This window comes from Centroberyx affinis, unplaced genomic scaffold, assembly GCF_046629955.1.
Source record: "Centroberyx affinis isolate AG114_WGS23_722 - 3 ecotype Tasmania unplaced genomic scaffold, CSIRO-AGI_Caff_v1 ptg005840l_1, whole genome shotgun sequence".
Taxonomy (NCBI): domain Eukaryota; kingdom Metazoa; phylum Chordata; class Actinopteri; order Beryciformes; family Berycidae; genus Centroberyx; species Centroberyx affinis.
In genome coordinates, this window is record NW_027282963.1 from 43,450 (window position 1) to 99,722 (window position 56,273).

At 43.5% G+C, this 56,273-nt stretch overlaps 5 protein-coding genes across 7 annotated transcripts in view; 3 read left to right on the forward strand and 2 right to left on the reverse strand.

Moving 5' to 3' along the window:
- Positions 1–76, forward strand: part of ces3 (carboxylesterase 3) — an 8,568-nt gene extending 8,492 nt beyond the window's left edge. The window contains exon 13 of the mRNA XM_071547352.1: positions 1–76. This exon is cut by the window's left edge and continues 99 nt beyond it. Coding sequence (XP_071403453.1) covers positions 1–76 — 76 coding nt within the window.
- A 6,776-nt stretch (positions 77–6,852) lies between these two features.
- kiaa0513 (KIAA0513 ortholog) lies at positions 6,853–23,311 on the forward strand. 3 transcript variants are annotated; one of them, XM_071547349.1, is made up of 13 exons: positions 6,853–7,120; positions 7,172–7,373; positions 8,451–8,550; positions 9,440–9,513; positions 10,273–10,343; positions 10,983–11,190; positions 11,285–11,325; positions 11,423–11,495; positions 12,219–12,296; positions 12,890–12,919; positions 18,723–18,803; positions 19,007–19,101; positions 19,719–23,311. In XM_071547349.1, exons 1-13 carry the CDS (start codon positions 6,949–6,951, stop codon positions 19,766–19,768), a joined length of 1,275 nt encoding a protein of 424 aa, XP_071403450.1. In that variant the 5' UTR covers positions 6,853–6,948; the 3' UTR covers positions 19,769–23,311. The 3 variants fall into 3 exon arrangements, with proteins under 3 accessions (XP_071403450.1, XP_071403449.1, XP_071403448.1); XM_071547348.1 differs by having other exon boundaries at positions 6,853–7,373; XM_071547347.1 differs by lacking the exon at positions 12,890–12,919 and having other exon boundaries at positions 6,853–7,373.
- A 7,460-nt stretch (positions 23,312–30,771) lies between these two features.
- Positions 30,772–32,661, reverse strand: foxl1 (forkhead box L1). Its single transcript, XM_071547353.1, has one exon. The coding sequence runs from the start codon at positions 32,574–32,576 to the stop codon at positions 31,386–31,388; it is 1,191 nt and encodes a 396-aa protein (XP_071403454.1). The 5' UTR covers positions 32,577–32,661; the 3' UTR covers positions 30,772–31,385.
- Positions 32,662–35,874: 3,213 nt separating this feature from the next.
- On the reverse strand, positions 35,875–40,909 carry acd (ACD shelterin complex subunit and telomerase recruitment factor). The gene is made up of 2 exons (XM_071547360.1): positions 40,850–40,909; positions 35,875–38,542 (listed from the first exon to the last, which is right to left on the reverse strand). Exon 2 carries the CDS (start codon positions 38,421–38,423, stop codon positions 36,681–36,683), a length of 1,743 nt encoding a protein of 580 aa, XP_071403461.1. The 5' UTR covers positions 38,424–38,542; positions 40,850–40,909; the 3' UTR covers positions 35,875–36,680.
- gan (gigaxonin) lies at positions 39,918–52,974 on the forward strand. Its single transcript, XM_071547359.1, has 13 exons — positions 39,918–39,989; positions 40,765–40,951; positions 41,184–41,298; positions 41,417–41,767; positions 43,488–43,556; positions 43,703–43,854; positions 45,054–45,175; positions 45,341–45,453; positions 46,792–46,941; positions 47,987–48,123; positions 49,490–49,624; positions 50,035–50,144; positions 52,611–52,974. The coding sequence occupies exons 2-13, from the start codon at positions 40,767–40,769 to the stop codon at positions 52,784–52,786; spliced, it is 1,815 nt and encodes a 604-aa protein (XP_071403460.1). The 5' UTR covers positions 39,918–39,989; positions 40,765–40,766; the 3' UTR covers positions 52,787–52,974.
- Positions 52,975–56,273: the final 3,299 nt, after the last annotated feature.

The window sequence follows — 56,273 nt, forward strand, 5'->3', positions numbered from 1 at the left end:
GAAGAGAGACAGGGTCCACTTCTCTACCGTCACCCTCCCTCAGAGGCTGCAAAGCTTAGCTGGAGCTGGGAACTGATCACTGCTGGTTCTGATATTACACCCCAAATGCACCCCCCCCCCCCCCCCCCCCCCCCCCATATAACAACCATCATAGGCTCAGATGTCTGCCTTGACCCCCTTTATCTCTGACCACTAACTGTGTATTTTGTAACATAGCTGTATTAAAAGTAAATTCTTTCATTGCAAACAAAGGAACATGTAGCTTATTGTCTCTGTGCCGTTCTTTGAAAAACACCCTGGTTTGAGAATAAACACAAATCATGTAGGGGATATTTTTGTTGATCGTGTGATGGACATCATAAGTGTGTGTGTGTGTGTGTGTGTGTGTGTTTGATTGCTTTAAACTGCTGATTCTCTGCATTGTGCTGTGATCTGACACAGAAGGTGAAAGATTGGTATTGCCAGTGTTGAGGATAAAGCATGTTGTTTGTTTGTTTGTGTTTGTGTGCGTGCGTGAACGTTAGATGATGTATTCTCATATTTCATGCGGGCCACAGTAAGAAATAGGCTACCGTTATTCTGAACATGGTCGGGCTTGCCCCACTGGCAGTCAATAACATTTAGTTTTGTTGCTGTTAGACCAATGTCAAGATAGCCAGATTAATGAACGACAACTTCCGGTAAGAACTATAAAAAATAAAAGCCTTATTAAGCAAACAACTTAAAAAAAAAATAATACCCTTATTAAGCAAAAGTCGCTGCAACATTTTTGAGTACAAAATACCAAAGTGAAATTGAGAACATAAATGTGTTGGAAAAATGTGTTTAATTTTTATTCCAAAATGTTTTTTCTAAAATGTCCAACATGTTTATCCATCTATTTATTTACCACTACATTACTGCATAAAGGCCTGTGCAAGAGGCCATATAGATTTTAAACTTTTATTTTGAAGGCAAATTTCGCTTAGGCTCGGTCCATAGAAGCTGTGTCGCTTGTCGACGTCATTGGGTTCCCCCCTTCATCACGTTCTTTGCTGACTGCGCATGTGCACTGTTGCCTCAGTCCAGACTTCAGTCCCGAGCAAAACCTACGACGCACATACAGTAGAGCGAAGACCAGCCCCCTCTCTGCTGCTAACCTGGGACAATTCATGTACGTACAGCTGTTGTTATTATCTATCAAAAATATTCCCGACAGCTTCCATAATTGTTCTTTTACAACTTCAACACGCCGTCATTACATTGCATGTGTGTTTATTTTAAAGATATCAAGGCTACGGCAGAGGGTTAATTATCCTCTTCTCTCCTGTTCTGGTGATGCTTTTGCTTTTGGAAACCGTACGAACCGAGTTGTTTTATGTTAATTTGGCTTCACTTGCAGAGGGTAAACCCACGACTGACGTGGGATATCCCTGCTTGTCTGAAAATGGCTGCATTGTCACGTCTTAATAATACCCGTGCCAGTGTTTAACGTTACAGGAAACGTCAGCCTTATGCTATGTTTATTCAGTGTCGCTTCCTTGCTCAGCTGTCAAGTGCGCCGAGTGCAGCAATTTACAGCAATTTCTGAAACATTTGTACTATATTACAGGCTACTGTCTACACCGTGCAAACCATAACACCTGTCTCTTTCACACGTTTTTAACTTTTCATGTCTGTATCCAGCCCTGATACGTTCCGTTCTCCCTTTTATGGAGAGACAATGTTCGCAAAACCCCATTGAATAATCTGGCAATTTGAGGTGACCTTGCTTGTCCACGAAGGTACTTACCCAGTAAAATATGACTCAATAGTTTTTCTGAGTCGTGAAGACCCACTTTTCATTTCGGCATCCATATAATTCAATAAGCAATACTTATTTCAATGAAATTTCAACTTTTTGCATTGGTCCGCCTGTTATTTTCACATTCTTGCTCCACCAAAACATATACCGTGGTAGGCGGTAGCGAGCAATGAACCAATTCTAAAAGTTACATTTTCTTAGATGTACGTGGTGCTTGGTGGATTATATGCATGCCGAATTGAAGAGTGGTTCCTGACGAGTTGTAAAAGGTGTTAAGTCATGTATTACCAGGTACGTGCGTTTGCCGCTAAGCAATGAAACATTAAATTGTCAGAGTTTTGTATGGAGTTTGGTGTCACGCGCTCTCAATGCCAGATAGAAGGGCAAGTATAGCGGCTAGCCTCTGGTCTACACTTATAAAGGAGAACTGAATCCGCTGTATTTGAATCATGTTAAAATATCTAGCCTGAAGCCATTTCACACAGCAATTAGTATTACCAGATTAGTCACCATACTTAACATTTGAAACTGCATTTACACTAATAATCTCTGTCCAATAAAAAAAAATTTTTTGGTAGGTATTTCCCATTCATTGCCAGTGAAGGAAAGGCCAAGCTTAAAAAAAAAAACATTGTTAGGGCTCCAGGGCTTTGGCTTGGCACTCAGAGGAGAGACTATGTTTGGTGTTATCTGGTGCTGCACATGGAGGACAACTTCCTCCAAGGTTTTATAACGTCCATAACTCACTTCACCCTGTCTGTCTTCCTCTTGTTTGGTCTGGTAGCTTTGTTGTTATCTGTGGCCATCCATGCCAGTAAGCTTATCTTTTGTCATTGTCCCCATCCCGGGCCGCCATCTTTGACCCGGGTCGTGGAAGAGGGAGAAAAAGCTTGAAATGCTTGTGAGCTTTTGTATGAGCTCGGTGGAGTGTTTGGTACTGCCTTAAAGGCTGAGACTCATTTATTTAAGTGTTATTACATGTGATGAAGATGGCTCTGATGGGGGGAAAAACAAATGGAATGGCTTTGCTGAGGAACAAAAAATGAAACTCAATAGATTTGGCTGCTTAGATCAAGGCATGGTAATGAGATTTTTATTGCACAAATTGCCCTGATGTCCTCTTTGGCCTCTCTGTGACCTCTCTGTGCTGTCAACATACATCATTTGGTTGACACTTTTATCCAAAACACCCCACAGTACCATGTATGTTTTTTAGTATGGGTGGCTGCAGTGGGAACTGAATGAAAACCAAACCTTGGCATGTGCATTTCACTCCTTCTCATCTTATCTTACACAATGGTGAGGTCAAGTGTTAACTGGTCTGTTTCTCTCCCTCTACTCTACTCTAAGAAGTACACCTAGTCCTCCAGCTTCAGTCCAGTAGTGTCGGTCATGTCGTCTGAGGTGAGCGCAGCAGATTTCTAAGCGAGGCTCTCTCAGCCGTAGCGCTGGCCAGGGCTTAACTGAGATTCCACACCTACCTTATCTGCCATCGGCCTCTTCTGCCTGTCACACCGCTATCGCAGCATGTAATGTGAAGTTATGCTCTTTGGCACCGTGGCGCTGATCAGGATCCAAAGCTGAGCTGGCCTAGATACTTCTCCCAAGACCGTTCTGTGATGCAGTATGGTTTAAAAACGGTTGGTCGTAATATATCTTTGGGGGTTGATAGGGTTGTTAATCAGTACCAATGAGTCATTGATCACAGGTGCTGAGATTTCTGGCTTTAAACTCTATTGTGAAAATGTGACTTTATTATTTATATCCATTACAAAGCTGTGCCAGAGACCTAATGATGTTGTAGCAACAGAGGTGGATAAAAGTCATAGATTACTTAATGCCACTTTAATGGTTGTAATCAGCCGACACAGAACAGTTCATTCTAATACAGCTCAGTCCTGTTTGGCCCCACAGGGCAGCAGCTCATATGATTGCCTATGGGAGAGGCTGGGGGCTGGCAAGGCAACAGGTAGGGAGGGCAGGTCATCCAAGAGCCCACATGCCTGCACCTCGACTACTTCACTCACTCCCCCAGCTTGGAGATTGCAAAGTCTGACCCACTTCAGCTTGGACACTGCTTATCACTGCCTGACCCTACTCCCAGCTAGGAGGACGATTGCATGACGACCCACTATCAGTTCGGAGGCCGAGAGGACTCACTCCTGGTTTTGGGGAGGCGAGGAGGAATGGAAAACCCGCCTCGTTGCCAGGTTTCGGGAACATATTCCTCTCTACGGTATCGGCATCGGCGGTACAAGGTACCTGCTGTCGGGGAGGGGAGGAGGAGCGGGGGGGGGGGGTCGGCTCTTGTTCTGGTGGCCCCAAAGGACTCGGCGGACTGAACGGCCCGCCCGCTTCAAATTACACAGCGAGCATACAGATTTGTGGGTCAGGGAAGTCCCAAAGTTAGGTATTGGTATCCTCCAATCCTTCAGGCTCAAGCGTTCGTCTGGGAACGCTGGAGAAAAGCGCTTTAGGGGAATGGAGGAGCGGGCCGGGAAGGGGACTTTCACCTCGCCCGCATGCCGAATTGATATCCTATAATATAATGTATCGGATCCGTTTTTTGACACAGGGGAAGGAAAGGCTGATTTATCGCGTCGCATTTGCCGCATTATTGCTCATAGCCTGCCCGGGCGACAGAGACAGATTAACGCTGGAGTATAGCATGTGTGTGTGTGTGTGTGTGTGTGTGTCGGAAGCGGAGTTTCTCCCATCGTGCTCGGCTGATGTTTGTGCTGAATAAGGTTTCCTGAGGGTGGGGAGGGGGGTAGGATGGGGGCATGTTGCGTAACGGCTTGCCATGTGTGACTCATGCCAAGCGCCTCCGTGGGCTTCAGACGAGAGAAGAGGACAAGAATCGGCCTCATGATGCTGCAGAACGCGTTCTCTCTCTCCTGGAAATCCAGCGGTAGATGATGAAGCAGGGCCAGGTCCGTTTTTGAAGGGATCAATGTCAGGCAGTGTCCTTGTAACTCTCTCTCTTTCTCTCTCTCTCTCTCATATCAACTCAGTGTCTCTCGTCCCCAGCCCCTGCTCCAACCACCAGAGATCCTCTCTAGGCTCCACTCACTCAAGCTTTTCACTATCTTATCATCGTGATCGAAGCGCCTCCCCCCTGTGAGAGAGAGAGTGTGTGTGTGTGTGTGTGAGGGGGCGGGTTGTAACAGTGTGTGTATGTGTGGGGAGGTGGGGTGGGGGCTGGGGGGGGGTGCTTCCCCCCTTTTTGCTCATGGAAGCAGAAATACTGCAGCCCCGTGCAGTACAGAAGCGAAGGGGACGGCTGAGATTTACCGAGTCCCTGGTGTGTGTGTGTGTGTGTGTGTGTTTGGTGGGACACGACACATTAACCGAGGTGGGGGGGGGGGCCCAAATGGCGTCACGGGTCGGCAGGTGATTGTACCGCGGCCATCCATCCGCAGCGGGGGTGGGGGGGGAAGCACCGCTGACTGAGGGCCTCGGCTGCTCTTCTCCGCTCAGCTCACGCCTCCAGATAAAAGCTGTGAGAGAGAGAGAGAGAGAGAGAGAGAGAAAAAAAGACCCGACATGTGACATTTCACAACCCGGTCACATCCCAGTATGGCCAGTAAGACTGTTTGAACTGCGTGCCATATGCTCCGCTTTCCCCGGGCCAAGGTCTCGCTTTTGCTTCTCCCACATGGAAATCTTGAGCCTCAAACCTTCTGCTTGCATCAAATGTCGCCCTATATATTTTTGCTCTTTTTCTCTTGTTTTGGAGATGTGTTGCTGTTTGTGTGCATATGTGTGTGTTCATCTCTAACTCTCATGCTGGTCCTGTGTGTGTGTGTGTGTGTGTGCGTCCGCATATGTCACCCTGGGTCTCTCAATGCTGCGTTATATAACAGCCCCATCTTCAGAACTGCAGCCCAAACATAGGCCCAAGGGGTGCTAGCCTGGCCTGTTTGTGTATGTGTGTGTGTGTGTGTGTGGCTATAACTGTGTGTAGTCAGTCAGAAGACCAAAACGGGGCCCTGCGATAGTGGAGCTAAAGCAGATTAGCTCAAGGACAGATAGGCATTAAACCTGAATGCGTTGCAAGTGTTTTTTTTCCCTTAGAGAGTAGCAGGCTGGGGGGGAAGTGTCTTGGGAAGCCCTATGTGAAAGTAAGCAGTGTAATACTGTGTGTTGTGGCTGGGTCACTGAATTACAATCAGCCCAGTGTTGAGTACAATGCCGTTTGAAGTACAATAGACTTGTCAGAAGTCTATTGTCGACTTCAGAGCCGATGATGAGATGCAGAGGGTGTCTTAGCTTTGGTGATTGGAGTTTCCTGTCTTTTGTGGTTTTCAATCAATGATTTCAACATCCTGTTAGTTGCAGGGCGTCTTGCAAGTCGATGCAAACTTCTCGCTTCAAGCAATTTTTAGTCGTCACGAATAAGAAGGTCCTAGTGTTGAGTGCTGTTAGAGTGTCCATCATTCACTTCAGCAGTCGAAAGACATTTGCATCCACGCAAGCATCAGCATCCTACGGCTGTAAAGCTGCACTCGGAAAGATCTTTATGGAAAAATATACATCCGTTTTTATCGGGCTAAATCACAAAGCGGCATTGCAACAGAGGAGAGCGTCCCATCCGCACTAATTGAGACATCGCAGATTCACCCGGTTTGACCAAATGCAATGCTGGTGTCAGTATGGTCACTTCTCCACCCACAGGAAATTTATTGTGAAATTCAAACTGTCTCCCAAACAGCAGTCTGTCCAGAAAAAGCTGGACTCAACCAACATTAGATCTTTTCCTCTTTTGTCTCTTTGGTATCTTTGGTATCTTTGGTCTCTTTGGTCTCTTTGGTCTCTTTGGTATCTTTGGTATCTTTGGTATCTTTGGTATCATTGGTATAAAGCGTCACAGGCCGACCGGGTTGGTGAACATGAGCGTGCTGTGTGCAGTTTAATTACATGTAAAAGATGATTGCTAATGTTTCTCCTCTATCCTTCTTTCCACAGATGCTTTGGGTTTGTGAGTCCACTTGATATCAGCACCCCCAGAGGATGGGAGGGTCTACATAGATCCAGTCTACCACCTATCCCTAATTAAGTCACCTTGATTGCCACCTACAACCACCCATACCGGTTGCCACCTTCATGTTCCTACACTAGCTCACTCTGAGAAACTGTCAAAGAGCTAGAGGAAGTCTTCCAACATGGAGGGCGTCGCAGTGGACAACCTCATAGACTTCGACATGCCCTCGGAGGCCACAGCCCCCCCCCCCGGCGGCGGCGACGGGAGCCAACACCAGGGCCACGCCGACATCTTCTCCCCGGAGCCCCAGCAGGAGCCCTTGCTGCCGGAGCCCATGGCCCCAACCAACCCCAGCTCACACCACCACCACCACCACCACCACCACCACCAGCACCACCACCAAGGGGGCGAGGACGGGGACGGGGACGGGGACAGCGACGCGACCGAGTCGGCGGACAGCGAGAACGACATGGACCCGCCCTCCCACAGGTGGGAGCTGAGGCGCTCGTCGTCCTCGTCCAATCACAGCGGGGAGGACGGCGGCGCCGAGACGGCGGAGAGGCGGGAGTTCATGAAGGCTTACGTCGAGAAGGTTTTCCACGGAAAGTAAGGAAGACTCCCTGGGTTTTTTTTTAAGTGCGATGCACCATTATAAATTTGCATTGTTAAAAGGGATATATTGACCTTTTCAATTTTAGTTTATTTTTTCTTCACCCTCTTTTTCTTCTTTATTTATTGAGGGAGAGTCAACTGAGTATGCACCGCCCTGCTTCATATTCATACAGATCAGATTAGATTAGATGAAATTTAAATGATGGGGAAATTGGGTTATTGCAGCAGTGGAGAAGTCAGTATAGATAAGATTTGAGCAAACTGAGGATTGAGGATAACACAAACGACAAATAATTACAACAAAATAACATATTTGAAAAAAAATCCAAGTAAACAAAGATGCAGCCTCTTTGCCAGATTGACAGGATAGCGGGTGTTTGCAGTTTACAGATCTACAGTTAGAAGCATATGGAGCGTGTGCAAAATGTGCATAGGTGGCTCTCCACATTATTAGCGTGCATTGGTGGCTGTTTGTATTTTCAGGTAGAATATACAGTATGTTCAGATCATATTTACAGATGGAAGTAGCACATGTGCAGAAATGTTAGACCATGTGGAGAGTGATTCTCTGCAGTGATGCTCTCACGGTCTAGATCTTATCAAGCTAGTCTGAACTCGTGACCTCCCGGTTACAAGCCTGATTTTCGAGCCTGTAGGTTGCTGCTGCACCTGAGTCATCACACTGTGGAGAGACGTTTCTACATTTGACTTGACGTTTCCTTAAACGGTTTCCTCAAATGACTCGTTATCATTGTTAGCTCAGCTGTCAAAGGTGTGCCACCGCATAGCTGTAATGCCTCTGCACACCTAGAAGTGGGCTTCTTTATAATGACGCACCCTAGAACTAATTTGACAATATACATACATATTTTGTACATTTGTATATTCATTACCCTGAATTTGGCTTGTACACAGAAAATCAGCTTTTTGGAACTTTCTCAATCCATCAAAACTCCAAATACAGCTCTGTTTTCTGTATACAAATAAGTAAGCAAGTAAAACCAGTAGCGAGGTGACTGTGTTTCCATAAAGCCATAAAATCTGATCATTTTTATACCCGTTTTTTTATAGGGAGGACTTTGACCAGGAAGAGAAGGCTCGTTTCGGAGAGCTGTGCAGCGGGGAGAACGGCAAAGGCAGGGAGTGGTTCGCCAAATATGTCAGCGCACAGGTGAATATATGGGGAAATGAAGACAGGGTAAAGTGTAACGCCAGAGGGGACTGCCATTCAGTCACACGTCACACATGACCTTTAAGAGAATTATAAGTTGTGGTTTTGTTTTGGATGCCATGTGTTGTAGTATGTAAAGTGTATGTAAAGGGCTGCAAGGATCTGACTTATCAGATGTACCAGCAGATGTAATGATAAAAGACTGGAATGTAGCCAGAGGTCTGTGGCAGCTGTAGGGGAATACCACTGAATTTCAAGCTTGGAAATACAGCAGTATTCCAGCTAAGATCATTAGCAAAGATTCACTTCCTTCTCCCACAGTCAGATGAGAGAAGGTTTTACCCCACCAGTCAGACCAGGTGCAGCTCTTTAGAGAGTCTGGGGATAGGGTTTGGCTACAAAACACTTGGATTAGGCTGTATGAGTTGTTTGGGGAAGTTTGATGGATATTTTATGCCCTTTTTGGAACTCTTAACAACTAGACATATCCACTTCAATAGTTGAGATGGAACTGCAGTAGCTAACTCGCTGTGTGTTTGGTGGTCCGACAAACTTTAAACTTGTGGAGTTTCAACTGACATGGGGATGAATAGATAATGACAAGATTTTCATTTTGGAGTGAGGTGTTCCTTTAGTAAAAAAAAAATATATATATATATATATAGCAAGTGGCTTACACACTCTTCTGTTAAAACGATAATAGCAAAAGAAATCTAATCAAAAAATAAGTAGATTCCTCCAACATTTTTCCCATGTATGAAGTTGTTGTTATGCGTCAGCTAGCTGATGTGTGTCAAATGGAAGTGGTCAGTCATGTTTTTGTCTTCATACTTTCAGCTTGTCTGAACAAGCTCACAACTTATCTCTCTCATGCTCTTTTATTTTACAGCGCTGCAACTCCAAATGTGTGAGCGAAGCAACCTTCTACAGACTGGTGCAGTCCTTTGCGGTCGTGCTGTTCGAGTGAGTCTGAGCGGCTGATTCTGTCTGTTGGTTGTTCATTTCATTTGATTTATCACAATCTTATTTTGTATGTAACTTTGACCAATATGGGTTTTTGGGGACCAATACCATCATTTTTGGATTGAAGCTGCCGATAGTACTTGGCAATTAGTGATATCTTTAAATCTGACCATTTTTATGCCAAAGGTATTACAAGACATTCAATGTTGCCCTCACAATTTCAGTTTTGGTCTGGTGGAAAAGCTTCTCGCACAGCATTTAGGCCATGGGACACTAAAACTCCCCATTGAAACCCAGGATGATAGCAATATATATAATATTCCTGTATACTTGTGTGGAATCTGATGTCACATTAGAATCAGTTCAAGTTAAGGTTTTCCCACAGACAACCAGTGTAATATTGATCAATTCTACAATAAATATATAAATCAAACTGCATCATATCCATCATATCAGAGGTGGACCACACTGACTGGACAATATCCAATTTTTAATAAAAGGCCAATATCGGTCTAACCCTGTAACTTCAAACCAAAAACTGCATTTTCATCAATTCTACTGATAGGTTCAAGGCAGTTGCATCATTTCTGGAAGGCTCTGAAGCAACAGCGTGTCTTCATTGCGTCTGTGTGTAGTCACAAACCGTGACTGGAGGAAAGCCGTGTGTCAACATCTGTCTCGGTAATCTTCCAGACAGAGAGGTGTTCATTTCCACCATGATGGCTTCCTGTTTGATTGATAACTTCTGTTGGGTTACAGATGTTACCAAATGGACGACTACAGCCCGGCCAAAAACCTCATGACCATGTGCTTCACGTACTACTACATCGGTAAGGCCTGGACCTTGTCTGATCTGACACACACACACACACACACAGATTTCATCGTCTCCAATCATCATCATACCCTGTATCGCTCCATGTATGCCTCAATAACACTGATAATGTCTACACTTCATATTCTATAACCAATGGACAACTGTATGAAATGTACCTTTATCACCTCAAGGGAAATTTGCACTGTAACTGTAAAGTTCAGTAAAATCAAATCAATGAAACAAGAAATGTGAAGATCCTGGAGCTATTACAGCTTTTGGTAAAAAAATAAAAAAAAATCAGTGCTGATTCATAGCGAGGGTTATTACAGGTTGGCCCTGTGGTTTCACTTGCAGCAACACCACAAAGTCATATGCAATGCTGCACGCAGACTCTGTTTGTGCTTATGCAAGCAGGAGGATTTGAGTTAAGTCTACGATGAGACACTGCATTGCATCAAGATGAGGTCAAGTCTGCCCTAGATTGAAATGCCTGTGAAGTAAAGCTGAACTTCACAGGCATGTTGTTGACTCTTAAGTGGCAGTGAGAAGTAACCATCTGAAAAATTTGAACTTCAACACCCAGAAATCCCGTAAGGTGACATCAGTAAACAGACGGCATGATGTTCATATTCTCTCGTCTCTGCTCGTCCAGGGAAGTCCCAGCCGTCCCCCTCGGAGCTGCTGGACCGCGGCGGTCCCCCGGCCGGCCTGGACTCCTACCTCAACAAGGCCAACTCCTGGCTCACCGGGAAGAAGGACGCCGCCGAGCGCCTCCTCAAAACCACCTCCAAGTCCGACGTCAAGGGCTTCTTCGGGGGCCTGGAGAGCAAGCTGCGGGGCCCGGCGGCCCGTAAGCCCGAGTGAGAGAACGCCCCCTCCGCCTCCTCCTTTTTCATTCCTGTCATTCTTAGCGCTTTTTTCATGTCTAATTCTTCCTTTCCCCTTCTGTTCCAGGGAGGGAGAGAGTCCAGTTGAGACGAAGCCCAAATCACCAGGTATGGTTCACTATGAATCGCTTGAGCAGGACATGCAAGTTTTATAAAATATGAAATGAAATCAGACTTGGGTGTCATGTTTTCTCTTCTTCCCCAGTGTCAGAGGGTCCAGAGGAAAAGAAAGGGGAAAAGGTGTACCTGTACACCCACCTGAAGCAGCAGCCCATCTGGTAGGTTCACAAAGCACAGACAGCTCCGGATGAGATTCACTCTATACCGGTGGTTCTCAACGTGGGGTCCGGGGACCACCAGTGGTCCTTGAGGGGGTTCCTGGGGGTCCCCAGCAAATTGAGGAATTGTTAAATTTTTAGCATTATTTCATTTATTTCAGATGTTAACACAACTAGAGAAGGTATAAGAAGCTATTTTGATCGTAGTTTCTCTGTTATCTCTCTACCTACAATACAAATAGTCATGTAATCATGGAGTCATTTGTGAGTCAAATGTGAATCATGGAATCATGGAATGGAGTCATGGAATAGTCATGGAACCCAATTTCCCCTCGGGGATCAATAAAGTATTTCTGATTCTGATTCTGATGATTCTGAATGCTGGACAAAATCATATCTAACAATAGAAATACTCTCAAATGGGGGTCCGTGGCCCTAATGTGGACTAAATTAGGGGTCTTTGATATGAAAAAGGTTGAGAATCACTGCTCTATACCATAATAATCTGTAATCAGAAACTTACTATGGCAAGGATAATATACGTATATTAATATAACATCTTAATGACTATGTACTTTAATGTTTTGCTATAAATGCTGATTTCATTTATGATTCCATTCTTTGCGATCACTGCCCCAGCACTTGCATTTGCCTCTCAACTTGGTGTAGGGGTCCAATATGGCGGAAAACCTGTCATCTGTAATTTTTCTTCTCCTCTGTCAGGCACACGTTACGATTTTGGAACGCCGCCTTCTTCGACGCCGTCCACTGTGAGAGGAAGAAGAGATCGCCGACGACAAGGTGAGACGGGATGGATGGATGGGTGGGGGGGTGGATGGATAAATGAAAGGATGGATTAGTGTTTATTTACATGAAATCAGTGTGGGTTGGAAAAATGTTCACTTCAATAGTAGATCATTGAATGTTCATTAAAGGGGAAGGTATACAAATAAAAAAAAATCCTGTGATAGTGAGAGCATGAAGATGATATGAAATAAGGCAAAACCAACATAAATATGAAATTTGGACGTGAGGTATGATTTAAAAAAGAAGTGGACTGTTGATTTGTGTGTGTGTGTGTGTCACTGTGTCTGTCTAATGAAATATAAATAGGGGTAGGAGATCCTGTAGCGATGTATTGCTGGCTTCAGCATTGATTAGTATCTTAAAGAGAAACCTCACAGTGCTGCTCTTTATGCTTGTGGTTAATTCACTGCTGCTGATGATCTGATGCCCCGAGCTCTTCTCTTCTCTTCTCTTCTCTTCTCTTCTCTTCTCTTCTCTTCTCTTCTCTTCTCTTCTCTTCTCTTCTCGATAAGCTGTTGTTGTTCTTCTTCCCCTTTTCTGCATGCCGAGTTTAACCCTTTGTCTCCTTGTGCCTTGCTGCCGGGCAGGGGAACACGGGACGAAGAGAAAGACGAGAGGTCTGTCCTTCCGTTTGTCGGCTGCCCTCAAAAGCTGTAGTCAAACTAGTCAGACTGAGGGAGGAACCAAACATTAATCAAGGGAGAGAGGAGATGGATGCCATCATGGAGGTCCATTGGAGAATTAGCTGTGTGCAAATAATGTTTAAATATATGACAACCAGGCTAGAAAAAGACAGCTAGCTGAAAAAGATTGCTGTAGTGTAGGTAAAGTGAATGAGCTGATAATTTGTTTCCAAATGTAGGTTACTGTGACACAGTAAACTGTCTTGTCTTTAGCTATAGTCCCCAATCCAAAACACTCTGAGTTGTAGCTTGAGAAGACTCAGCTCAGTTAACCTGAACCAGAGCCATTGAGAGAAAGAGAGGAGGGTCAAAAACGCTACACGGTCACATGACGGTCACATGGTTCATGTAGCTCCCGATAGTTCCAAGCGGTCCATTTGAATCCATTGTTTTCTATGGGAACAGTACTAACAACTGCGACTTTGGGTATAATAAAGAATACGACAACTGATTTAGAGTATTGTAAACTGACAGGTTATATGTCTGTAATATTTACTATTTAATATTATGATTCAAAATGATCTCAAAATAGAAGATTAGAGTGATTAAGGCTTGGCACCTTTACTAGTCAATGATGTGTTGCTTTGATTGCTAGCTGTTCACTGTGTTACATCCTAATGTGGCCTAATTTTATCATTATTATTATTTACTTTTTTGGACTTTAAGATAACGTCACGCATGAAATTACAGAGAATTTAAGAGAACGTAACTTAACCTAATACCAAACTGATTGCTAACGTTAGCTAGTTTAACGTTATTGTTTTGCTCTATTAATCTGTTTCCGTAGGCCTACATAAGACAACATAGTCAGATTAAATATAGAAATTTGGTTAAGTGGAATTAAACTGAAATGCTCTAAAACATATTACAAACTCGATTCACATGTGATAAAAAGATAAGTAGCAAAAGTAATACTGATTTTGAAGTTATTACCACCAGTAGTCGATTTGTACACAAATTTCCAGGGGGATGGTGGGGTCCTTATGGAGACAAACAATTTGATAGTGGCGACAGCATGGAGGGTAGGGGACCAGCTCTTTACCCTTTTGTTTATATTGTAACAGCACAAAGGTATATTCAATGCTATACTCAAAAGACATGCAAGTTAGCGATGTTAGGTATCAGATGCTCCTGCCAATGCCCTGAACCAAGGCACTGTTCTCAGAATTGGAGTTGGCCCCTGCATTGCAGTAATCAAATTAGGAGCCACTGCACAAAATTCAGCACATAGCGCTGTAAACACCTTTGTGCTCTAAGTCCTGTGATCCTTAGTCAAATTTTATTTGTTTACATGAGAACGACACACAAAGGGCTTCCTCCCTTTGACGGTGACTACCTGCCACTTGAACAACAAAATTCAAACTAGGTTCATCTTGACTTCCTGTTTATTTTGTTGCCTGGCAACATGAAATGTAGCTTAATGTATGGCCTTTTCTTCATTAATATAATTTTGGTGTTAAAATGTCAACTAGCTATCTAATCTCTGTTTAATCTCTGTTTCTTTTTTTCCCCACTTCAGACAGTGTAGGCTAAATTATAGAAAATAATCATTATGACTTCTGACGTTTCTCACACCTGTAGTCCTGCAGACCTACCTGCCCACCAGCCCGTTTATAATAGCCAAAATAATGTCCTCAAGGTGTCATAGCCAGGTTGCAGCTTTTGCTGTGCCATCAACCAATAAAAAAACATGCATCCGTATCAATGCAGGTGGGTGTGACCCCCCCCGCCCTCGGATTTGCTGTAAACTCCAGATGTGCTATATTCTTTAAAATGATTAAATATCAACAATAAGGGCTTACACATTTCTTGATTAAATGATATCTTTGTGCCATAAAGAGGGATGAAAGGGGGATGGCAGTGTTACAAAGGGGATGCTTTTTGACAATTTTCATTTCAAGGGGGATGACATCCCCTCGCATCCCTCCTCAAATCCACTACTGATTCCCACTAAAAGCAGCAGTTGAAACACTGCTTCCCTATGGCGATGCAGTTGCTAGCTCCGGCTGTTTGGAACTATTGAGGGTCTCCATGATCCGCCATTGCTGTAAAATAATTGGCCTGATGAAGTGAATGGAGCTGACGCAACTCTTTCTCTCAATGGCTCTGACCTGAACTAACTCTTAGCTAGCTAACTAGCCAGCAGGCTCATTTAGCAAAACAACTGGTGTTAATGTTACCATGGAACCAGCAGCTACTACTCTAGCTTCTACTAGATATACTACTAGCTAGTGCCCAAATCTGTTGTGTTTACAAGACTGTGATGGTTAACTGAGCAGATCCTATGGTTAGCTAGCTAGCACGCTAACATCATATAAACACAAACTCGATCAGATGTATCAGTGATGAAATGATCAGTTCCCGCTCAAAAACAGCACGGAAATTCGATTCAATCTGTTGCGACACCAAAGAACGCCAAAGAACTGAGGACCTCCAATATGGCCGCCAGAGGGTGTGTTACATCACCTGAAAGCCGTCTACTGACAGAGGGTCAGAGAGAGAGATAGACTGAGAAAAATACTGAGATAGATGTAGAAAAGGCGGGGAAGGGCGGGAGCGTTGACTTGAGAGCCGAGCAGATGGGTGCTCGGCTTCGTGGTGAAGGGTGAGGGCGGCTCAAGGTCTGGGTGTAGCCCTGGGTCTAATTTGCAGTTTGTCAGACGCGCTCCAGTGAACAGCGACAGACAGTAGGGCTCTCATGTTAAATCCTCAGACTGGCTGGCTGCAGTTCAGGAGAGAGTCCGGGACTGCGCTCTGTATTAATTGCAGGACATAATTTGCTTAATCGCAGCATGGCAGTCATGACCGCATTATTTGAATTGTAAATCGGAAGTGTTTTTGCATGCCATTATAATTGGATTACTACATTTGTTTTAAAAAATGATGCATATCGTGTTTCACCATAAGAAAAGCATAGATTTGACTCTACCCTTGTGTTTTTTGGCTGTACAGGTTTTTCTCTGTTTCTGCATCATTTGGCTTCCGTTGCTGTTTTTGTTTTAGTTGTTTAATGGGTGATGCGATTCGCCTACTAATCATGCTGTATATTTCTGTGCCTTTCTTTAACAAGTAAAAACACCAAACCCACAGTTTATACTCTAAATGTGCCACTAGACATGTACAGTGCCTGGTATGGTGCTTGTATGGCATGATATCTAGAATCTGCAGGGGAGGCAGCAGACTCCACTGCAGTCCTGAGGCGCTCTCTCCCTCTCCACAGCCGATTGCATGTTCACTCCATTAATCCCCTGACTGCAATATGGCCATTTGCATGTGATCTTATTTTCTCCATCCAGGTACTCTTTGCTGTCGCTCCTTTTTGCCCTCTTTGCACGCTGGCTTGTTTCCTTTCAAGTGCCGCCGCGGGTTGATTGCAGGGATGCGCAGTACATGCTGGGAATTGGCCTTAAAGGAAAAATCCTGCCTTGAACACTTTTATTAGCGATGTACCTAGCATTTCTGGGTCCAATTTTGTCGTTTGGCGGTATATTTTTCTTATTTGCTGTAGATAACTGGCCAAACGTAAAATGAGCTGACATCACTTTGAGATATTTCCAGTGCAGCTACAATAGAGTTTGATAGCAGAAAATGTTTTCAGCTATCATAAAATAACTCCTGGAATGCATTGAACATCACAGATTGATGATATAGAACAGGGAAAGACTATCGGAGACAGTTTGAGGCAGTTACAGCCTTATGAAAGAGTTTCAAAGAAAATTTGCTAGATCAAGCGAGAAAGTGATAGAAGCTACTACGTGTTCTCTATTTACATGGAACTAGAAATCCCTGTACGGTCTTTGTGTTTGCATGAACGTGTGGTTGTTCCCTGTGTTTTTATAGCACTGGCCTGTCTGTTTTGTCATATATAGATATATATAGTTATGCAGAGAGCCTGAGTAGCAAAACTTACCCATTAAGCCTTTTGGAAATCTCTTAAGACTGTAGATCTGTGTCCTGGTCCTAGCTTTTATTTAGACTAGCTGTAGGTGTATTGTTCTAAAAATTTCTACCTTCCAGCATTCAAAATCCCTAAAGGTACTACATGATACTGTATGTGACAAGAATTAAAGCAATATGAGTTCCTGTCAGTTATACAGTACCGTATATGTACTGAGACTGTCATGTCTTTAACCAGTTCCCAATCGTTAGCTGTCATTTTGACAAGCTTGATGTCTCCTGTGGTGTTGGTGAATTTTTTTTTTTCCAGGCATTTGTACCGAGTATGACAAATCTATGCTTTACTTGAATGTTTTATGTTCATCTGCTTGATAACAATGATTAATTGTGAATGGATAATGTGTTTTGTTATCTGTTTTGCTGATGGCAAGTTATGTTCGAAGCTCTTTGTCATCGTTTTATGTTTCATTTGTATGAATGGAATCGTATTTTTTTGCTGCTATTTGCATGCCGTTCCAAACTGAGCGGTGGGTATCGTGGAAACTTTTGTTTTTTAAAGCACATTTTATTCACTTAAGTATATGCTCAAGCCGTGCTGAATTTACTGTATTCACGTGACGGCCATTTTGAACACGCATTTCCCCCACTGAAAAACACATTGGAAACAAGAAGAATCCAGAGGGCCTATATTTTGTCCATTACAGCTAGCTACCAGAGTTTTAGCCTAGGTACCTTACTAGTAAATTAGCTAATTAATTAAGTTAGCTAATAGTAAATTAGTTAATTTCTAACATTAAAATTTAATATAGACTGTAATTCTTGTCAATTTTTATAATACAGAGGTAGAGACAACAGATCATTTATTTTTTCACTGTAATATAACTCATAATTTTTGGTCTAATTTGAATTTATGGATTAATTCTAGCATTGAGGTTCTACCACCATTTCTACTAGAAAATGTCAAATTTGCAATGTTTATAGAAGATAGAAATATAGAATTTTTAATGAATGATTTAATTATTTTGGCAGAATATTTTATACACAAATGTAAATATTGCAAAACACATCCCTGTTTAACAGCCTTTAAAAACGAATTAGTAGCATTTTCCAAATCTCAAAAATGTATGAAAAGCATGAATGCCCAAAAATTACACTTTGTATTTGCGCAGTATAAAGTAAATTAACCCCTGGAATGTATACATTGTTCTTTTTTTTTTTTTTTCTTTTTTTTTTTTCCTTTAATTTATGATTTCTTTTCTCTTTGTTTGTTTTTGTTGATTATTGTCTTTGACACATATGTACTGTACTCAGCTTACTCTGGTGATATAGAAAGAACTGTCATTGCCAATTTGTTGTATATTTGAAGACTCTAATAATAATAAAAAAACAAAAAACAAACTAGTAAGTTAGCTAACTAACTTCCCTGCTAAATTCAAGCTGTCAGTGGTTTCTTGGATTGTTAGCTAATTTGATAACTGTTAGGTCTATCTGAAGTCACATATGTGTTGAAGCAACACTAGTTTTATATATATGACAATCTTCGAGATAGCACCCCGAGTGTTCAAAATGGCCGCCATGTGAATAAGGTCGGTTCTCCACCACCGAAATACCCATAAACCAGTGGAAAGCCTGAGATCCCACTGTCCAACATTGTGAAGGTCTTTGTGATCTTTCAGCATCGTCTTTATATCTTAAAATCAGTAGACGGTGACACCGATGATGATACTGGTGATATTTTGCGATACCCACCCCCGGCCTGTTGTTTATGTAGAGAAGCTGAAGGTCAAACGGGGAAACCTCGGCATGAAAGCCTGACTCCTGCATTCTGTCTGTGCCGCAGGGAGAAGTGGTGTCATATGACCCAGGAGGAGAGGGACGACAGCTCCAAAATCGATGAGAACATCGCCTTCGGCCAACTGGGGTGAGGAAGCAGCCACCGTGTTCTCTGTGTACTGATGAAATGAAAACAGGCACTTGTAGGCTTTGATTTGTAGCTGTTAACAGTATCAGCAGGTTGCTTAGGGAGGCCGCCTAGTGGTAAAACGAGTTACTGGTCCAAATAGCAGAAGCTGTAGTGTTTTCTATTTGCACCGTGATGAGTTTGGTCCATTTGTGTATTTCCAGGACATTCACCCATAACATGCTGGCTTTTGGACTCAGTAAGAAACTCTGCAATGACTTCCTGAAGAAGCAGGCAGTCATCGGGAACCTGAACGAAGGTAAAGCCTTAAAGGGAAAATCCACCATAAAACACTTGAACACTGTTATTGTAAACGGCTATTGGCGATGTACCTTGCATTTCTGGGTCCATTTTGTTGTTTAGTGGTCTGTGTTTTGTTTTGTGGTCTGAGATGTTTAGATGTTTTCTGACATTTGCACAAAAATAAATCTCTATTTTGGTACTCTCTATGTTCAATTGATACAACGCAATATTGATTCAGCCTATAACCAGTTAATGAAAGCTTTTACATTTGCTGTTCCATACAGCTGGTGTCTGTTCGCTCTTTCCTGGGCAAAAATCATCTGTGATGCGTTTTACATCTCCAGTTTGTTTGGAATAAACAGAAGAAGAACTGGGTAGTTAGCATGAGCAGTGATAGCCACCACGGCTGAACAGACAAAGAAAAGACAAACTCAAACTGCATCAACAGACAATCCAAGGAGAAAGACGACACAGTACTGAACACACTGTGATCTAAGGAAATGCAGTGCAGACGGAGCCAAAATCCATTTTCAATATGAAAGGCTGATAAAACAGGTGGATTTGTTACATCAAAATCTTGCGTAGGGCCACTTTAAAGGAATCTTGTCTGTGTGTGTTTTCCCCCCTTTGCAGAACAGTACAAGTTGCTGAGCGACCACATAGAGAAAATGGCGGCAGAGTGAACCCGAGGACAACGGGCTACATTTCCAAGTCTCGACGTGACGGACTGACAGCACACACACACACACGCACACACACACACACACACACACATCAGCAGTGTCTCAACATCCCAATGTCACAGTGACCGACTCCATTTGACCGGTGTCGCATAGGCGTGGCGCTATTTGCTGGAAAACAATGTAGCTAACCAACTGTAATCAACTGTAGCACAACCCTATTTATCCAACTTTGCAGAGCTCCCTTCTGCCTTGTCCTGTATCAGCAATAATACGACATTAGCAGCCAGTGCACACTTCAATATTCATAAGGCCTCTGTCTGTGATGAGCCTCAGAACAGCTACAAGCATAAAGGAAAAGGTTCAACATCCAGTGTACAATAACACTTAGACAGTCTAATTATAGTGTCAGACACTCTAGATTTACATATAATACATAATACACATGATTTATAGATTATATACCCTATGTGATGTTTATGATGTTTTACCAGTTTAACCATATTCATTACATGTCAGTGTTACACCATATTCAGCTATATAAGCATCTGTGAAAAAAAACACTATACTCTGTATCATCAAGCCTTGTTACATATGACATAAATCTCAACACACCAGACCTGGGTAACAGTAAAAAATAATTCTTAGCGCTTGTTTTAATCTGCTGGGAGCACCAGATGGGCGGAGTTTACCTGCATTCAGGTGAATTCAGATAGAATTCAGATCACTGAAACCCACAAATCTATATCTCCGTATATATCTCCATGCCTTCTTCTCAAGTCTTCCCACTTAGAGATGTGTCACTACCTATTCCAACCCCCCCCCTCCCTTTTTTTGTATCTCTTATCCTGGCACACACTTTACAATCTAGTAGTATTATTTTTTTATGGTTTTTAGTAGAGACTTTACTGTACCCATGGGAACATTAGAGACTCCCTGTCCATCCAAAGTGCCTTGTGTTTATTCCCAGCTGTCCCACCAAACACTAACAAGGCACCCGCACCCGAACCCGCAAAGATCAATCTAAGACTCTCTTCGACTTCTTATGCATGCAAATAACATTCAGTGTGTTGGTATCTGTGTTTTTAGTGGTGCTCTGTTGTATTAGTACTCGATTCGACTAGAAGTAGTAGATGTATGTAGAAAGTTCAAGAACCAGCAGCATGCCAATTTAGTGAAAAGTTCGTCCATATACTACCATACACAGTGCTTTCCCGTCCTACGCGTGCATGTATGTGTATCTGTATATTTGCATGTGTCCAACGCATCGAGCCGACGGGAAAGCGAGTCCTTGAGCCTGTGAGGTGCCGCCCCCCCCTCCCCCCCTTGATTGTATTGCCGTGTCCCGCCACTGCGGGGTAGCATTGTGTCTCCGAAAGCGCTCTCTCAGTGAGAGGCCGACGCTTTCGAGGGAGCCATGGGGAAACAGATCTGACAGAAAAAACCCCCAATCCTTAGCCTGTTTCGAGACGTGTGCTTTTTAAATGCCGTACGGTTCCATGTGTTTTTAACGCCAGGCAGGTTGGAGTTTCACATGTGTTCAATCTATTGTGTCTACCCAATTGTTGTAAATACTGTACATTTTACTCTCCGTGTGTTCAGAGACTTTATCGTGTACTACTGTTTGTGAATTGTGGGTCTCTTTGCGGCTAGTGAACTGCCTGAGTGTAAATGTGTACATGACTGATGTCATTGTGTATTGTGGTCCAGGAGGACCCCGTGGTTATGACCCTGAAGTGCCCTATTACCCCCTCTCCCCATTTGAAGCGTCCCATCAAAGTGCTTGCCTATAGTGTCGTGCAATAACCTTTAACGTGAACTTAAATCATTCCTCCAGAGTTTAGTCACAGTCTTTTAGCTACATACAGTGTGTTCAGTCGCTCTCTGCTTCTTGCCTTGTTATTTCTGATATTTATTGGAGCTGTTGTGGTCTCCTGTATCGTCTCCCTCTGCCTGTAAGCCAATCCCTAACCCTCTAATAACCCGTTTTGTGTTGAGGCCATATGCAGAATGGCTGGACACCCCGTGACTCTCCTCCCACTGTTTGACCTTTGACCTTACCATGTTGCATGTCAACTTCAATGCCTTGTACACCCCTCCGGCCTCCGTCTGGACACTTGCAGAGGTCTCCCTCATCCGGATAGGTGTATCCAATATCACCACTGTATGTCGTATTTATTAGATCAGTACCACAGCGGTCTAGACTCAGCGTTTAGTCTCGATATCGCTAGACTCTCATCTCCCCCCCGATCGTGTTGCTTTGACTGATGCCTTTTGTGTTTTTGTGATGCATGGTCTGTCTCTGGATGGAACATATCAGTGGTGTAAAGTTTAAAGTTGTGTTCTACATGGTGAGAAATGAAGGTAGGAGTAGCGGTAGTCTGTCTGTTGTTGCTTGATTGTTAAAACGAAGGTCGGCCTTGTTGACTTTGGCCGAAGCATCAACCAAGTTAGATTTATCGTTCAAGGAATACACCCATTCAAGGAGCACATGATTTTGGGAGATGGGCTTTTGGTCAACTTATGTGTTAAGTGATGAGAAAATAGACACCAAAATCATCCAAGTGTCCCCAGTAGATCGTTTACCACAGTGTTCCATACATTATGTTTAGTGATAAAGTGCATCATAGCATCATCCAAAATAAGAAGACATTTTAGTAATAAAATGTTTGTGGTTTTTGTTATAGCTTGTAGATTCATAGATTTTGAGAATGAAATCTAATTAACTCAGTATAGCTGATGTAGCATGTTAATTTTTGGAACTATTTCAGGTGATAAACAACATATTCATCCATTGCGTAGTGATTTTTAGTTGTACACAGTCTCCCATCACACCATCTTCACTTCTTATGGGAACAAGGAAAGTAGATCCTGGTTTTGTTATCACAAAACTGCCAGACTTTGCTGTATATCATTTCACATAAGTTACCATTTAGCTTTAGAGCTGCTACAAGTTCTCATTGCCTCACTTTTGACATCATGCTAGTGGCTACTATCATTCAACATAGTGTATGCTAAAGCGTTAGCATGGAGCCTCCTATCACTCAACATAGTGTATGCTAAAGCGTTAGCATGGAGCCTACTATCACTCAACATAGTGTATGCTAAAGCGTTAGCATGGAACCTACTATCACTCAACATAGTGTATGCTAAAGCGTTAGCATGGAGCCTACTATCACTCAACATAGTGTATGCTAAAGTGTTAGTATGGACCATCAGAGCCAATGATCTACCAGGGACAAATGGATGATTTTGGTGTCCATGTTCTCATCACTTAACAGAGAAGTTGACCAAAAGGCCAATCTACCAGAAACATTGTGTATTCTTTTAACAATACAGCTTCTGTGTTCTCTATGTGCAGAAGCCTTTGGAGGTTTGTTATACAGTGATGTTACCACAAGGGGGAAAAAGAGGATTTGGGATATGTGATATTCATGATGTCCTTACTATTTCATTGTGCAATGGTTACATTTGCATGGACGTGTTGTCATCAATAATGTTGGGTCAAGTTGCCGATACTGTAATAAATTTATTTTTTGATGTCAACCCTTTTTGTAAGTTTATGTGTCTGCTGCATGTGTGTTTGCTCACTAGCTTGTCAGTATCCGTACACTCTAGGACTTTTTGAAGGCCAATAATAATATTTTGAATTGAAGCCCATAGCCAATATTTTGTGCTGATATTCAATACAATTTAATAAAACATTTTTCATGCCAAATACATTACAAAAATTCAGTGTTTGGCCCAGAATTGTGTTCTTGTCAGGGATCAAAAGCCTCTGAAACAGCATTTAGACCATCATGGGACACTAAAACTCTGAATTGAAACCCAGGATTATAATAACAATAACATATTCATCCATATTTGTGTGAAGTCTGATCTAAATGTTAAGGTCTTCCCATAGACCACCAGTATTGATCAATTCTACAATAAATATGTAATCAAACTGCATCATATCCATCATATCAGAGATGGACGATACTGACTGGACCAGGTGTGATTTTTAATAAAAGGCCAATGCCGGCCCCATATATGGACAAACTGATTTATTGATCTAACCCTAACATAAGATAAGATGAAACTTTATTGATCCCCATTGGGAGACAAAGTAATAGCTATGGAACGGGAAAAGTAAGAGCATTCAGAAAATAGAATATACATAATAAAAATAGTGCACACCCATGCACTTCTCTGAGTACGTGGTGGCGGGATGGGGGGGGGGGGGAGTTGTATATGTCTGTGTCAATACGAGCAGGGTGTTGATTGGGAACCTCTGTAGTAGCACAATGTGGCGGAGTGTTCCAGTGTTTGAGAGCCGGGGCCCGGGCTGCCAACAGTCTGCCGTTTCCAGCTCTGTGTATAAATAAACAGCGGTCACGCTGGCTGCGCTCTGATTGGACACCGTGTAATGAGCTGTGAAAGGCCAGTCGGCGGTGTCACACCATGAGCCCCCCCCCCCCCTGTCTAATTAATACCAGACCTGCCAGCGAGACCGGCCTCGACACGCTTGACACACGGGCGCCGCGTGTTACATTCACTTTGGTGTTGTTTTGATGATGTGAACAGCTAGTAATGCACATTATGCAAATCAGCACATCATGTACACAAGTTATCTGCATATGTATATTTACAGCTGTAAATTCACATATCTGTTTTCCACATATTCCCATATATTTCTCATTTGTTATATATTGCATATATATAATGCATACTACATGTAATTAATGTTTTGTATATTTCTATATCACATATTTTTCTTTCATTTTTTCACTGTTTCAGTATCTTTTACTGTTGTTAATTTTGCACCCTGCATACATGATGTAATGCATATATTTCATACTTTTCATTCATACATTTTGACTTATATCTCTACATTTTAGTAATGCAACTGTTAGTGAACAGCTAGTAATGCACATATGCAAATCAGCACATCATGTACATAAGTTATCTGCATATTCATATCTTGTATCAAGCTGTAAATTCACATATCTGTTTTCCACATATTCCCATATATTTCTCATTTGTTATATATTGCATATATACTATATTGCATACTACATGTAATTAATGTTTTGTATATTTCTATATCATACATATTTTTCTTTCGTTTCAGTATCTTTTACTGTTGTTAATTTTGCACCCTGCATACATGATGTAATGCATATATTTCATACATTTTTACTTATATCTATACATTTTAGTGATGCAACTGTTAGTTATGCTTTAATACTATATACAGTATATATACCGTATGTATATATAATTTGCTCTCATTCTTATCTACTGTACTTTGTTGTATCCTATTACTATTTGCAATTGCAATTATCCAATTTCCCCACAGGGATCTTTAAAGTTCCATCTGATCTTATTCTTTTAGATTTAGTCCCTAATTCCAACCTGTAAGATTTCATCTATTAATATCTAATATCTCAATCAATTGTTACTCAACGTGAGGATCCTGGTCTCACATCGTCTCACATTATCCATCTCTCCATCCTGATGACGCAGACAAGCGCACACACACACACTTAAGGTCCAGAAAGGTTACAGCACAGACACACACTCGCCCTCTCACGACACACTCCACACACACACGCAACTATGATGCGTTCATGATCGCGATGAGGAGAGCACATCCAGCAAATATTTTGGATTTGAACAAGACCAGCTGTGCAGTGTAAAACATAGCTGATTTGGTTTAGCTTAAGTGAAGTGTGTGTGTGTGTGTGTGTGACCATGTTCATCTACACAAGTCCTACTCTGCATGGACATTTTTTTGGGTATGTGTATGCATGTTTATGTCGTATGTGTGTGTGTGTGTGTGTGTGCAGGAGGTGGGTGGGGTGGGGTGGGGGGGGGGGGGGGGGGTGCAGGCAGCGCTCTGCACTCTTGAAGCCCTCTGAGGGAGACTCCAGTGCAGCCTCACTTCCTCCTGGATTAAGTGTTAAAGTCAGGGTGGTCCCGGTCTGGGGGTGGTAAGCCTGCTGCTGTGTACAAGTCCTCCTGGGGGTGTTCGCATACACACACACACACACACACACACACACACAAGCACACACATGCACTTTAAAGCCTCACGAGACTACGGGTATTTATTTATGATTCATGAAGCCCAAGCTGCAGAAATGTTGAAAAGTTTATATGAGAGCAGTATTTAACTCCCCAGCCGTCTAGTTAGCAAAGTCTAATGGAAATAATGTCGTTTTTATTCGGCTCCATCTGCAAGATTAGATTCGATTTTTTTTTTTTAGGAAGTCTCTTTGTGGGGAATACTGCTTTGACTACAACTCACGTGTCATTTTAGACACAATTTTAGTTTAGCTCGGTTAGCTAACTGGCAAACTTGAATGGGGAAGAGGGAATTTGAGGTCAAAATATAAATAAAATATGAATGGCGACGCGATATCTCAGGAACGCCTGGAGGGAATTTCATTACATCTGGCACAAACGTCCACTTGGACTCAAGGATGAACTGATTCGAATTTGGTGGTCAAAGGTCAAAGGTCAAGGTCACTGCGACCTCACAAAAGACGTTTTTGTCCATAACTCAAGAATTCATACGCTAAATTATGACAAAATTTCACACAAATGTCTAATAGGATGAAACGATGAAGTGATGACATTTTATATCCAAAAGTTCAAAGGTCAACTTCACTGTGACATCATAATGTTTTGCTTACCACTGTAGCTGAGAAAACCATCTCGGGTCATTCTACAAAAACGGTGGAAGTGCTGTCACTTACTTTTGCAGACACCAAAATCCTTTAAGTTGACCTAATAATCACATTAATTATATATGTTCAATAAATAAAGACTGTCCTTGCGATGATAAAACAACGTTTATTGGTGGAGGCATACAACCGAGAGGCGGTTATTTCTAGTTTTCAATCATTCATGACCATGACATTCATGATGTTGAAAGGTCAGCAGCTAGCTAACTAGCTTATCTAGATAGCTATAGGCTAGTACGGCTAGTTTGAACTTGGAAGGTCAGCTAGGCTAAATAGCTAACCTAAACCGTTAGCTACCTATACGCCACTTATATGTCCGGTACATTCAAGATTTTCCCATTAATATTTGTAGTTTTAACTGCTTGAATTGAAATAAAGTCTCCATTAACCTAAATTTGTTTTTTTGCGTTTTTTTGACCACAGTTTCCTGCTGATAGCCCAGTTTCGACGCACACCTTACACACAGGTGATGGAACGCTTGTTGTGCCACAAGATGGTTACCATGGTTACCATGACATTTACTCCTGCATTTGTCCAGCTTTACACAGAATAAATCCCGGTTCTTAGCCCTCTTTTTTTTAACTTCCCTGTGTAAAGACAGAACTAGATAACTCAGTATGGCCAGGTCACACTTTGTTCCGTTAACAGCAAGAGCGCTATAGGCTTCATCATATTAACTGTGGTTCTTTGGCTCCGCCCACTGAGGTTTAGCTTAACCAATGAGATGATTCCTGCCTCCGGAGCAGCTCTGCCTTCAAGGAACGTTTGTAGAACTAAAAATTCCAATATACCGTGTGTAACGTCATGTCATCATGGCTGCATGTGTGTAAGTGTGTGTTGATGGTGATGTGGAAGCATATGCAAGCATGTGTGTGTGTGTGTGTGTGTGTGTGTGTGTGTGTGTGTGTGTGTGTGTGTGTGTGTGTGTGTTTGTGTACAGGCCGCAAACTGCATAAGCTCTGGCCTGGTGGACATTCGAGGCGGATAATGATGTATAGAGCTTTGTGCCAGGAAACCTAACTTGATTAGCAGCTAATGTGGCCCGAACCGGCTCCATCAATCTTCATCACGGCCCCGCCCTCCCCCCGGTGCTGAGTGTGTATTTGGACAACTGCGGCCGGTTTATGTAGAGAGTGAAAAAATATAATAAACACGTGGATTAAGACCCCTTTTGAACCCGCAAGTTTTAAAACTGGGCGATTTAGCGCTGAGCCGGGACTTGATTGCACATGAAACGCGGGGCGATGACACTTTCCAGAGTTGCCGCTATATTTCTCTCTCTCTCTCTCTCTCTCTCTCTCTCTCTCTCTGTGACTCCGGAGGCTTGTCAACTCGCTCTGAAAATGAGTCACGATGAAGAGATTCAAATTCAGCCTAAAATGCTCTGAACCAGTTCCCTCCGTGCACTTTGGAAATTGATCATGCATTCGTGATGAAGAACGTGGCAGTTGCAGAATTGAACCACTGAAGGAAAAAAATGCTATAATTTCAGTGTATATATGTGGTAATATAATTAAAAATCTTCTGACGCCCGAACTCCAATGATAAATCTTCTCATTAATGTCAAAAGGATAAATGTGGTCTGAACTTGGGCTTCATCTGTCCCTCTCTCTTCCTCTACATCTCCTTTACACCTCCCTTTTACTCACACAGGGGAAATAAACTGCTTTTCAGAACAATGATTTCTCAATAAAAGAAAATCATCTTTAGCAGCAGCTCCACTGCAAGTGGGAGTTGAATGCCTTTGCTTAAAGGTGGGGGGGGGGCGTTTCTGTATTTGCTTTCCCCCGTACAAATTTCCCAAGCCAGTCCGAAATCTAAATTACTTTTCTGAACATACTTCTTGAACAGAAAAATCGAAAAATTAAAGTTATAATTCTTAACATTTTCATATAAATGTCTGTTTTGCTACTCTCTATCACTGATTTATATGATACAATAGTGATTCAACCTATCTACATTGCTGTTCTAAAAACTTCTGGTAGCTCTTTCCTGGGAAAAAAAAAAAAGCTCTGCCGCACAGGAAGTGATGCGTTTTATGTTTCCGGTTTTGTTCGGAATAAACAGAAGAAGAAGAATCGGGGTAGTTAGCGTGAGCAGTGATAGCCACCATGGCTGAACAGACAAAGAAAAGAGAAACTCCAACTCCAACTCAAACACAAACAGAAAATCCAAAGAAAGAGATGTCACAGCCCCGCCCACACTGTTTGATTGACAGGCGATCGCACCGCAGCAAAATTTGGGAAAACTAGGAACTCGAGGATTACCGCTTTAATGAGTTTTTGTTACGCTTATGTTTTATCATCTTTTATCTCATTTTTTTTACCAAGGCTGCTGCCAGTGAGGACACTTTACCACAGTGAAAATTCAATAAAAAAAATTCTATCTATCTAACGCATGCTAACGCTTTAGCATACGCCGTGCTAGCTCGGGATATCTCAGCTTGTTTTCGGAGATAACAAATAAGACTGCGAGGATTTCCCTTTTTTTTTTTTGTCTGAGCCGCTTTCTCATGAGGATCTTTTTACTCTTCAAACGCTCCCAGGCTCCCGATCGGATCACCGAGCATCAGGACTATATATCGCGTTATAGCGAGAACCGACACTTCCTTCACTTATTTCCTTTCTACTTCTCCGTCTCCGTCTCCTGCGAGGGGGTTTTTTCATCACGATGTTTTATTTACACGTCCGACCGAAAGAATCCTATACACAGGAAATGCTTGTGATTGTGAGTTCCTCTCCTCAAATGTGGGGAAGTTTATTTATTTCGACAAACATTCCTGATTCGCACAGCGGCCCGCGCAGGCCCCCGCCGGGCGAGCTTTGGTCAGGGGAGAGAGAGAGAGAGAGTGTGTGTGTGTGTGTGTGTGTGTGTGTGTGTCTGAGCCCTAGGCCTATATTTAGACATGGGTGTTCTCTGTTTGTAATGATGCTGTCAGCGGAGTCCTCTGATTTCATGCAGGTGTCATTCTACAGTGTTGTAGGCCCCGTTTAGGCCTTTAAATGCCCTTAGACCTTTCTGTAAAATGGAGAAAAGTGGGATAAAACCTTTATATTCCAAATGCAAATGATGAATTAGCAAGTAGAGTTAGACCCATATATTGAGCCAATATTGGCCTTTTATTAAAAATCCAATCTGGTTCAGTCAGTGTGGTCCACCTCTGATATGATGGATATGATGCGGTTTGATTGATTACATATTTATTGTAGAATTGATCAGTACTACACCGGTTGTCTATGGCAGTGGTTCTCAACCTTTTTCATATCAAGGACCCCTAATTTAGTCCACATTAGGGCCATAGACCCCCCATTTGATTAGATTTTGTCTCTCGGACCCAAATCTGAGAATATTTTTTATTGTCAGATATGATTTTGTCCAGAATTCCATGACTATCTGTACTGTAGGTAGAGAGATAACAGTGAAACTATGATCAAAATGACAAAATAATGAAGTTTAACAATTCATCAATTTGCCGGGGACCCCCTGGAATGCCCTCAAGGACCCCTGGTGGTCCCCGGACCCCACGTTGAGAACCACTGGTCTATGGGAAAGCCTTAACTTGAATTGATTCTAATGAGACATTTTGACTGGATTCATTTGACTGGAGTATGCATAATCATTTAATTTTTTCATTGTCATGTAATAGTAGTAGTAATATTGTTAGACCTTAACCTGAGCTGATTCTATGCAACATTTGATTCCTGCCTCCATTCATGCATACTTGTAAAGATACAAGTATGCATGAATGTTTTATTATTATTACTATCCTGGATTTTAATGGAGAGTTTTAGTGTCCCATCATGGTCTAAATGCTGTTTCAGAGGTTTTTCCCACACTGACAAGAATAAAATTCTAGGGGAAACACTGAATATTTAGAATTTTTTTAGACATGAAAATGGACAAATTTGAAAATACAGGGGCATAAAATATCAGCCTTAATACAAACAATATCAGTATCAGCCTTCAAAAACCCATATCGGTAAAACCCTCATAGGGACTCACCAAAACTATATGTCTGTGACCCTTTTTTGGATTCCAAACCAGGCCAACACCCCAGACTGTCTGGTCATTAATGGGCCCAGGATAACACTCTTCAGTCCTCTTTCACCTTTATGGCAAAGTTATTATATGAGCATCAGAATAAGCTTTAGGTTCAGTTTGATTCACATTTGATTCCCTTCTATTTATACTTTTGAATGAATCACATTTGCAGAATTCAATCCACTTTGCCGTGTCGTTTTATTACCAAACTAAACTTTATTTTTTTTGCACATAAAACCCAGAACAAAATGGAATGTAAAATAGTTTTCGATTACATTTTTTCGGTACTAAACTTCATTCTGATATTTCCAAACTTCATATACACATACAGGCCCGCAGTCACCGCGCTCAGGCCCATCATAGTCACACAGAGGCTGAACTGAACTGCACATACACATTAACTGTAAAGCTTTTCTATCATGAGGGAAGAGAGAAATACATCTCAAGTTCCTATAAACATTTACATGAACAATGACAACATCCGTGTGCTCTTAAGGGGATTTTTTTTTTTTTTTGCTGGATGTCAAACATCAAATAGACTTTTGAGAGCAGCAGGTTTTGGAAAATTGGGGGGAAAAAAATCGTGTTTTTTATTAGCAAGTATGCCAAAGTCCTAACAATTACGCATGCGTAAAAATGGATCTAAAATGTCCCACTGCTGTTCTACATGTCAGTGACAGTTCGAACATAGAAATAGAGGATGATGATGACCTGAAAACAGATTATGGAATGATGGAAGACGGTACCAACTCGTCGCGTGCGGCTAATTACAGGATTTAGGACACATTTACGCACATAATTCGTGCGTAAAATGAACAAAAAGGTGTCTTCTGGTTTTATCCCCGCTCTCATTTGAAGTGCAGCACTTTGTCGGGACAGGTGAGCGACAGGTAGGAACAAACGGGGAATCCCATCTGGTACAGCTGATGCGGTCGCGCGCCCAAGACCACGGACGGACCGAAAGCGGGACTTTGGCGCTCTGCGCATGTCTCTGCTGCCAAACCGAGGATGCCGCTGCGCACGTCGTCCTCGCTTCTCGACAAGATACTGTCAATGCTGAATAAGCCCTTGGATTTGCCCGTGGCTCTGCCGCCGGGGCCGCTCGCGCCGGCTCCTTTCGCTCTGTCCTGCGCCACCAGGGCCAAGTTGGTGTTCCCCGCGAGCGGACCTTTCTCTCTCCCGCTGAACGCCGACCTCCTCTCCTCCGGCTCCGCGTCCCGGCGGAGGGACGCTCCCGGCAGATGCGCGCCGTCCGTCCAGAGCGCGTGCCGCGGGTCGGGACTCTGCGGCGCGCCGAACCTCCTCCCGGCGGCCGCGGGAGACTCTTCATCCGCGGCTGGTTTAAGTCTCTGCGCGGGGGTGTTCTGCTGCAGGTCCGCGTGGTTGAACTCGACAAGAACGGGCTTTGACTCCGTGTCTCGTTGTACGTACTGCTCGTGCGGCTGTATCTCCACCTTCTCCGCATCCAGCCCCGCCGTCCTCTGCTGGGACCCGGGTTGATACTTCGGCTGCTCCCTGGACGGCCCCGGGCCCTTGCCGCGCTTGTGTCCGGCTTTGGAGTCCAGCGGCTGCTGCTGCTGCTGGCTGTTCTTCATCTTCCTCTTCCTCCGGCGGTAGTTGCCGTTCTCAAACATGTCCAAGCACTTGGTGTCCAGCGTCCAGTAGCTGCCTTTGCCGGGTCGGCCCTTCTCCCGCGGCACCTTGATGAAGCAGTCGTTCAGCGAGAGGTTGTGGCGGATGGAGTTCTGCCAGCCCTGCTTGTTGTCGTGGTAGAACGGGAAGCGGTCCATGATGAACTGGTAGATGCCGCTGAGCGTGGCGCGCTTGTCCGGCGCGCTCTTGATGGCCATGGCGATGAGCGCGATGTAGCTGTACGGCGGCTTCTGCGGAGGCTCCTGGCGGGCCGGCACGAAGCTCAGGGCGGGCACGACCCCGCCGCCGCCGTCCGCGCCGTACAGGTAGATGAGCGGGGGGGCGGAGAGGCTGAGAGCCGAGGAGGGCACTCCGAGCGGCGGCAGGCGGCCGTGGTAGAGACTCATGACGCCGCGGAAGGTGGAGTCCGTCCCGGGGAAACTTCAGCCTGCGCCCGGTGCTCCTCTCCTCCGCTGACTGACTCCCCAGCCGCATGAGGCCTCCAGGAAAATGTTAAATAATTGTTGTACGTTTGCTGTGTTATGTTGACTTTGCACTGGGAAATAAATTGTCCATCATAAACAGTCGGTTGTGTTCTCAGCCCACCCACATTAATTAAAATTTCATTGCGCCGGAGCCCCCCCACGCCCCCCTCCTCTGCCCGGCAACCAATGAGGTGCCGGGTTATTCCCTCATCTGTTTATAGAATTAGCCGCTTGATAAGTCTGCCCACCCAGGTTGAATCAAGCTGTGTTTATTTGGAAAAATTTCCGGGCACCCAATACATAAACGCACTGATGTGCTGTTTGAAATATCACGTCCACCCCTGACGCTGAGAGTTGCTCACACAGAGAGAACAAGCAAACATTGCCGAGTCCTTTCTGGGAGTTGCTGTGGGTTCGCTCGAATGAAAACAAAGTGTATAAAAGGGAAAATAACTTAAACAATTTCTTTTAACTCGTGTCGGGGCCCCCGCTTTCTCGCCGCTGTTGCCCGTCCAGCAGAGATGGAGGTAGACGGGCTGTGATCATCAGCAGGGGCGTCACTGCACTCAGCACTGAGGGCAAACAGCTGGGACCCCCAAAACCCTCAACCCCCCTTATACTGACTGGATATCTGGGGGCAAAGTAGAGCAATGACTGATGACTGACAACACATGATAATAACAATAACATTACTACTTCTACTACTACTACCACTACTAACAATAGTAATAATAATAAATTCATTTATACAGCATCTTTAAAAACAGAGTTTACAAAGTGCTTTGACAGTCAAAATAAAAGCAGAATACTCAAAATGAATCGAAGAAGCAATTATTATCTAATAATTAAATTCAGATAGGAGGACAGAGGTGGATAAGAGCAACATTCAAATAGTGGGGTAATCGTAAAATGAAAACTAAAATAAACAGTAAGGATAAAATAAAAGTAAGATAAAACTGAGTTAAAAATTAAGATAAAAAGATAAAAGACAATAAAAGGACGATGAAAAGATAAAAAAAGATGACATCACGTAATAATAATCATCATCATCATCATCCTTGCAACATTAGGCCTACTATTAATATTATTATTAGTAGTAGTAGTATTTATTATTAAGTCTAAAGTATTATATACACTTTTATACTTATTTAATATTATTATTTGGCCAATGTGATAAATTATTAGACATGATCATCCGATACTACTACTACTAATATTAATAATAGACACTATCAAACTTCCAAAACACACTTACATGTCTAGTTCTTTGTCTATTGAGATAATAATTTATGGGGACAAAGCAGAATAATGACTGATAACTGACAAAATATTATCTTGTAAATGTGATAAATTATTAGTTGTAGTTCACCAAACTATCAGTATTCAGAACATTGATTCTGAATGCGCCCTGATGATTTATATGGCTTCCAAATACATTTCTGGTGATTTTTTCCTTCATCTCTACTCTCCATTATAATGATAAAAAAAGATCCAATCTGGACTCATATGGGCTTAAGTATGGCAGGAACCAAACCTAATTGACGCCCACGCTCTGTCTGCATGCTAAAACCCTTCAAAATCTCCTTTTTTTCCCCTCAGTGGATGGATTTGGTCACACAATATGGTCACAGCCTGGAATATTGCTTTCATATTTCTAACATATCCCGTTCCGAAAGCATGACAAAATTACACACGGCGTTTTTTAATTATTCTCCCAGCAGCTGCATGGGAGCAGTCGGGACTGTATTGCCTTACAAGGACAACACGGACAGTATATTATTTGTGGATGCGAGCATGATGCTTTATATTATGTATTTTCCTGTTTATAGGGCGAAGGAGGATTATAACAACTTTACAAGTGCGCACAGCTGGCTCCTGCTTACATTAGGAGTTTTGAGCTTTCAGTGGATAAACTCAGAAGTCGGGTCTCTTTTCTCTTCCTCTCTCATGCAGACGGTGACTCATTAATAAATAAACCAAAACTAACATGCAACTATGAGACATGTCGCCCCGGAGCATGCGGGTCAATTTGATCGGGCTTTTTTCTACGGGCAGATGCTGGGACAATCCATCCACATCCCACGGAAAGAAAAGAGGAATGTCACATTTTACATTGCTGCAAGAACATCTAACTAACAATCATTTTGTTGTGTGGTACTCATAGGCTTAGACCTTGACTATAGGCCTATGGGGACCGGTTCTAAGAGGGCTACTAAACAGCTATCCTGGTGTTGAGACTAGACTGCAAGACTAATCAACTCTGTGATAGTTTACAGAACAAAAAATTGCAGTTATGTCTAGAGTGCAGGGGAGTCAAATTACTAAAACTCTAAGCTATGGAAAGGTCCCTGCATCTAATCATCAATCCTCATCTGACACTATAAAACTTCCATAAACTGTTGATGTTTATTTGGAATTACAGTATAAATAGACGCAAGTCACCAAATTATCAGTTTGGAGGGAACTTTGGTCCTGAATGCTCCAATGATGGGATTTTTTTTGTTATTACATATATCTTCCAAATAGATTTCTGGTAATTTCTGCTTTATATTTACTCTGCTTTATCTTTACAGACACACACACACCTCAGTGCACCTGAACCACCATTGCACCACTGCACTAATGACACTTTCTCAATCCACTGGTATCCTCTGCAATGTTCTCACTGTAAAAAAAAAACAACAACTCTGATTCTACTATTGCTACTTATTCCTATTAAAAGGCTTAGCTGATGAAGACTACGTGATGCACAGTTGGTTTCACTACTGTTGACAAAATGCACTTCTTGTAAGTCACTTTGGACAAAAGCGTCTGCTAAATGACGTAATGTAATGTAATGTAGGCCAATTTCATTCCACCGTTGACACCTATCATCCTCGATAAGAGCATCAGCTAAAGCTTTACAATCCCAGATATTGTATATTCCATCCTGAAAATGTACTAAAAGGTTTGAAATAGTTGAGATTCTGACCTAGTGTCCATTGAAATCTGTTTTTATCATGTTCTATCTTTGCATTTATGGTTTGTATTTAACCAATTCATCCAATTCCTATCCCTTCCATTTATCCTAGTCAAGAATACGTCTAGTATTTGGCGACATCTTCTGGACAAAGAGAAACCTTTTTTATTCTTAAAATAGCAACACAAACTTATATGGAACTTTTAAACTTAAATATAACCGGAGTATATTTTTACAAATCACAGGATTTTTATTCAGTGTTTAAGACATAACATAGCAAAACAGACTCAGTTAAACATAGCTGCACTTAACATTAGCATGTGGAAAGCCCTGAGTCAGAGGTGCATATTCCAAACATGGCTGCATACATTTCACTTTCCAAGATGTTGATTTTCTTACAAAATTTAGTTCTGAATATCTTTTGGGATGAGGGGATTGTGATATGGAACGTCCTGAATAGAGCTGCGACTATTAATCGATTAGTTGTTAACTATTAAATTAATCGCCAACTATTTTGAAAATTGATTAATCGTTTTTTTTTTAAAGAAAAATATGTCAAAATTCTCTGATTCCAGCTTCTTAAATGTGAATATTTTCTGCTTTCTTTCCTCCTCTATGACAGTAAACTGAATATCTTTGGGTTGTGGACAAAACAAGACATTTGAGGACGTCATCTTGGGCTTTGGGAAACACTGATCCACATTTTTCACCATTTTCTGACATTTTATAGACCAAACAACTAATCCATTAATCGAGAAAATAATCGACAGATTAATCGACAATGAAAATAATCGTTAGTTGCAGCCCTAATCCTGAAAACTAACTGAAAATGAACGGTCAAACAATAACAGATGAACTATAGAGTCTATTAACATTTTGAACTGAATGAATTCACAGTGAAGTGACTCCAGGCCTGACGTGTTGCACAGGAGTTCCTTAGACATTTCAGCTTGCGACCCAATGAACAATGTCCTGTCCTGCCCCGGGAAACAGGCTCCTTCAAACAAACCGGAACTCAAGTGAGGAACCATCAACCATAAGCCTGCAAGAGGGTCCCGCTCCTTTGCTTAAGAAACCAACTCGGGCGGACTGTCCGTCTGCTTCGGAGCGACGAGATACTTCACTGCCCAGTGGACCAAGCCGTCTGCGACTTCAAACCTGCTGAAGTCCTGCAGGCTTTGGCCGGAAACTCGGTACGAATAAGAGAATCGGGAGCCGTCGCAATGTGCCGTAGGGGTCTTCCTCGGGACGCTCGCCGCCACTTTGTCCTTCCTGAAGCTCCTCGCCACTTCCTCCCTGGAGAGCGCCTGACTTTCGAAGAGCCAAGACGGAGGGCTCCAGGCCGTCTGAGCGTCCTCCTCCTCCTCCTCCTCCTCCAAGGTGGTCAAAGCATCCGGCGTGGGCTCGCCCCTCTTCCTCTTCGCCTTCCTACATTCCCTCTGGCATTCCCGTTTCTCTCGGTCCGAAACGGGCGACAGATTTAAAGGCGCGGCGCTCGATTCCGGCTGACTCGCGGAGGTCGACGAAGACGAAGAAGAACCGGAGGCGGGAGCGAGGACGGGCGAGGGCTGCGGCTTCTGGTACGGCGGGAGGAAGCTGTGCTCGCCTTTGCTTCGCTCCGACGTTTGGGAATCGCCCGAGCCGCGGGCCGGAAGCTGAGTGCTGGTCACCATGGCGGCGGGACCCGGCAGGGATCGGACGGGATCGAGCGGAGACTGGCGCGGCGGCGGCGGCGGGACTTCCGGGGTCACGGACCCGTCAGAGCAGGAGGAGGTACTGAGCATCTCACCCGGCGGAGGGAAGATGTCCCAAGGGTTGGACAAAGGCCCGGGGTCGCAGTCCATCATCCCTGCCACCAAGTCCTCGCTCAGCACGCTCGCCTCAGGAAGAGGAGAGCTGGCTTGAGGACTTCTCTCGAAAGCCGCCGGCCTGGCTGTCCGCAATTCAGAATCGTCAGCAGATGGCTCAACGGTCTCCGGGTCTTGGCGGGCGAGTGGGGAATCTGTCTTTCCGCCCTCAGAGACGACAAGGAGTCCGCTTAGGGTCTCGCTTCCCTCGTTCAATGACACTTCTTCCGGGATGAGAAGAAAGCTAACCGGGACGCTGAAACGCTCCGCTCCCTTGTACCTGACCCGGTCGGCGTCCCAACCTGTGGCGGTGCACGCCTCGTTCCGGGGCAGGGGCGGGTCGCATGACGAGGTGGAGGGCTGCGGGGTGGCGGGGCGGCTCCTCAGCCTGTCCCGCACGTCGTCCAGCACGGCCTGCAGGCAGTCGTGACGCCACTCGCCCAGCAGCTCCGACAGATCCAACTGGCACTGGCTCTCCTGAGACTCGGGCGGGTCCCGACCCGCCAGGGCCCTCCAGGTTTTGGAGATCTTGGAGCGGACCGAGGGGAGGATCGTGCAGCAAGGGGTGCTGTCTTTGACGGGCCCGGCCGATGTCGTGGCCAGCTCGCCCACCGAGAGGTAGAACCTGCACCGGGTCTGTTCCGGGGCCATGTGGAACTGCAGGCGGTAGGCGTGGACGCACACCGTGGTGTTGACCAGGCTGGAGAAACACTCGCGGTCCTCTTGCTCTTGAAGATGCTCCCAGGCGGATTCGGTCAGGACGGCGGGGATCTGGACCGCCCCATCGGACAGGAAGAGCAGGCCGGGGGGGCCCTCTGACCCCTGGGCCTGGGACAGAGACATCTGACCCACCCCAATAACATGAGCCTTCAGCCGCCCAGTGGTGCCCCCCTGCTCACTGCCATGGCTCAGGATCATAGTCTCTATCCACGGGTCCAGTCTGGTCCTAGAAGCTCGAGGCATGCTCGTGGACTAATCTGTCAGTTCCAAAATATAGTGCGTCTCCAGTTATACTCCGTCAGGGAAACATTTACTACATGCTCTACGGTTCCTCCCCACTGCAAGTCCCGCTGTGATGAAAACTAAGCAGTGAGTGGACAATCATTACCGAGGGAGTGAAAAACGAGAGATAACACCTAATTAACCACCATTCATTACATGCTGATTTTATTATTTAACACGACAAACACTAACCAGGTCGTTAAAAGCACTAACCAGATCGTTAAAACGGAAAAAACTTTGCGAGTGCTGGTCTTCTCCACGGATTTGTAGTTTTAGATTACGCTATTCCGTCATCAGTCCCCAGTTTCGAGTAGTTTAACAGTCAGATCCATTAACTTTGGCTGGCCGTATGTAGCCAGAAATAGCATAATAATGTTCGTGTCTCATGTTTGTCCAAAGTTAGGCTGCGTCAGTTGCGTCAAGTTACCCAGAGATAACCCGAATAATAAAGGAATTGAGGCGATTTGGCCTTCAAAATAAAAGCGCAACCTATAAACAACATCTTGCACCGGCCTGTATGGCTATGAATATATGCTGTGAAAAGGACGTTTGATCATTTAGTACAGAGTCACCATCAAATATATTCTTAGTTTTACTTTTTAACGTTTAATTACTCAGAAGAGCAGCAACACTTGTTGGTCAAGAAGAGTTTTATTTTGAAATTATTACCGGATATTTTATTATGTTTATTCTGGCAAGCTTTACTCAGTGTTTTCATACTGTGGCCCTGTTCCGTTTCTTTCCACTTTACCCTTCCCATAGCCATTTCGAAGTCTAGACAATAAATATGCGAAGCCATTTTATTTATCTTAACTAATCATTTCATTTATCGTGAAAATACAGTATATTCAATGTCACATTTTACGAAATAATCTCTGTTATACGGCAATTTCTTCACGGTGGTTAGCAAGCAGGTGAGAATTAAAGTATTCGAACGTTGCTACTACGCACTTGCTCAAACGTCTAGTTGATGCTGCGTTCACGTTCAATGTGAATAACCGGTGTAACGACTGGCTGTTCCAACTCGTTTGAAGCCGCCAAAAAACGTCACGATTGAAGTTTTCTGTAGACTTTTGTTGCTCCTGATCAGCTTTTCACATTTGAATACATGATTTACAGCAAAACATTGAAATGACAACTACAAACCTAATCGCAGGCCCTTGATTGCGATGCCAGAATTAACTAAGTTGGAGAAATTGAAGTCTATCTCCAAACCCCAAGTTTCCAAGTAGTATTTACCTGCTGAAAGCTGAGGTGAATAGTAATGTCTAGTATTTACCATTTGAAAGCGGAGGTGAACTGTAGTTTCGAGAGCAGTTTCAGACACATGGGAATAGGATGGGAGGGGCAATGGGAAGTTCGTATCTACCATCTTTCATATGGTACTGAATGCGGCACATGTCTTCTTCGCGTCTGTTTACAACATTCTCGAAGTGATTCATTTTCTCCTGGCTGGATACTAAGGTACAGTGTGTGCGCACAAGTACAGTAGAGGAGAGAGTGACGCGCCTTGTTCTTAGTCTGAAGGTAAGTTGAGATACCTAAAAAACCTAAACTGCAACTGTCAAAATGCAAAACATGACATGACAAGTTTGAACGAATGACACTCTTGAACTGTACCGGTGCTAACGTTACCTAACATTGCTAGCTGCTACCGAGCAGTTTATTTAGCATGCTATCTAACGTTAGCCTACCTTTGTCTGAAACCACGCAATTGTCACTATTATCATGCTATATCAAATCGATTAACCAAAGAAGTGCTTATAGCGACATGTCTGTTGTTTGCTACCAGCCCAGCCCCTATACGTGCTGTTTGCTTTTGTATGGCGAGAACTTGTTACCAAACTCCATTCAAAAATCTGCCAATTTAATATTGCCTTGCTTAACGGCAAAGGTACATACCTGGTAGGACACGATTTGAAACCTTTATCAATCGTTATTGTTTTCTGGAAAGTTCGGCATACAAATGATTCGCAAAGCAGCACTTTATTTCGCATTTTAGGTTTTAGAAATGGTTCACACTGCTCACTACCGCCCACTGTGGTGTATTTGGGTTGAACATTTTGGCAGTAGCAGGCGAACCCGTTCTAAAAGTCGAATTCTTATTGAAATAAGTGTTGCGTGGTGTATTTAGTGCATGCCGAATTGAAGAGTGAACCTGAACGATGTGTAAAAGGTCCTAAATCACGTTCTACCAGGTACGTTTGCCGGTAAACAACAGCAACCAGATTTTTTTTTAATGGAGTTCAGCGTGATGGTCTCTTAGTAAACAGAACGTATCGGGGCTCTTACTCGCGCCTAGACATGCCCGATTCGGGAGGGAGTGCATCTGGATCGAAGGTTTCCGACCCACAACATTCCCAGAAACTCCTCAGGGTCCTTCGCACCTTCTGGCAAGAGCAATGTTTTCATGACGCGCTGCTGGTGGTGGACGGAGAGGAACTTCCCGTCCAGAAGAACATCCTGGCAGCTGCCAGCCCCTACGTCAGGTCAGAGAACCATGACATAGCTATTTTTTTGTTCTGGCTTTGTCACACTCACCCAGATGTTATCTTGCATTTGCTATCTTTGGCTTGTGTTTACAATGGCGGTGTCACCATCATGGGTGTGTCCCTTTTTTTTTTTTACAATGCCAAGAATGTCAGTGCTGCACCTTATCTAGTCATTATCACTTATCCATCCTACGTTATATTTGATTCTGTTGATGATTTCATGCGATAGGACCAAGCTGAACTACAATCCTCCAAAGGAAGATGGGTCAATGTACAGAATCGAGCTGCAGGGAGTCTCTATGCCCATAATGAAACAGATCCTGGACTACATCTTCAGTGGTGAAGTGAGTATTGATTCCCTCATTGATTTCAAGGAAAAAGGCACAGGTTTTATATCCATTTGCACTCTCTTTGTCCCTGTGTCTCACTATCTATGTGTGTGTGTCTACTTCACACCCACAGATCAGCCTGAGTGAGGAGACCATCCAGGACATGGTGCAGGCGTCCGACCTGCTCCTCCTGACCGACCTCAAGCACCTCTGCTGCCAGTTCCTGGAGAGCTGCATCACGGCCGACAACTGCATCGGCATCCGCCTCTTCTCCCTGCACTACTGCCTGTACCACGTGCACCACGCCGCCACCGACTACCTGCAGACGCACTTCCGCGACGTGTCGCTCACCGAGGAGTTCCGCGAGCTGCCGCCCGACCGGCTCCGCGAGGTGCTGGCCATGGAGAAGCTGAACGTGGGCAACGAGAGGCACGTGCTGGAGGCGGCGGTGCGCTGGCTGGGCCACGACCCGGAGGATCGCAGGGTGGGTGACGCCTTTGGTGTACATGTTTCATATGTCACCCTACCCATCTTCAGTGGGTTTTTTTGTGTATTGAAGCAGGTGCCGTGTGAAACGTCAATAAAGAGACATGAGCAGATTTTGAGTGTTAATTTATAAATTGCTCATTAAAGAGGAACTAAACCCCAAACCCAAATCTGTGGTGAAGCCTGACACCTACTGATGAAAAGTGGGGTACTGAACTAGCCACCTGCTATTGGCTGGCCTTTGTGCCAGGTGATGTCACCACCTGTTGTACTCTATTGAAGGTGACATCTCCTGGCAAAAAGACCAGCCAATAGCAGATGGCTATACCCTACTTTTCACCATTAGGTGTCAGGCTTCACCCCAGATTTGGGTTTGGGGTTTAGTTCCTCTTTAACTTAAACGGATTGCATTTGTAATTCATCATGAAGTGAGTCACCACATGGGATTAAAGTTAAGTTTTTCAACTAGAGTTAGACTATTATATCTATATCACTTGGTGCAGTCATCCGCTCACATGGCTTCTCATACCATTCATATGCTGACAACACCCAGCTCCTCCTCTCGTTCCCGCCAGACGACCCCACAGTCTCGGCACGGATATCGGTATGCCTCGCCGATATCTCGGCATGGATGAAGGAACGCCACCTTCAGCTTAACCTGTCAAAGACTGAGCTCTTTGTCATCCCAGCCAGTCCCTCTGTACAACAACAGATCAGTATCCAGCTCCAATCAGCTCAGCTCATTCCCGCAAAGTCTGCCAGAAACTTGGGTGTCATGATTGATGACCAACTAACCTTTAAGGAGCATGTGGCTTCTGCCCTCCCCTGTACAACATCAGGAAGATCAGACTCTACCTGTCTGAACATGCAGCACAACTCGTAGTACAGGCTCTTGTAATATCACGCCTTGACTACTGCAACTCCTTACTGGCAGGGCTCCCGGCATGTACGCTCTAACCTCTGCAGATGATCCAGAACGCGGCGGCTGGCATCTGGTCTTCAACCGGCCCAGTCTCTAGCCAGATTCTACTCTTCTGTGGTTCCTTGGTGGTGGAATGAGTTACCAAACTCCATTCGATCCGCAGTCCCTCTCAATCTTTAAGAAAAGGCTAAAGACCCAGCTCTTTAGGGAACACCTCTCCTGATGGACTGTGTAACGCAAAAAAAACAAAAACTCTTTATCTGCCTCTATGCACTCTATGCACTGTATGCATTCTATGCATTGCATAGCACCTATGTCCTGTTGGACCAGAACTTAGCGTTATGGCACTTACTCTCGTTGTTCTCTCCTGACTAGATCCTTGCTTGTGTTGTATTAAAATCTCATGCATACGTCGCTTTGGATAAAAGTGTCTGCCAAATGGGAAATTGTAATTGTAAATTGTATATTTGTTTACTGTTGTGTTAAATATTGGATCTCAACCCCTAAACATAGTCCAATGTAAGTAATTGTACATTTAGACTTTAAACATTTTCTATGGAATTCAGAGTGTTTTGGTCCAACACTCTTCATCAAGATATCAATTGTAGAAGCGCAATCTCTTTCTCATCTATCTTAGTAGGGCACGACATAAATGTTTGAACATGTAGAAATGGGAAATATATGCCTTTATGTGACAAGTTATAGCAAAAAAACAGAAAAGAATGATTTTTTTTTTCTCTTCATTGTTAAGCGATGTGAAGCCATGAAGTTATTCTGGTTGCATTCATATTTCCAGGTACACATGAAGGAAGTGATGTCAGCAGTGTGGCTGCAGGGCCTGGATACGAGCTATCTGAGAGAACAGGTATCTCAAAGCAGTCACATTTCATGATATTTGTCAATTCATTCATGTTGTTTTTGAAGCAACTGCTACTTTTAAGAACCAGCTTGTGGAAGTTAACGCAGCAGCTAACCCCCCGGTTCCTGTTGCATGTGATCCCCCCGGCCCAGGCGACAGGAGAGCCGCTGATGAGGGAGGTGATCAGGGAGCACTGCCAGCCGGCGCTAGGGGACGCTCAGCCGCAGGGCGAGGCGCTCCTGGCCGCCTTCAAACCCCGAGGTTACTCCGAGTGCATCGTGCTCGCGGGGGGAGAGGAGCGCAAGTGAGCTACCATCCCGTCTTGTTTGTGTTTGTATGCGTTTGTGTGGATCTGTCTGTTCCACTGGAGCAGTCAGGAGTCCATTGCTTCATTGAGATTGATAATGAGAGCAGGGATTGTTGCTGCCCAATTATATTACTCCAAGACCAATATGCAGTCTTTTATTAACAGTTGGAAATGGTCCAGTGAGTCAGTGTCGTCTAGGGCTGAACAATTAATCGAAATTTTAGCGAAATCGCAATATGGCCTACTGCAATTTTCAAATCGCAGGAGGCGCAATATTTGTTAAAGGTGAAATGTGTCAAAATAGCATTTTAAATGAAATATTGTGGTGCTGCAGAGATGTCCTGGCCTACACATCGTATTCTACAGACTTAAGAAAACATCTTTGTTTGGTACAGATCCCCGCAAAATTCACACCGTAATCATTTTAATAAGTTTTTCAATGAAAATGAGAATAATGATGTAAAAATGATCATTCCCTCTAATATTGCAAATCATATCGCAATTGCAATATCAGTCAAAATAATCGCAATTAGATATTTTTTCAAAATCGTTCAGCCCTAGTGTCGTCCACCTCTGACATGATGCAGGTTGATTGATTGCATATTTATAGTAGAATTGATCAATACTACACTGGTTGTCTATGGGAAGCCCTTAACCTGAGTTTATTCTAATGCAACATTTTGATTGGTCTACACACAATTATGCATGTTTTATTATTATTATTATTATTTATCATCATCTTGAGTTCTAGTGTCCCATGGTTGTAAATAGTGTTTCAGAGGCTTTTCCACCCTGCCAAGAATAAATTCTAGGGCAAACACTGAATACTTGTATATTCATGGAATTGCTTAAGCATGAAAAGGATCTCATTTAAAGATACTGAATATCAGCTGTCAGCAGTTTCATTCCAAAAATAGCAGAATCAACCTTTAAAAGCCCATATCGTTTGAACCCCAGTACTTAAAGCAGCACTAGGGTCTGCAGCTTTCATTGCAGCCGAACACTACAGCAGCAGCAGATTTCAGTAACTTCCCCTCGACTACAGAGGGAGGACTTTTTTTTTTTTGTGAAATCAATGCCGGGAAGAAAATCTAGTTGGTATCGACGGGTGAAATGTGGTCAGGACTAGAGGAAGAGGTTAGAGTTAACCCAGATCTCGCATCCGGTCTGCTGGTTTCTTCCCCCCCCCCGAACAGAAGCAGGAAGCCGACGGCGGCGACGCGCTGCATGTGTCCGCTGTACGACGCCAACAGGCAGGCCTGGATCGAGCTGCAGCCGATGAGCGTCGCCCGCCTGAGCCACGGGGTGGTCGCCGCCGGTGGGTGCTCGAACCTAGAAACCAAGAAATTCATCCACCGAGCCTGAAACGATGCACAACACGAATCTAGCAAGAATTCTCATAGTTACTACTCAGTAGGAAAAGGTTTATTGCATCTGTCCGGCAAATAAGCCTGTAATAACCTCCTGATTCCCGTCCAATCAGAGGGCTACCTGTTCGTGATGGGCGGCATGGACGAGCACAAGACAGTCCTGGACAGCGGAGAGAGATACGACCCTGAGTCCAACACTTGGAGCCCCATACCCCCCATGATACAGGTATACTAACCTGCTTATAATACTCGTATTCATGTGGTTCCAGAAGCCGGAATCAGCGTTCCATCACAGTATATAAACATACACAGGGGACACTTTCCAATTTCTTCATTGACTTCCATAGTAAAATTGGACTAAGAGTAAGAGAAAGTGCACTGATCAGGCATCCATGTACATATATACTGTATATATATAGGGATGGTAGTTTATTTTTTCTGCTCCATCCATAAGAAACACTGGTATTCCATACTGTGCTCTAGCATTTTGAAGCAATAAACACCCCAAATTCCCATTAAGATGCACTGTAGCTGGTATTAGACTTTCTATAAACAAAGGTAAAATTAGAGCATGTTTTAAAAGATTGTTTTGGGGTTTTTTTCGAAATCCTTTAGAATGAATACTACATGTTATGAAATGTTTTGACATTATAGTCAAAGTGAGAAAAGGGGCTGAGTACTTTTGCAAACTAGATTTCTCTGATATTGCTCTGATATATTCTCATATATAGTCTCAGTCACTGTATCCAGAGTGCATTTCTGCAGCCATGTTCTGTCCTTTGTGACTTTTTTCAGTATTTCATTTCGCAGCCACAAGGTGTCAGTGCTGTTGCAGTACAGCGCCAAATGCTAAAAGGGCCAGTTTCAACTCCTGTAACCTACTGTAACCTACCAACTCTGTCACCTGTTAACATTTATCAAGCAAATCTTGGCCTATTCAAAGGGAAATACCGCTCAATTTTTATGTTAATTGTTGTTGTTGTTGAACACTCAATATTTGAGAACGCAAACAATTCTTTCCCCTAAAGTCAGAAAATGAAAGAGAATGAAAACACAAACCTATGGAAAGGCAAGATCAAGATGGAAAGGCTGACGCTGCTCCATAGAGAATGAATTGGGGAAAGATGATAAAGGCAACCGAGAGAGCACCCACGGGTGATCCTCAAGAGATAAGGAAAGGCTGACGCTGCTCCATAGAGAATGAATTGGGGAAAGATGATAAAGGCAACCGAGAGAGCACCCACGGGTGATCCTCAAGAGATAAGCATTTTCTCTTTGCGAATTTGTAACTTGTTTATCACAGTAAACACGACGCCTTCCTTTGATTTGGTCACTTGACACCCACAGGAAGAAATGAAACTCTCCGAAGGATAAGATGAAGGGTACTTTCTAGTCTTATTTACCGACTGAAACCTGGGGTGAATCATATTTTGAAGTGGAAAGCTCGAATCTACCGTCTTCCCCACGTGACTTGAATGCAGCATTTGACCCAGAAGGCCTTAGGTGTTGTCAGACATGTGGGCCGTTGCAGTCCTTTGACGGCCTTTGTCTCTGATCTACCCAGGCCCGCCAAAACTTCGGCGTGGCGGAGCTGGACGGCATGATCTATGTCCTGGGAGGAGAGAACCAAGAAATAGAGCTGCTCACCGTCGAAGTGTTTGACCCTCACTTCAGCACCTGGAAACTGCAGACCAGCATGACTATGGTCCGCAAGGTAGGAGACACGCACACACACACACACAGAGTAATAGAACATGGAATATGGAGATGGAAACACCCTAGAACACAGGGAAGCAATATTCTCCCCACAAAGTGGAGCTTTCTATGTTAATTGCTCACACTAGATGATTAGGCAGGACGGTGTGTCACGCACTGAACAACATAACAGAGATTATCCTGTTTATTCCCGATACGTCGCTGACATCAGGACCTCTAATCCCACGGGAACTCGCGTGATCCAACCTGAATAAATACGTAGTACTGGAACAAAAACAAAGACAAAGCACAAAGAGCTTTTGAGTAAAGCCGTGGCTGGACAGAGGCGGTTGACGTGGGCCGGATACTGTTCAGTAGAGCTGGAGGTGAGGAAAAAAAAGGCATGTAAGTTAGGCTTGTACCTTGAATTTATTGTAGGACAGGCACTCCCAAATTATTATCCCAAATTATTATCACTAATTTAACTTCTTATTAGAACTCTTCCACCTCACCGCGCTGTAAACCGGGCTCTCATTGGCTATCGGCGGGTCTCCACTCTCGGGTTGAATCCGTGCTCAACCCGCACTTCAGAACTCATCCGGACATCGGGTCAAGAAATATCAAGCATGTAAATTGTCATCAGCCCGCGAGTCGATCGGTGTGGTTCAGACTGAAATCGCTTCACGTTACGAGATAATCCGCTTGGACCGTTGTTCCCGACCGAGCCTCACATCTGGAATTCCCCTCCCGATTGTCGGAATGTCCAAATGTGGTGATAATCAGCCCGATAATCATCTAGTGTGCCCGGGGCTAGAGGAGTCATAACAGTCTCTAAGGACGCCCATGTTCTTAATAAACTCAAGCAGATCCTCTTCATGTGTATTTCGTTGAGTTCTAACTTCAATGACGTCAATGACTTCATCATGAGGATCAGACGCTTCACAGGGAGTCCCATCATCCTAACTCTTGACCAGAAAGCAGAGAGACCTTGGACAATGCCAGAGAATGTACCGAAGTTATTAATTCGCCACAATGAACCTTTATGTCTTCCTCTCCACCTTCAGGTCGGCTGCTACGCTACCATGAATAAGAAGATCTATGCCATGGGCGGAGGCTCCTACGGGAAGCTGTACGACTCTGTTGAATGCTTCGACCCGAAGACCCAGCAGTGGACCGGCCTCTGTCCCCTGAAAGAGCGGAGGTAAACATCATCTCCGACTGCTTTAGCTGTTGGTTCTCTTCGTCTTTGTCATCCGGTCCTTTCTGATCATTAAAGATATAATGATTAGTTTCATGTAGAGCTTGAACGATTAATCGATTAATCGATTCGTTGTCAACTATTAAATTAATCGCCAACTGTTTTGATAATCGATTAATCGGTTTGAGTCATTTTTTAAGAAAAATAAGTAAAAATTCTCTGATTCCAGCTTTTTAAATGTGAATATTTTCTGGTTTCTTTCCTCCTCTATGACAGTAAACTGAATATCTTTGGGTTGTGGACAAAACAAGACATTTGAGGACGTCGTCTTGGGCTTTGGGAAACACTGATCCACATTTTTCACCATTTTCTGACATTTTATAGACCAAACAACTAATCGATTAATCGAGAAAATAATCGACAGATTAATTGACAATGAAAATAATCGTTAGTTGCATCCCTAGTTTCATGCTATTTTTACTTGCTACCCAAATCAAAACTTGAACTCGAAACTTGAACTTTGCGCAACAGGAAGCGAAACGCATGTCCGGCGTCACCGTTACCCTCCTCCCAGGAACTGTCGGTTTTAGTTTTGGTTTGACTTCCCTCAAATATCACCACCCCAGTGATACAGAGAGATTAGAATGTTGCTGAGGAAGACAAAGTAGTCCTCAAGGGGGGTGTTTAGTCACACCGTGTACATTTGTTAGTCATAGCGGAAGTGAAGAAACATTCGCAGTCTTTGGGTTTACTTCTCCCTTGAATGTTTATTTTTTTCCCCCCAGGATTCCCTCAAGATTTAAGAAGGCAATTTAACATTAAAGGGAACCTGTGACATTTTGATTTTTTTTTCCTTTTATGTAGTCACATTGAGGGGTAAGAGGTTTCATGGTTCGGTCATTCCATTTAATACAGAAGCAGACAGGTAGAGATCGTAATCAAAACCACCAGGTACAGATAGACAGGCAGACACTGAGCCCTTTAGGAGCTGCGTGATATCGTGCCTTTAACAGTTCCTCTTTTTCTAGTGGCCATTTTTGACCCACACATGAATTCTGAGCAACATTTTAAGAAGCTAACTCAAGCCTCGCCTTCTTCCAGTTAAGAATTGTCGCCGAAATCAAACCAGTTTTGTCTTTCATGGTTTGGAAAGAATCATTCCTGCTTTTATCTCAATACATTTGGACCATCATATTGCCTTGTTCTCATTCTTCTGCAAGACTTTGGACTAAAACTAGTCATAGGTCCCATATTACGCCATGCCTGGCCTAAAGTATGAAGCATATTGTGATTGTAAGTCTATAAACTTACTTGCTTGCTTTTTACATCTCTGAATTGACATTGACATGATGACGGTTTCCCTGCTAAGGTTTGGTTCGGTGGCGTGTGGCGTCGGCCAGGAGCTGTATGTGTTTGGCGGGGTGAGAAGCCAAGAGAACGAAAACCCGGAGCAAAGACACATGACAACCTGCAAGTCTGAGTTCTACCACGACGAGATGAGGAGGTCAGTATGGAAAAACTGCTTCCAAGGGACTATTTTTGTTTTTAGAACTAATCTCCTTATGATTACGAGTCATGCCCCAGCCAAAGAGGTTTTGTTTGTCCACAATTGGCACAATCAGTCAGTGTCATCCATCTCCGATATGATGCAGTTTGTTTGATTATATATTTATTGTAGAATTGATCAATATTACACTGGTTGTCTATGTGAAGACCTTAACCTGAACTGATTCTAATGAGACATTTTGATCAGAATCTGGGTTTCAATTAAGAGTTTTAGTGTCCCCCCCCATGGTCTAAATGCTGTTTCAAAGGCTTCTCCACCAGCTACAGTATCTAAGTAAATGGAATGACTTGCAGGTAATGTTGAGAGAAATATTTGTACCCATACCTGGTGCTGTATGGCGTGTGTAGGTGGATGTACCTGGACGACCAGAACCTGTGCATCCAGACCAGCTCGTCCTTCGTCTACGGAGCGGTGCCCATCGGAGCCAGCATCTACGTAGTTGGAGACCTGGACACTGGTGAGTTAACACACACTGCAACAGGAAACAGCAGGGTTGCAGCAATGTCAGTATATCAATCCGTGAGATTCGTGATTTTAGTAATTTTCAGTATTCTTAAGTGTTTTCATGATGCTTTGTCTGGTATGATATTGTAGGATAATGTTCCAGTGTTTTCTGTAGAATTCCAACACTAAAGTGAGCTGCTATATATTGGGCACACAACATGCATAACATTTTCCACAGTGTCTGCCTCTCCAGATTCTGCTATTCAGTTGTAAATAGACAACGGTGGACACGCACCTTTGCACATTGTCACTTTTTCTGTCCACTTGGTTCCTCTATCTGGGGTTTTGATGAGGTGAACAGCTAATGTGCATATCCAAATCTGCACATCCTGCACATACATTATCTGCCTATGTAAATTGAAAATACTGAATTTGATAAGGTAAGGAAATGCTTTTGTTTAGCGCATGTCTGCACACCTAGACACTTAATGTATGTATATATATCCTTCTGTACAGTAGTCGATTTGTACACAAATTTCCAGGGGGATGTTGGGGTCCTTATGGAGACAAACAATTTGATAGTGGCGACAGCATGGAGGGTAGGGGGCCAGCTGTTTACCCTTTTGTTTATATTGTAACAGCACAAAGGTATATTCAATGCTATACTCAAAAGACATGCAAGTTAGGGATGTTGGAGTTACTGCATTGCAGTAATCAAATGAGGAGCCACTGCACAAAATTCAGCACATAGCGCTGTAAACACCTTTGTGCTCTAAGTCCTGTGATCCTTAGTCAAATTTTCTTTGGGTTTACATGAGAACGACACACAAAGGGCTTCCTCCCTTTGACGGTGACTACCTGCCACTTGAACAACAAAATTCAAACTAGGTTAATCTTGACTTCCTGTTTATTTTGTTGCCTGGCAACATCCCACTGAGGATGAAATGTAGCTTAATGTATGGCCTAATGTTTGTTTTTTTCTTCATTAATATAATTTTGGTGTTAAAATGTCAACTAGCTATCTAATCTCTGTTTAATCTCTGTTTCTTTTTTTCCCCACTTCAAACAGTGTAGGCTAAATTATAGAAAATAATCATTATGACTTCTGACGTTTCTCACACTGTAGTCCTGCAGACCTACCTGCCCACCAGCCCGTTTATAATAGCCAAAATAATGTCCTCAAGGTGTCATAGCCAGGTTGCAGGTTTTGCTGTGCCATCAACCAATAAAAAAACATGCATCCGTATCAATGCAGGTGCGTGTGACCCCCCCGCCCTCGGATTTGCTGTGAACTCCAGATGTGCTATATTCTTTAAAATGATTAAATATCATTAATAAGTGGCTTACACATTTCTTGATTAAATGATATCTTTGTGCCATAAAGAGGGATGAAAGGGGGATGGCAGTGTTATAAAGGGGATGCTTTTTGACAATTTTCATTTCAAGGGGGAAGACATCCCCTCACATCCATCCTCAAATCCACTACTGCTTCTGTAGACCTGCTAATGTGCACACAATGTACATTTTTGTAAATGTGTGCACATTTTTGTAAATTTGCCCCTATAATTTATTATATATTGCATGCATTTTGATTCTTTAAAAAAATATTTTCACTTATTTCACACTGAATATATTTAATATTTTTGGTATATTTTCATATTCCATTTTTTTCTTTTTTTGTGAAAGTATGTTCTACTATGGTAAAAAGCATGCTACTGACATTGCCATCTGCTATTGGTTGATCTTTGGTTCCAGGTGACGTCACCACCTGTTGTACTCTATAGAGGGGTTTGGAGTTTAGTTACTCTTTAACCCATCCCATTTTGCTAAATCCCCATTTATATCCTATTCTTCTCTTTCCTGTATCCTATTATTACCATTTGCCGCTGCAACCACTCGATTCCCCCGCGGGGATTATTAAAGGAATAGTTCACCCAAAAATGAAAATTCTCTCATCATCTACTCACCCTCATGCCAAATGAAACACAGGTGAAATGTGTTAGTCCATATAACACACAGGGAGGTCGCCAGCACAACTTGGTAGCAGCCTTCTCCAAAACAACTGAAGTCAATGGGGACCTGTTCTTTAGAATTCCAAAACAAAAAACAGCCAAACAATCACACTGTGAATAGAAAGACCTATACACCATTATTTGTCGCAAATCAATCAAGCTGTAGTTCAGATTTGCTCTAAATGATGGTGTAAATATACTGTAGGTCTTTTTGGAACTCTGAAGAACAGGTCCCCACTGACTTCAGTTGTTTTGGAGAAGGCTGCTATGGAGTTGTGCTGCAGCCTCCCTGTGTGTTATATGGACAAACTTCACCTGTGTTTCAACTGGCATGAGGGGGAGGAGATGATGACAGAATTTTCATTTTTTTGGGGGGGGCTGAACTATTCCTTTTAAATGTTTCCTCTCATCCCAAACGCTCACGGACGTCTCCCCCCCCCCCCCCCCGCCCCCCCCCCCCCCCCCAGGTACGAGCTTCGACTACATCCGCGAGTTCCGGCGCAGCACGGGGACGTGGCACCGCACCAAGCCCATGCTGACCAGCGACCTCTCCAAGACGGCCTGCGCCGCCCTGCGCATCGCCAACTGCCGCCTGTTCCGCCTCCAGCTGAAGCAGGGCATGTTCAGGGTCAGGGTCACTTAGGGGCCCGGGGCGCCGCCCTCCGCGCACACACACACTTTTTTTGCACACTGGAACTTTTCCGCCTCTTTCTGGTTATAGGGACAAATGCGAGAACACTAAAAGGATTGTAGCTGTTAGGTAGTGAGGATGGTAACTCTCCATATGGGGGGGGAGGGAAATAACAGAGATTTTAAATTTTTTTTTTTTTTTTTTTTTCCTTGCGGACTCTATGCCGGGGCGATTTTATCTAGACGGTTTTTATCATGACTGGTTTTATCGCAATTTTTTTATTAACTTTGGTATGGGTTTTTTCGTTGTTCTTTTTCCAATAACATGGGGTTTGCTTTATTTTAAGGTTTCTTTTACCGACATTCCCTGTTGTTTTTAATGTTTACTGGTCGTCTGTTGCTCGGCGAGGGGTTTTAGAGACGGTAAATAACGCTTGACGAATCAACGGCCGCGTTATTACATCAGAGTAAGCATGATGGACATTTCAGAGGAAGCATTTTATTTAATTTCATTATGATGCCAGCACTGAAAGGAAAAATCCACCCTTAAACACTTTAACACTGTTAGCAACAGGGCAGAAACGGCTACTGGCGACGTCCCTCGCATTTCCAGAGCTGCCATTTTTGCACCAGCATTCAACAATCATACAGGGAGAAATCCATCGTAGAAGAGGCAGAGAGACCAATTTCTTCACCGACAGTAGCCTCAATAGACCAGAATGCAATGCAGCTACAAAGACATGTATTTGGAGTAAGAGGCAACACTCGCTTTTCGTGAACCGTACAAACTGTCGCTCTGCTATCGATATCGCTATCACTATCACTATCGCTCTTCAGCTACACGTAAAACCAACAGCTGAAAGCAGCAACTGCTCTCTAGGGGTTTGTCAAAAGGCATTCTGGGAAATGTAGGAAATCAGTTGGCACAACATAACTCCTGGAATGCATGAGACATCACACACTGATGATATGTAACCGTGTAGGAGTATGGAGGGTGGATTTTTCCTCGGAAGACCTAAAAGCCGTGAGTCACTGGAAGACAGTTCATGAAATACAATAATGTCATTCACAGAGTCAGAAAGCGTAGTTCCTTTAGTTACAGTATCCGCACTGTAAAAAAAAATGCTATGTCGCCTTTACTGTTAACTGTCTACTGAATAGATCACATTCACAGATATTTATCCTATGCACACACACTGAATGTACGCAGGTTTTGAGCGCTTTAAACTTGATGTTTCGGGTTTTGTCGCGGGTCCAGGCTCTCCGGGGGCCCCCCCAGCCGGTTCAGAAATAGACTTTGCCGTAGAGCGACACACTCTTAAGTCGCTGGATGCGTTTTTGCTGCCTCCGTGACCCCTGACCCGGCTTTTCCAGTCAGTACGGTTTTGGCATCCGTCGACCCCGTTTGTTCTGTGTGAGTTACAGCTGCTGCTGTCCGTCCTCGGCTCAGAGGCGGCACATGCAAGGTAGAGAAAGAAAACACACACACACACACACACACACATACTGGAACTCGTACAACTCACACGGTGTTGACACACACACACACACACACCTCTCGTAATGTCAGAAAAGGAACACACACAAGCGGAACAGGACTCAAACAGATCCTATAGCGTGGAGACTGGGGTTTGACCGATAGCGGCTTTTCAAGGCCGATATTTTTGGATTGCAGTTGCTGATGGCTAATATAAAAAATCTTTAACTTTGACTATTATCATGCCAAAAATGTCCCCAAATTTGCACGTATCCAGCATTTCCTACAAAATTGTATTAACATATGCATATATACCTGTGTGGAATCATATGAAAATAACTTCAGGTTAAGGGCTTCCCATAGACAACCAGTGTGGCCCTGATCGGTAACACTTTACAATAAGGGTACATTAATTAATTAATGCTTATTAAGCATGTATACATTATTTAATAGTCATCTTTATAAACTATTAAATAATGTATAAATTAATACCTTAGTCAACATGAACACAATTAGTAAATTATTACCAGACAATTAGTTAACTGTACCCTTATTGTAAAGTGTTACCCACTGATCAATTCTATAGCAAGTAGATGTTGGAAAGACAGAACAGGCTTACCTATCCTAACCTTATAAGTGAAAATAAGAAAAAAAAATGTGATCAAACAAACCTCACTGGCCAATTTCCAATATTTAAGGTCAAAAGTATTGCCGCTATATCTGTCAAACCCTAGTCGAAACACACACACACACTTCAGAAGAGGAACACACACCTCACACACACACGTACGTACACACCGACATGCAACAATAACCGAAGTGAAGCCTCTGTAGCAGCTAATCACTCTCGGGCCACTCGACAGCACCGGGACCGGTCCGCTCGGAGGGCCCCCCCGCTGAGGTATATATTCGCGCTTCCCATCGCCGCATGGACACTTCACATTCCATAGTGCCTCACCGTTTACAGTAAACACCCAGTTTCCGCGCCGCTCTGTACCCTAAACAAGCGCCCTACTCTCGCATGATTACACCTTATTACCGTACGTGTGGTTAGAAGACGTTTCGCGATGCGCCGGGCCGCCGGGGGGATCTAAACCCCGAAATCAACCAAAGTCGTGTTGTGAAAAGAGGGGGAGTGGAACTGTTGTTTCAGTTTGTATTTTTTTTTTTTTTTTTTTGTAACTGACGCAGAGGAAGTTTTGTAAGATGTTGCTGCTCGTGAGTGTCAACGTCAAGGGAATTAAAAAAAAACGCAACTGAGTGGTCAGCTGTATGTCTGTCTGTCTTCACTTTCTGTTCTTCACACGCACCCGAACCCAGGATGAGGATTAAGATAGAATCCATGTTCTACAGTCAAACATCTGTTTTATGTCATGTATATGCTGAGAGAGATGAGAGAAAGGCAGAAAACTCGATTTCAGTATTAATAAAACGCTCCAGTATTACTTTATCCCGGCATTGGCCCGATATCGGGAACTGTGCATCCCTAGTTTCACAATGAGATGAATCGATGAAGGTCAAGCAGTTGCATTTCAGTGTCATTGCAACATCACAGTATCCGTCGGTGTTGATATTATGACGAATGGCAAAAAAAAAAATCCCGTTATTGTTTTAGGTCAAAATATTCAGATCTATATATAATTTCCGGAAGTTTCCCTTCCCATCAGCGAGGGCTGTTTCCAAAACACTGCAACCGCATCCGATGACGAGGTTGGTTTGCGTTCCTATTTGGATGCAAAGTGACTTTTGAACACTGCATTGTTTGTGCGTGCTGCAAATAAGCAGACAAGGCTGTGTGTGTGTGTGTGTGTGTGTATTGTATTGTGTGAGTTGAGTGTTTTTGGGTAGGTGGATCTATGTGAGTCCAGTATACTTTGTGTGTGTGTGTGGGGCCAGGCGTGGGATTAACACAACAGGATTACTGAACATGATCAGGATGGAGGTAATTCACTTAAACCGAGCGGCTCTCATGACGTCTCCCGTAATTCAACTAACTCAGGTCCTGTGACTTAAAGGGGGGTGG

What these genes read in the sequence shown, in the direction of transcription:
- kiaa0513 (XM_071547348.1), top strand. Translation starts at nt 6,949, where the DNA reads ATGGAGGGCGTCGCAGTGGACAACCTCATAGACTTCGACATGCCCTCG. An exon ending in CCGGCGGCCCGTAAGCCCGA is followed by an intron (nt 11,191 to 11,284) that starts GTGAGAGAACGC and finishes CTTCTGTTCCAG; the next exon opens with GGAGGGAGAGAGTCCAGTTG. An exon ending in CATCGGGAACCTGAACGAAG is followed by an intron (nt 19,102 to 19,718) that starts GTAAAGCCTTAA and finishes CCCCCTTTGCAG; the next exon opens with AACAGTACAAGTTGCTGAGC.
- foxl1 (XM_071547353.1), bottom strand. Translation starts at nt 32,576, where the DNA reads ATGAGTCTCTACCACGGCCGCCTGCCGCCGCTCGGAGTGCCCTCCTCG.
- acd (XM_071547360.1), bottom strand. Translation starts at nt 38,423, where the DNA reads ATGCCTCGAGCTTCTAGGACCAGACTGGACCCGTGGATAGAGACTATG.
- gan (XM_071547359.1), top strand. Translation starts at nt 40,767, where the DNA reads ATGCCCGATTCGGGAGGGAGTGCATCTGGATCGAAGGTTTCCGACCCA. An exon ending in ACGACCCGGAGGATCGCAGG is followed by an intron (nt 41,768 to 43,487) that starts GTGGGTGACGCC and finishes TCATATTTCCAG; the next exon opens with GTACACATGAAGGAAGTGAT. An exon ending in GCATGACTATGGTCCGCAAG is followed by an intron (nt 46,942 to 47,986) that starts GTAGGAGACACG and finishes CTCCACCTTCAG; the next exon opens with GTCGGCTGCTACGCTACCAT.